The 69,521-nt window shown below is 53.2% G+C and overlaps 4 protein-coding genes across 4 annotated transcripts; 1 reads left to right on the top strand and 3 right to left on the bottom strand.

Annotated features, from left to right (window-relative positions):
• Positions 1-20,994: 20,994 nt before the first annotated feature.
• Positions 20,995-23,174, bottom strand: LOC143695388 (uncharacterized). Its single transcript, XM_077187214.1, has 2 exons — positions 22,451-23,174; positions 20,995-22,333 (listed from the first exon to the last, which is right to left on the bottom strand). The coding sequence occupies exon 2, from the start codon at positions 21,982-21,984 to the stop codon at positions 21,025-21,027; it is 960 nt and encodes a 319-aa protein (XP_077043329.1). The 5' UTR covers positions 21,985-22,333; positions 22,451-23,174; the 3' UTR covers positions 20,995-21,024.
• A 148-nt stretch (positions 23,175-23,322) lies between these two features.
• UBE2V1 (ubiquitin conjugating enzyme E2 V1) lies at positions 23,323-35,229 on the bottom strand. The gene is made up of 4 exons (XM_054644325.2): positions 35,150-35,229; positions 27,091-27,239; positions 25,410-25,535; positions 23,323-25,121 (listed from the first exon to the last, which is right to left on the bottom strand). Exons 1-4 carry the CDS (start codon positions 35,169-35,171, stop codon positions 24,975-24,977), a joined length of 444 nt encoding a protein of 147 aa, XP_054500300.1. The 5' UTR covers positions 35,172-35,229; the 3' UTR covers positions 23,323-24,974.
• Positions 35,230-37,950: 2,721 nt separating this feature from the next.
• On the bottom strand, positions 37,951-51,277 carry PEDS1 (plasmanylethanolamine desaturase 1). The gene is made up of 6 exons (XM_054644324.2): positions 51,063-51,277; positions 47,916-48,035; positions 42,493-42,584; positions 40,693-40,837; positions 39,834-40,046; positions 37,951-39,088 (listed from the first exon to the last, which is right to left on the bottom strand). The coding sequence occupies exons 1-6, from the start codon at positions 51,187-51,189 to the stop codon at positions 38,967-38,969; spliced, it is 819 nt and encodes a 272-aa protein (XP_054500299.2). The 5' UTR covers positions 51,190-51,277; the 3' UTR covers positions 37,951-38,966.
• A 6,452-nt stretch (positions 51,278-57,729) lies between these two features.
• Positions 57,730-60,049, top strand: CEBPB (CCAAT enhancer binding protein beta). Its single transcript, XM_054644418.2, has one exon. The coding sequence runs from the start codon at positions 57,972-57,974 to the stop codon at positions 58,944-58,946; it is 975 nt and encodes a 324-aa protein (XP_054500393.1). The 5' UTR covers positions 57,730-57,971; the 3' UTR covers positions 58,947-60,049.
• The last annotated feature ends 9,472 nt before the right edge of the window (positions 60,050-69,521 follow it).

The following is a 69,521-nucleotide window of genomic DNA, read 5'->3' as shown; positions in this document are numbered from 1 at the left end:
GCTCACACAAACACCTCGGGGCTCTGCGGGGCTCTGCAGCAGCGGCTCCTCCGCACAGCAGGGCAGGACTGCATGGGGACCCTGCAGGGGAAGGGCAGGGCGAGGGCAGGGGCTGCTGCATCTCTCAAAGCCCCCCCAAGTTGTCTTTGGTTTGTTTTCACCCGCGCTGGAGCATCTCTGGGGAAAAGTGAACAGGCTGGGAAACCGTGGTGTGTTCCTGGCAGGGTGTTTCTCACTGAGGCTGTCACCAGTCTGGCTGTGAATGTCTCCGTTTCCTCATCTTGAAGGAGCCCTTCTCCGAGCAGAAACGGCTCGGAGCTGGAACGGTGGCAAGGCTGCCCAGCCTGGATCCCCTTCCCACCCCGCCGTGCGCTCCGGCTCCCGCGGGAAGGGCCGGGGCGGCACCTGCAGCTGCTCACGGCCGGCCCGCGGAGGATGCGCTTCCCCGGCCGGGGCTGCGGGCACGGCGCGGGCAGCGGAGCCGCATCCCCGGCGCCGCCCTGCTCAGGAAATGCCGGGCCGGGAAGCCGGGAAGCACGGCCGGGCTATTCTTACCCTCGCCTCGCTCCCGGGGCTGCGGGAGACAGGATACGGGCTGGTGGCAGCGGCGGCCGAGGTGTCCGCCCGGTCCCGCCCTGAGTTAGCCCCTTCCGTCCCGCAGGGATGTTCCCAGCACAGCCCCGCTCCCTCGGGGGCTCTGCAGCCTTCCCCACCCTCTGTCCCCATCATCGCCGCGTCTCTCCTCCTTTCCCAGCCGCCCGTGATTCATGCGGCTCCCGGAGCCTCCCTGGAAAGCCCCGGGGAGCGCTCGGGGTCAGACACATCCGCGGTGACACCGGCACCTGCCCGGGGCAGCGGCGTCACCTTCCTGCGCCCACGCCAGCGAGCTCCCGGCCCGCAGAGCCGTGCCAGCCGGGCTCCGTGCCGGCGGAATGCTGGCAGGAAGGGTTTGACTCATGCCGGAGCTGAGGAAAACAAAACTCTGCAAATAAATAGCATTCGCACGGTTTCCTCACCGGAACGGGCCCCTGTTTCCTACGCCGGTGCTCCTCGGTGTCTCACCTACAGGGGCTGACCCCGCTGCCGTGGAGCCCCTGTGGCGCCAGGGCTGTGCCAGGAGAGCCCTTTCCAAGTTAATCCTCGGCTGGAGGGAAGGGAGTGCCTGTGCTGGGCTGCCTGGGCTGGGCTGCCTGTGCCCGGCACTGTGAGCGCCCCCAGACCCCAAGGGTTCAGTCACAAACCTGAGCCCCAGCCTGGCTCGACATCCTCCTGGCAGCCCCCAGCCACGTCCATGTCCCTGGATGCCACTGGGGACTTACCTGGGCTGAGTTTTGGGTGAGATAGGCTGTTCCTGGGGCAAACAATTTGATTTTCAGCTGTAGAGGAGCACAGAGGTTTGACAGAGTGCATCCCCACAGCTCAGGCTGAGCTTTGCTCTGCAGCATTCACACCCAGGACATCCCACTGCCCGTGCTGGGCCCTGCCTGTCCAGCCAGGCTCTGTCCTATGGCACCTGTAATCCATGCCCACAGCTCCCTGGGGAGCAGGCAGGGCTGGGGGGTGCTGAGGTGCTTGTGGTGGGGCTGGCAGCTCCACAGCCTCAGCAGGATACTGCTCTTCCCCAGGATCACATCAGTGTGCACGGAGAACAGAAATCAGGATTCAATGTCAGCTGTTCCCATCCTTAATTTCCCAGGCAATTCATTTACCTCTTGAAAAAGACTGAATGAGACTCTGAGGGCAGAAATCCCCTCGGTGTGCAGTGGGAGCAGCCTGGCCCGGGGTGGGCAGTCCTGCACCCAGGCTCCCTGCAGGTCCCTTTCTCTCAGCCACGTGGGCAATGCTGTGACAGGGTGTGTGGGTGTGACACAGCCAGCCCTGCTCCCCAGAGCCCTGCCGGGGATGCTCCTGCTCTTCCCAGCTGGTCCTGGGGAGCAGCAGCCGCCCCCAGGAGAGCCTGGAGAGCCCCAGGCGCTTCCTGCTGAGGCAGCACATTCCCCGAGGGAGGAAAGGTCGTGCCTGGGGCTGTCCCGGCTTCCGCTCTGCTCCCAGCACGGCCTCAGCTGCTGCAGCTTCCTCTGGCTGCTGCCCAGCCCCTGCAAGGTGCAGCCCAACCCCGGCCCTGGTGCTGCTCGCTGAGAGCCAGCCCAGGCCAGCAGTCTGTCTGTCTGTCTGTCTGTCCCTGCTCTCCGTGGCTGTGTGCTGGGCAGGCACAGCTGGGCAGGCCAGCAGTCTGTCTGTCTGTCTGTCTGTCTGTCCCTGCTCTCCGTGGCTGGGGCTGGGCAGGCACAGCTGGGCAGGCCAGCAGTCTGTCTGTCTGTCTGTCTGTCCCTGCTCTCCCGCTGGCCAGACACGGGTGGCCCCTCTGGTGACACAGCCCAGCAGTGACAGAGTCACCTCCCTTCTCTCCCCTGTCCCCGGTGAAGCTCCTCAAGCTGGGGCTGGCCAGGGTGGCAGTGATGAGGGGATGAGGTCTCCATGTGGCACCACAGGGATGCTCTCTCCTTCTCATTCCTACACTGCCATTTGTATCAAATTGGATTTTGTGCTATCCAAATGACCACATCCATGTCATGCATTGCATTCACAACGTATTTAGCGCATCATCTAAAGGAAAATGTGAAGCAGAAGTATCTAGCACAGTTCTTAGTATAAAAATTGAAGGAAAATTAACCAAAACAATCATGTGGAAATGAAACTTTGAAGCTTATTAAAAACAATCAGGCACAGACCTCATCATGCCAAAACCCCCATTGGCGTGAGTCATTTCAACTCTCCCCCAGGGAAAAAGCACCAAAATGCTCCTGTGCTGGTGCAGTGTTTCACTTCTGACTGCCCAGGCAGGTGGGTCCCAGCACCCAGAACTTCCCCTCAGAGCTCAGGTGATGCTCATTTAGTACCAAGGCAGAAGAAACCCAGGTCAGACCCATTTATCATCGCTGTGATTGAATCAACCACAGGTTTTTCTTGTGTTTCCAAGTATTGAACTTCCCTGGAGGGGAATTTACTCACAAAATCCACTCCTGTCAGGTTTTAATTGTCATCTATAAGAGGTTACAGTGAAGTGGGGGCTGATAGTCGCTCCTGGTCCCGCAGGTGGGTGTGTGCAGGGGCTGCCACGGGGTTTATTTTATCTCCCTGCTGTTATCACCTCCTTTCTCCCGGGCAATCAGCCGGCCCGGCCCTCTGCAAAGGGGATTTAATAATCTCTGCAAGCACAGGGGGCTGGGGCAGGAGGGCTGGTGTGTGCCCACGTCCCCTGGGGCAGGTGAGTGCTGGAGCCAGAGGGCTCTGGGCTGGAGCCACTGTGGAGGCTGCCCTGCCCTCCCAGGCAGGGAAACTGAGGCACACACAGCCACGAGGGCCTGTGCCAGGGCTGCCCCCAGCCAGGGCTCCAGCTCCATCTTCCTGGGGGGACACAAGGACTCACCTGAGCTTCTTCAGCACTCAGACCGTGTTTGCCTTGGCTCTGGGTTAATATATACGGGTTTACTCATCTGATAGAGAGATCAACGGGCAGAGCTGGCCCGGGACAAGGACGTGACAGGTCTCTTTTCTGCCTCAAAGCCTTTGTCCTGGCAGCAGCAGGAGGCTGCCCCTGGTGATCAGCAGCCAGTTGAGGAATCTGAAATTCAGGCTGAACAGTTTTGCACATTTTTCCATGGAGCCCCTGCCTGCTTTGGGAGGGTCTGTCCCAGCAGCCCTGCCCAGCACTCGGAAGCAGGAGCAGCTCTGGGCAGGCCGGAGAGGAGGGAAGGAGCTGCCCCCTCCCAGCCAGGGCAGGGCTGCCCCCGGAGGGAAGCACAAGCTTTGCCCAGAGCATCCTGCCCAGCCGTGCCAAGTTCAAGCTCCTGGCTGTCCCCAGCCCCACCGTGCAGCCCGAGCTGCCCCCCTGCTCCTGTCCCTGTCCCCATCAGCCTCCCCTGATAACACAGAACGATAGCGGGGCACGGCTTGGGGGCTGGACGGGTAAAGCAGGGAGGAACAAAGCCAAACACAGCCAAAGGGCTCCTCCAAGGCCAGGGCCCTTCTGGGGGTTAGGTCCCCTTGTGGTGGGGTGAAGCACGGGTTTACCAGAGCCTTGCTGTCAGTGCCAGCAGCCCTGAGCGCAGGCAGGAGCGGTGACACCCCAGTGTGCCATGGGGCTGGGATCCTCCCTGCCCTTGCCCTGCTCTGTGCCAGCTGGCCCCCGCCCAGCGGGACCTGGCTCCATCCTGTGGCAGCACAGAGCTCCACCTGCTCTGCTGGAGCTGGAGGGGGCCCAGGGTGGCTGCCCATGAGGGGGGACTTGCCTGTCCCTGCAGCTGCTGGCCACGGCTGCACTCACACTGTGCCCACCCTGGCACTGCCTGCCAATGGGAGTGGGGAGCTACAGCCCCGGCAGCCCCAGCCCTGGCCCATAGCCCGAGGGCTGAGCATCCCCTCCTGCACAGCCCATCACCTCCACCCAGCCCTGTCCCCACCAAGACACGGCTGGCTCTGCTCTCCCCTGCTCTCTCTTGGCACAGAGTTTGCTGACGTCCTGTAACCGCAGAGCAGGTTGATTTGGATTTTCCATGGATGGCTCAGAGTCACGGATAATTCATTATTCACACCTCTCTAATTAAGCTGCTGGCCAGCAGGGCTGGGAGCAGCCACATGTCCCCAGGCCAGGGCAGGTCAGCAAGGTCCAGTGTGGCTTCAATTTGGGCTGTGGTGTCGCTCACCCTTTGCTGCACAGGGGACACGGGGCTGCTCTGATGAGCAAGATCCCAGAGCTGGGAGGTCTGAGGCAGCACAGAGGGAAGGGCAGCAGCCTTTGGGACTGCTCCTCCAAACCTGGAGCCCAGCTCAGAGCCCTGCCAGAGCCTTTGTGCTCCCGAGGAAGGGCTGGATGTGGCCCAGTCCTGCAGCAGTGACCTGGAGCCGTGCAGGCGGTCACTGCCTGCAGAAGAGGCTGGTGGAGCTCTCAGCAGCTCTCTGGGGCTCACACGGGCTGCCCTGGGCACTGGGGCTGGAATCGTGGGCACGATGTTCCCAGGGGGGAGAGCAGAGCAGCTCTGCAGAGGAGGGAGAGGCACATGGCCTGGCACACCCCTGGGCACATCCCCCTGCACATCCCCCTGGCACATCCTTGGGTACATCCCGGGCACATCCCCCTGGGCACATCCCCCTGGGCACATCCCCTGGGCACATCCCTGGGCACATCCCCCTGGGCACATCCCTGGGCACATCCCCCTGCACATCCCTGGGCACATCCCCCTGCACATCCCCCTGGGCACATCCCTGGGCACATCCCTGGGCACATCCCCCTGGGCACATCCCTGGGCACACCCCCTGGGCACATCCCCCTGGGCACATCCCCGGGCACACCCCCTGGGCACATCCCCCTGGGCACATCCCCCTGGGCACATCCCTGGCACACGCCCTGCACACCCCGGGCACATCCCTGGGCACATCCCCCCGGGCACACCCCGGGCACATCCCTGGGCACATCCCCCTGGGCACATCCCTGGGCACATCCCTGGCACACGCCCTGCACACCCCGGGCACATCCCCCCGGGCACATCCCTGGGCACATCCCCCTGCACATCCCCCTGGGCACATCCCTGGGCACACCCCGGGCACATCCCCCTGGCACATCCCCGGGCACACATCCCTGGGCACACCCTGGGCACATCCCCCTGGCACACCCCCTGCACAGCCCGGGCAGGGGCGGGCGCTCGCAGCCCCGCTGCTGATGAGAACTCCGCCGGCGGGCGGGGGCTGCTCTGCAGGCAGCTCCGCCGCCGAGGCAGCCAGGGCCATTTTAATCATTTCCAGATTTGTGTGGGAGGTCAGGGCCCTGGGGTGCTGCTCCATGTCAGTTTTATAAACACGGCAGTTTTTCCAGATGGTCTCTGGCTCCAGCCTGGCTAGCAGGTTGATTGGGCCAGACCAAAATAACAACAGGTGGAGAACAGGCCATAACTGCCTGGCGCTATCTCCCCTTCCCATCTATTCCCCAAATGATTTTTTCTTTGCAGAAAACAATTAAGTTTTGCAGGGGCAGGGGCGGGAGCAGTGCCGGGCTGCGAGCTGAGGCCCCACACCTTCAGTGCACGTGTGGGAGCAGCATCTGCCGGGCTGGGGGGCCAGGGCAGGGCAGCTCCGCGCTGGGTCCCGCTTGCTGTGGCACAGGCACGGCCAGGCTGGCAGCTCTGCAGCCCAGCACTGCCCTGCACCCTCTGAGGGCTGCCAGCAGAGCACTGGCACAGCACCAGCCTCCTCCATGCCCCCACTCCCCCTTTTTATTCCGAGTTTTACAGAGAGATGATTTTTTTAATCTTTTCCATTAGCTCCCAAGGGAATTTAGTGCCAAATGGGCATCGTGGCAGCATGCTGCCTGCACCCCTCATTTCCAGGGCCAAGAAGGAGCCCTGCACCCCCAGGTGCCCTGTGGGTGGCCAGGGTCCATCTGAGGCTGCTGGAGCTGGTGCTTTGCCAACTCTGCCCATCCAGCAGGAGCACCCAGAGCAGGGCCAGCCCCATTCCCTCCAGCTGAGGGATGTGCCAGCGCTTCCCAATGGCTGCTCAGAGCCCTGGGGCTCAAAAGCCAAACTGCACAGGTCCCAGCCTTGACTTTGCACAGGGGCAAATGGGCTCCCTGTCCCTCTGTACCCATCACCTCTGCAGCAATGGGAGCACCAGTGGCTCACTGGGCACAGCTGCCCAGCCACAGGCAGCACCAGAGCAGAGCTCGTGGCACGGGGACCTCTGGGAGCCCAAAGGATGGAAAATCCACGGCTGTGCACTTGCAGTGAGCAGAGCTGGTCCCACACAGACAGCTCTTTCACATCTCCCACTCGCCCTCGTGCTAATGTCTCTCTGCAGGCCAAACCTTCCCATACAGGGGATGAAGCTTTGGCCAGAGGTTCGGAACTGATTGTGGGCGTAAAGAAAAGAGCTGCATGTGCAGCCCTGCAAGCCAAGGCCAGCACAGGGCCCTCCCTGCATGTGTGCCTTGCCCCACACACACAGCACAGCCCTGCACGTGCATGGACCCAGCTGAGCACACTCAGCAACACGGCAGGAGGAGGAGGAGGAGGAGCAGAAACGTTTCCGAGGGCTCTGCTCAGAGGGAGTTTTCACACAGCCAAGGGGACAGGGCCCACCCTCCCCTCTGTGCCTGTGGTGCAGCTCTGTCCACCTCCAGCACCCAAAAACCTCAGCAGCATCCCTTCCTCACTCCATAGCACCAATCTGGCATCATGCAGCTTTATTTCCTAAACTCAGGCCAAACCCTGGCTGGCCCAGCCCTGTCACTGTGTGACAGCTGGCTCTGACACCTTCCTTCAGCCCTGATTCCTTCCATAGGAAGGAATTTGCTCCTGCACATCAGCTCCAAGGATTGCATGTCCCCCTTGCTAACTGCACAATCCCAAAGAAAATCTGTGTCAAAGGCCTGCTGTGCTGCAATTCAGCATTTAATTTGTTCCATGGCAATTAATGGAGAGGATGCTCCTTCCCACGACCAGCACAAAGCACTGGCAGGCCAAGGGCCCTGGCTGAAATGCAGCCTGGAAACGTGCTGGAGCTTTGGCCAGCGTGGCCTGGTGCTCCAGGGGAGGATCCCCTGCAGGACCATGGTGCTGCTCCAAGGGAGGATCCCCTGCAGGACCATGGTGCTCCAAGGGAGGATCCCCTGCAGGACCATGGTGCTGCTCCAAGGGAGGATCCCCTGCAGGACCATGGTGCTCCAAGGGAGGATCCCCTGCAGGAGCATGGTGCTGCTCCAAGGGAGGATCCTCTGCAGGATCATGGTGGTGCTCCAGGGGAGGATCCTCTGCAGGATCCTGGTGCTCCAGGGGAGGATCCTCTGCAGGATCATGGTGCTGCTCCATGGGAGGATCCCCTGCAGGACCAGGAGTGGCTCCTGGCTGTGGCACCAGGGCACTCCTGCCCCCGCAGGCAGCAGCCTGCTCCCAGCCCATCTCCCCGCTCTGCTAGGAAAGCAGGGGATTAGAAAGGCCTCACCCTGTTTCCACCAGCTCCTAAAATGGAAGTTTGGAGCTCTGGGCAGTGGGTCTGGACAGTTTTACTCCCGCAGGCAGGTAGGCAGTGAATCTGGAATCCCTCTGTGGTGGGAGCGGTGGCAGCAGCGCGGGGACTCACCTCCCCCAGCCCTTTGTTTAGGAATCCCACTTCTGCCATGTCTAAATATGCCCTAATCCTACAAACAGTTCCCCTCCAGGAGAAGGAACAGACCTGAGGCTGATTTTTCTCTGCAGCCATTTGTGCACACCTGGAACCTTGGGATAGCAATGAATGAAGTGGCTCCAGTGTGGCACCTTTTCCCTTGGATCTTACCTTCCTTTCCACAGCCTGAAGGTGCAATCAGCCCTGTTTGCAGGTGGAAAACTGGAGCTGTGTGTCAGTGATGGAGGAAGCCTGGTCTGAGCACTGTCACTGCACGGGCCAAGGGCAGATCCAGTGCCAGGCTGTTGGGCACGATCACACAGGGAGAGTTGTGCGCTCAGAATGTTTTGACAGGTTAATTTTGTCCAGATGGGTTTTTTCACAGTGGACACCTCACCCACTGGTGCCAGCCCAGCTCTTGCCCGGCCTCCACTGCCTGCAGAGGGTGGCAAAGCCCCCCAGGCCCTCAGCCCAGAGCCCTGGAGCCCAGGACGTGTGGCTCCAGCTCCCCTTGGGCTCTGCAGGGCTCAGCGTGTTTGCCCCAGCAATTCCTTCTCCTGCTGCCGTCCTCCTGGGTGCTGACACACAGAAGGAGCTCTGGCAAATCCTGTCTTTTCAGGCACAGGGAAATTGTTTGTATAAAGTCACTGGGTTTCTTTGGAAGTTCAGTAACCAGAGAGGCTACAGCCAGCACTACAGGAGTTCCAGCTGGAAGAGACAGGCTGAAGATCTTTCTCTAGGACAGTGTTTGCTGGCAATTGCATCACTTGGGAAAAAGAAATGGGGGGGATAGGAAAGGGAAAAAATACTGTATTGGCAATGGGGACATTGGATAGAGAAGGACCCCAAGGCCACATGAAGCCAGGAACAGCTCAGGAACCTTCAGCTGCCTGGCAGAGCTGCTCCCACAGCCTGGCATGGGGACAGGGACCAAGGGCCAGCGAGCAGCATGGCCCTGCTGTGCCCTGACCCAGAACTGGCCAGGTTGATATTCCTGCCTTCAGGAGCACTCCCACCAGCCCTGTGCTCCCAGGGACATGGCAGGCTCCAAAGAGCCATGTCTTCAACTTGGCAGTTTCTGGACAGTCTCTCTCTGGCATCCACTTTTTATTATCATCTACACATGCAGTTTGTTTCTAAAATGAATGCACTAAAGCTGCACACACCCAGCAGGGACGGGGCTCAAACACAGCAGCCGTGTTTGGAAAAAGGTCTGGGATGCCAGGTGAGGGTCCTGCTGCAGGAGCAGGGAGGGCTCCTGGCCCGGGCTGTGCTGGGATGGCACAGAGCTGTCAGCTGCCCCTAGAACTGCCCCCAGAACTGCTCATCACGGGCTGCACCCTCATCCATGTGTGCTGCACCCAGGGAGCCTGCCCAGCCCTGCCCGTGTCCATGGCCGTGTCCGTGTCCGTGTCTGTGTCCCTGTCCGTGTCTGTGTCCATGTCCGTGTCTGTGTCCGTGTCCGTGTCCCTGTCTGTGTCCATGGCCGTGTCTGTGTCCGTGTCTGTGTCCATGTCTGTGTCCATGTCTGTGTCCGTGTCTGTGTCCGTGTCTGTGTCCATGTCTGTGTCCATGTCCGTGTCTGTGTCCGTGTCTGTGTCCATGTCCATGTCTGTGTCCGTGTCTGTGTCCATGTCCGTGTCTGTGTCCGTGTCTGTGTCCATGTCCGTGTCCATGCCCATTCTCCTGCACAGCTGGCAGCCAGAGCTTTGTTTGTGGGCACAGACACACACAGAGACACACACAGACAGACACACACAGACAGACACACACACTCTCACACAGACACACACACACACACACACACGGAGACACACACACACACTCACACACACTCACACACACTCACACACACTCACAGAGATACACACACTCTCACACACAAACACACACACACACTCACACACACAGACACACTCTCACACACACACAGACACACACACACTCACTCACACACAGAGACACACATTCACACACACACACACTCTCACTCACACACACTCACACAGACACACACACTCTCACACACAGATAACACAGACACACTCTCACACAGACACACACACACACACACACGGAGACACACACTCTCACACACACACACTCACACACACTCTCACACACAGACACACACACACACACAGACACACACACAGACACACACACACTCACACACACACTCTCACACACTCACTCACACACACTCACTCTCACTCACACGTGTGTGTGTGTGCATCTCCCGGGCTGGTTGAGCGCCGAGGGGAGGAAGCACAGCCGGGATGGATGCCTGTGGCTGGGCGGGAGGCAGAGGAGAGGCAGGGGCAGCCCACACACCGAGCACCCGTGGGCTGCCCCACCGCTCCCAGGCTGCCTCCAGAGCCGGCCCCACTGCCTGCACCTGGCTGCTATTAAGCATTCAATCAAAAAGGGATCACAAGCCAGATAGAACTAATTCGGAGGAACTTTTTTACACAACAAGCCCCTTTCAGTTTGCTTGTTTGGTTTTATATCTAAGGCTAACTCGGGCAGGTTTGAAAATGAGCAGAGCTCTTGGCTGCGGGGGACACGCCACGTTTCCAGCAGACAGAGGTGGGAGTTCTCCTTTGGTGTTTTAAAAATAGCACTACAAAGAGAGGCGGGCTGGATCCTGGTGCTGTGCAGAGGGGGTGACAGGACGGGGCTGTGTCCCAGGCCAGGCCTGGGGACAGGGCCCCCAGAGCTGGACAGAGTCTGTCCCCTGCAGGTGCTCCTCGGGTCCTCTGCACTTGTCTGCTGCCGTGGGGAGGGTCTGGACCTGCCCAGGGTGCTAAAGAAGAGACAGGCTGGGACACAAGGCAGAGCAAGGCTCCCTGTGACCTGCCCTTGAACCCTTCCCAAAATCCCATCCCTGCAGGGCAGAGCCTGAGCTGGGTGTGACACTGGGCCCGAGCCTCACTGACACCACTGGAGCCTGCCAAAATTCCCCTGCTGAGCTGGTGGGAGCAGGAGAAGCCTTGGGGGACACCTGGAGATGAGGCTGTGACCCCCAGAGCCCCGTGCCAAACCCAGGCCCCAGCAAACACTGGACAGGTGGCAGAACTGGCCCCAAATGTCTCCTATACAATGGCTTTGACCCTATTTCAACAAGGAGCTCACCATGCCATTAATCACTAGTGACACTTCCCCCTGCCATGGCAAAAGAGACCCATCTTCTTATTTTATTATCAACTATGAAAAATCCACATTAAAAAGTTCCTTTTCTTCCCCCTTCACAGAGCCCAGCAGCAAACACTGCCAGCTCCTCCACAGCTGCCTCCTGATCCCCATCCTAAGGGTAACAACATATCTGAAACCCAAAAAATGAAGATAATGACAATAATAACCACACACGTCCTGGAGCTGTGTGCTGCAAAGCCTCTGGCGGTGCAGGTGCCCCAGCCCTCACCCAGGGGTCCCACAGCAGCTGCTCAGTGCCAAGGATGTGTCACTGCTGCTGTGTCCTGGTCACCCTCCCCGCGAGCAGAGCGTGGCCAGGCTGCTCTGGCAGCCGCAGCTCCGGTCCCTCAGTCCTGCTCCATCTCCTGTGGGTGGATGTGCAGGGATTTAGGCACACAGCAGCCAAAGGCTCCCTGCAGTTTGGAGGCTGCCCATGCAGCCAGCCCCAGGAATTGTGCCCAACGTGTGCTTAAAGGGCCCATTCACAGGAGTTCCAAAGGGCCCCTCCTCACTGGCCACGCTGGGACGGTGCTGGGCCCCGCTGCCTTTCAGGGCAGGGCTCCAAGGGAGGGCTCCTCTCTGCACCTCCCTGCCTTTCAGGGCAGGGCTCCAAGGAGGTTTTAATTTAATGCTGGCGCTTACCCTGGGAAGAACTTCCCGGGTAGGTGGAAATTCATGATCTCCATCAGCCCAGGGAGGAAGGAGGAGCAGGGGAGGCATCATCCTTGTGCACTCCTATACTGCCCCTTTTGGGGAAGGTTCTGGATTCCCCAGACGCTGCTGCTGCTCTTTCCCAGGAACACTAACTGGGTGAAGGCTTGAGCCGGCATTTGCACGTTATTTACACCAGCCTTGGCTCCCACCCCCCTGGCTCCCGTGGTGGGGACTCGAAGGACCACAGGGGCTTTTCATGCTCAGGCTGGGCTCAGGCTGGGCTCAGGCTCAGGCTCAGGCTCAGGCTGGGCTCAGGCTGGGCTCAGCTCCGGCGGGAGGGAGGCACAGGGAGCTCGCTGCCTGCCCACGTGTTTTGTTTTCGCTCGGGATCCGGCTCCTGCTCGTCTCGGCGGCTCCCACAGCTCATCCTCCCACGGGAGGGCACAGGCGGTGCCCGGCAGCCCCCGGGACCGAGGGACCCCGGCCCCAGCCCGGCTGGGCTCGGCCCCAGGGGAGCGCGGCGTGCCGGGACGGGGCCGGCAGCATCCCTGCCTCCCTGCCTCCCTCCCTGCCTCCCTCTCGCTGGCCCCAGCCCCGATGGAGGGAATTAGGAGCGGATTTGGCTGGGAACAGCCCCCAGGTTCTCTCACAGGGAAGGGGAAGGCAGATGTGCAGCTTTGTCCTAGGAAGGACATTAAAGACCTTGCCCTGGAGAAGCACCAGGGTGTTGGGTTATGGCCAGCGTGACTAAGCCTCCTCTTCCTCTCTGCTCACCCTTCTCTCTGCCGTGTCAGACTTTTTAAAAAGCACCTCTGGTTTTGCAATGCTCTTGCTCAGAGCCTCATTACTCAGGCTGAGCTGGCCCTGTTTCCTGGGGAGCGAGGCATCCCTGCCTGATAAGATAAGCACCCAAAGAAAGGTTTTGGGACCCTGACTCACTGGAGAAACTTTCTGCAGTGCATTCATACAGCCTCTAACACACTCAACTATTTGATGGGCTTATCGGTGAAATTCAAATGTTCATCTATGGTCATTAGAGGACAGCCCTGATCCAGGAGCAAGGTCATCCCAATCAGGTGCTAAGCCTGAGAGTCATCCTATCTGCACCTCCCTACATATTCACAGCCCCTTCCCTGTCCTGTCCCCAAAACCCTCTAGCCCTGCACTCCCACAGGGACTCAGGGACCCTCTGGGGCTCTGGACAGGGGGTGGCATCCTGCTGGCAGGAGCCCTGTGCCTGCTGCCAGGCGCCAGCCCTCCTGGGCAGTGCTGGGGGGCTGTGCTCAGTGCCCACAGGCTGCAGCTGGGGCAGCTCCAGCTGTGGTTCCCTGTTACCAGCAGGGTCTGGCTCCAGGTTATCGCTCCTGCTGCTTCTGGCAGCCCATGTCTGGTTTTACAGACAGGCAATAAATCCCCAGGGAGAAGCAGCTCCAAGGTCTCCATCCATGGACCCCCCAAGAGAAAGCAGGCCCAGACCCCAAATGTTTGCCCTGGTCAGCCCCTCGTGAAGGCACCCGTGGGGTTTTTTTTCTAGGTCCAGTGAACTCTCAGGCCAAAGCATGCCACTTCTGATTGCATCAGCAGGGCTGCAGATAGAGCCGATACTGGCTGGGGGAGAAATCCTCTTCTGGGGCAATAAACCCAGCACAACTTTGGGAGCAGTTGCCTGGCCCTCAGCGCGTCCATCCCTGCACACTGCTGGGATAGAAGGGGCTCTGTGGGTGCTTCCCACCAGCATCCAAATCCGAGGCCCTGGGTTTCCCCTGGCTGGCCCCAAAGCACCCATCGCTGGGGTGGGCTGCCTTGGCACTGAGGAGCGTGTGAGGGCTCTGGCAGCAGCACCCAGCAGGTTACTGGGCAGCTCTGGAAGCCCCCAACAACTGCAAATGATCAACCCTGGGGGAATTCTTTCCTCCCCTCGGCTCTGGAGTCAATTGTCAGCCCTGCTTTTAAAGACACCCTTGTCGGCAGCGCGGCTATGCCTTTCTGCTCCGGAGGAATTCCTCTAAAACAATAATAGTGACATTGTTCCTCACTTTGCTGGCGGTTTTATAGGGCTCACGTTGGAGAAAGGTGACCATGGCTGCCTTTTGGCCACATGTGTTTACACAAGGAAATGCATGTGGGTTTTGGGGTGGCGCCTGGAGTCAGCAGCCGCTCTCTGTACTCCTGACCCTTACAGAGCTGCTTTCTTGCTCCTGGGTACGTTTACTGCACTCCAGATGTGAGCTGGCTCCAGCCAGGCTGCGGAGCGCCAGGGATCTGGCATCCCCAGACTCATCAGTCCGTGGGGTAGAATGCCATGGTGGTTGTTTTAAAAGCTGTAATGCGTCTTGGTAACACATCATGATTTATTCAGCCTTGTTTGACAGGGAGCCTTTATCAAAAGCCGATGCGCGGCCCGGGCTCGGCGGCGCTGCCGAGGGTGGCTGGGGCTGCTCCTTCCCAGGAGGGGCTTGGGCTGGGTCCCCCCGTGCCACCCACCCCGAGGGCGCCTCTGGGGACACCTGTGCTGCCCCTCCAGCCCGGGGGGATGGAGCCGCTGAGCAGAGGAGCCCCAGAGCGTTTGGAGCAGGGCAATGTCCCTGCTGCTGGCACCGGGGGTGACCAGGGGGTGACCAGGGGGTGACAGTGCCACAGCCTCTCCTGGCAGAACCCAGGCTCACTTCGGCTCTCAGGCAAACCAGCGTTGATGGAAGGAGAGAAAAGAAGTGAAAATGGAGCTTGGGGAAAACCAGGCAAAAGCAGAGCAGAGTGTGGGCAGTGAGGGAGCTCTGGGAGGGCTGAGCAGTGGCAGAGCTGGGGAGTCCCTGCCCACAGCTCCCAGCCCAGGGCCCTTCTGCTCTGAGGGACTCCTGCTCTGTTCCACTTTTCTGCCCTCGCACCAGATAAACCACAAAACACAGGTACAGGGAGAAGGGCAGGGCCAGATGGTTCCCAGCCTGAGGAGAGGCTGCTGCTGGCCAGGGCTGGAGGCAGAGCAGCCCCAGGAGAGCGAGCCCTGGCAGGGGCTGGGAGCAGCCCGGCATGGGGGTGGCCCCAGCCCTGCATCCCTGCTCCAGCCCCTCCCTTGGTGCCTCTGAGGTGCCATTCCCATGGGCACAGATGGATGCAGGACACTATAGCCCTGGATTAGGAATGAGCCTCTGGTTTAGAGATATTTATTTGCTTTTTATCATAATGGGAAAAAAATGCAACAGCAGATAGAAGAGGAAGGAAAAAACCCCAATCTGGGTCAGGATCTCACACTGGCTAGTTCACTTCACAGTTTAAGTAAATAGTTCTCATCCCAAAACCCTTCAGGGTCATATAAATGTGCCTCTTCACATGGAAGAGACTATTTTGATAGTAGCTGGGTGCCTGATGAATTTGCAACTTTCCCAAACTGTCGGTGTCTAGAATGTGACTCAGTTTTTCACAGTGAGATATAAAATCCTATCAATTAATCTAACTTTTATTGCACCTCTGGGGCATGAACGTGATGTTATTTAAACAAATGGTTCCCATTACCTTCAATTATTTTATAAATGTTTTTCAGTGATTTATAGGCTTCTATTAAATGGACAATATACTTCTGTGCTCCTCGAGGGGGTAAACAGTAATCTAAGGGCTTGGGTTTGCTGATCCTTTTTTCTTTCTCTCCTTCCTTTTCCACATGCATCAGGGGCTGCTGTTTAATTACGGGGAGGTGGGGAAGAGCCTGGCCAGCCTGCAGGACCTTCTCCTGGGCTGGAGATGTCCCTGCAGTGCCTCGTGCTCTGGGCACACATGGCCCTGCCACCAGCAGCCGATCCTCCCCGTGCAGGGAGAGCAGCAGCCCCCAGCCCCAAAAAGGCTGGCACAAGAAGTCATTTCTGCCACCCAGGCCCTTCTCGCACCGTTTCTGTTCCGGGCTGGGTTTGGGGGAGGCCAGGGGAGGGTCAGGGCAGCAGGATGCAGCCATGGGGACGGTGCAGGGCCCGCTTATCTGTGCGGGGTCAGGCCGGGACGCGGTTCCTGGAACAGTGACCCCGGCCAGGCCCCATCCATCTCCTGCAGCCCCCAGCCAGGCTCCCTGCTAACCCTCAGCCCTGCACGCTGACAGACAGCGCAGCAATTAAGGCCTCGCTCAACTAATTCACTTGAGCCTGTCTACATTTCAAACAGCTCTGCAGATAGGCTCTGTTTACAGAGCCTGCCGCCGTTTATTATTTTTTGGGGGGTGTTGCATGGAGTGGGGAGGGGAGATGACATTTGGGGAAGATAAATAGGGCAGAAGACCCTGTACAGACAAAGGGCTGAGCAGGGCTGGCTCGGGCAGGGCTGCAGAGGGGCCGGGAGAGCCTTTCCCAGCTCCCAGCTCTGGCAGAGGATGGGCACAGCTCCGTGCACACTGCGGGGCTGCTCCCAGCCTGGGCAGGACCTGCTCCAGCACAGGGGGTCCTGGATGTCCTCTGCTAACAGGCAAGGGTCATTTACAGGCAATCCCCAGCACAGCAGGGCCTGGTTCCTTGGGCACCCCTTTCCATCCACCCCATGGCACACCAGGCACACATGGAGGGAGCCACAGATGCCCACGCTGCCCTCCCTGGCACCTCTTTGAGACCTGGCACCTCTCTGCCAGGGAAATGGGCAGCCCTGAGTGGGCAGGAGAGCCCTGGCTCTCCCCTGCACGGGCAGGGCAGCTCAGCTCCCCTGTGGACATGGCAGAGGGCATGAGCTGCTGGGCTGGGGGCACACAGGGACCTGTCCCAGCTCCCCAGGGCTCTCAGGGACCCTCAAACCTGGACCCTGCCCCTCAGAGCCCTGCCAGGGCTCCCCAGGGCAGGGTTACCATCCTGTGCTCCCCACAATCAAAGCCCTGTTTTCCCAAAAGGCTGATCCTCACCTCCCAGCCTGGGCAGTGTTTGCCAGCAGCCATCCCCTGACTTCTGTGGGGCACTGGGGGCACACGGAGCCCATTTGGCTGCTGGCAAACCCACCCGGGGATTTTCCTTGGAAACAACAACTCCCTCAAAGCTGTTACACCACTGAAAAGAGCCAATAAGGTTTTACTCAATTAAGCAGCACGAGGCCTCACAATGCTGACTGTCACTTTTTCCCTTTGCCTTGTGCTGCTGCCACATCCCAGACAGGACTCGCCCAGCCCTGCTCCGGACGGGCCGTGTGCCCAGGGGGCTGCAGAGGCGCTGAGAAATAATAACAACAAAAAATGCCTATACCTGCCCCTTGCCTTGCCTTTGCTTCAATCAGGTCACGTCTGGAAGACAAAAACGCTGCCTGGGAGTGAGGGCTGGGCGATACAAAGGGCAGTGTTGTGTGGGGCTGGCCGGGAGGCAGCGCGGCGCTGTCCGGGCTGTTTGCACAGCAGCCGCTCCGAAATCGGATTTCACTGCAGCAGCACCGAGTCTTCCTCGGGTTTCTGCAGATCTGGGCTTGGGTCTATTTCTTGCTGCAAGGTTATTAAAAACACTTGAACCTGAAACAGACTCATTGTGTCCACACGTTTGCTGTTTATTATTATAAACAAGGGTGTCGGGGCCATTAAAAATAAATCAAAATGGGTAAAAAATGAGCAAGAAATACAAGGAAATGGAATGATTTAAAACACCCATCTCATCATCCAGGGCTGACAATTCCCACTCACAGGAATGCCTCTGTGCTAGAGAGAGGGGAAAATAACTTCTCATTTTTCTTTTCAGAAAACTGCATCCCTTTCTCAGCTGGGGACGCCGAGCTGTGGGGAATGGAGAGGAGCAGATCCAACACCCAGCCCAGGGTTGATGGCTCCTGGGCCCTGGCTGGGATCTGTGCTGGCAAATGTTCACTCCCAAAGGGAGGTGAGCTCTTGGCAGGGCTGAACTGGGGGAGCTGCAAACACGGGCAGGGCCCAGCCAGGGCTGAGGGGCTGGAAAAGCCACCTCATCACACCCTCCCTTCAGAGCATCTCAGCCACCTGACATTCCCAAAAACCCTTGAAAAGCCATCAGGGAAGCTGCATCCTGCTCGTTCCAGCACACATCCAGCACAGGGTGTCACTGTTCACAACACTGAAATTCCCTGTGCAATTACAATTGTTCCCCAGGCCAACCTTGGGGCTCTGCCGTGGGTGGACACCAGCCAGGTGCCAGCCCAAGGCTGAGGGTGGGACAGCTGGGCCAAGGCACATGTCAGCAGCTGATCCCATAATCTCATTAAAAACATCGCTGGGAGATTCCCCACTCCACACCCTGGGCAGTTCCACAGCCAGGTCTGGGGGAACCAAGGCACTAAAATCTGATTAAAATGGTGGAAAGTGTCAGAAGAGTCCTGTTTTGTGACAGTGGGAGACCACAGGAGGCAGTTTTGTCACTCTTGTTTGAACACCAAAGCTCACGGGTGGCATTAGGAATATTTTAGAGGAAACACACATCAAAAACCAACTCTTTTTTTTGATGCATGTAATAATTTAAAACATGACTCTGCATGGTGGAGTTAATGAAATCCCCTCCTTGTGTAGGCCTGCACAGACAAAAACCAAGGTTAAAAAGAGTGGGCAATGCCCCTGCACAAGAAGAGACATTGAAAGGGTTTTTGTTGCACTTTTGGGGCACGGGGTGGGGAAGGGACACAGGACCTGGGACTGTGTTTTGCTGAGAAGCATGACGACATGCAGGGAAGGAAGGGAACACTCTCAGCCTTCTGGCCTAAATTATCTGCTAACACAAATAATCAAATTCCAGGGACCACACTGCTCTGGCGCCACTGAGAGCAGGGGGAGGCCCAGCCCAGCTCGGAGCAGGTGGCAGCAGAGCCTGACCCACTCGAGTGCGAGGGACAGACTCTGCTCTCTCCAAGGAGCAGCATCGCTGCAGGATCGTGGGAAGTTTTTAATGGCTCACTCAAGGCAAGGCCTCTGAAATGTTTATATTAATACGCACATGCTGGACAGCCACTCATTTGGTCTCAGCTGGAAACCAGTCCAAACAGCTGAGAAACATCTGGCTGCTAACCTTGGACAGCTTCTAATCTGGTAGCCCAGGGATTTAAGAGGTCTCTTCAGAGGGACAGGAGTTTGGCAGACCCTTGCTGAGAACTCTGTCCTGCTGTGGCTGCTCCTCTCTGTGGCTGCCACACAGACCCCACCTCCAGCAGGCCCAGTGAGTGCCCAGAGCTGCAGCTGGGCACCAGAGTGGCAGGAGCACTGCCCGCTCCCCTGTCTCAAGGGGACTCACAGCAATCCTTCCAGCTCACCAAAGCCGGCATTTCTCCACCTCTCTGCCCCAGCCCACGAGCACAGCACTGGGGCAGCTCTCCAGCCTCCCCTGGCTTGTCCTCCCTCTGCCTCACTTACAGCAAATCAGTCCCAGGAAGTTCCCAGCACCAGGCAAACAAAAATCCTTTTCTCTAAAGATCTGCAGACCATGATCAAGACAATTAGGAACACGTGGTCTTAGAGCAGAGCGAGTAGGAGGGGAAATGGCCCCATTGTTTCTGATGAAGATGGCTCAAAAGTCTGCATCACTTTTCTTCTCAAAACTCCTGCGTGGTTTGCTTTTTCCTCCCAAAGAATCTTCAGCTTTGGCTATCCTGAAACATCCTTTGGCAAGTGGATAGATAAAAAGTAAGACAACATAAAAGAACAGATGCTGAGCAATAGAGAGGGGGAAGAGACTTTTAGACCATTTGACATTTACTCTCTCCTCCTATCACCCATCAAGGCTCTGCAGGGCTTTCTAGGCATGTCAGGGCAAAGCCACCAACAACCTGGCTCAAGAGGCAGAAAAATAGGACAGGACCCACATTTCTGAAAACCCTTTGTAGGCTTTATTTAAAAGGAGATAAGGATGAAAAAAGGTGACAAGATGCTTGACAGATATAAAATGATGAGCATTCAGCTTATCACCCTATCCTCAACATCTTCTGCTCTTTACATTTTTGTGACAACAAATGTGGGAGAAATCAGGGGAAAGGTAAAGGCACAAGCACCAGGGATGTAGCACCAAGAAGGGAGGACAAGGAAGAAGATGCTCAACAAGGGCTAAAAAAGCCTCTTTCCTAGCAGAGGCTGAGCACGCTGGCTCTGGTCCAACAAAGCACTTAAGCATGGGCCTGAATTAAATTTGCCTTTACTGGGGCTCCTCGCAGGCTTCAGCACATTCTCCAGCAATGTGTACAGCATGACCAGGGAAAATGAGGAGCTATTAAGGGACCTGAACCTCAGTCAGCAGCCAGGTTAGAGAGTGTTGGGAGAGCACATTAGCCAAGATTAATGCAGCACGGCAATTCCACTGACAGGAAAACCCTTAGCCATCAGAAAAACCTCCTTAAACAGAAAATAATAAGTAAAAAAGTTTAGATATTAAGATGATGAGTATCAATTTCTCTTCAGCTTCTTTCAGCTCAAGGTAGGCAGAGCCTGATGCAGACACATTTACAGGTACCTGCAGAACTGGAACTCCCCTGTGGCAGGGCATGTCAGGGCCAGCTTGAACAAACACATTGAACTCACTGCGCTGTTCCTTGTGTAGCAAACACTGCCCTGCAGGAAAAGCACCCACCTCAGAGGCTGAATGGCCAATTCCCACCAGCACCAAGGTGAGCCACCAACAGCTCCCACAGCCCTGCAGTGCTCTGGCAAGGGAGCAGGAGCACACGCCCTGCCCAGCCTGGGGGTTCGGTGCCACAGCTCGGGGCTCTGCCCTGCTCACACCCACCCTGCAGCCCCACGGGACTCAGGGCTCTGCGATGGAGCCCCAGAGCTGCCCTTGGGCAGGGTCTGCCAGGGCCAAGGGGCATGGCTGCTCCTCCTGCTCCGTGTCCTTGTCCCACACTGGCATGAGCCACTGACAACACCAGTGTCTCACAGAGAGGCTGAAGACACAGCCTGGCTTCAGAATTGTTACTATAATGACAGTGGAGAAACTGAAATTTCAAATATAAAGCACTGCACAGGGTTGTAAGAGAGCAGAAAGGGCACATTTAAGCACATACTCCCTACACAGAGAGCTTAATTCCAGCACACCAAGAAGCAAGCAACCATTAGTCTTTATTAACAATTCAGGTCTCACTGGGCGCTGGTGCTCCCCCAGCAGATGAATACCTGTCAGTGGGACAGTCACGGCACACAGGCTCTCGAACCGAAGCGCTTCTGGATAAACAGCAGCGGTTCCCACAGGAGGCCGTACCGGTAACCCGAGCAGCAGCAGCAGCAGCGCGGAAAGCCTTGGGCAGCCTTGGGGCTCCCTCTGCCGTCCTGCTCTGCCCCGGCCCGAGAGGGCTGCGCTGGCACAGGGCAGAGCGGGGACCCTCTGCGGGCACAGGGACCCTCTGTGAGCACAGGACAGAGCGGGGACCCTCTGTGAGCACAGGGCAGAGCGGGGACCCTCTGCGGGCACAGGGACCCTCTGCGGGCACAGGGCAGAGCGGGGACCCTCTGCGGGCACAGGGCAGAGCAGGGACCCTCTGTGAGCACAGGGCACGATCAGGGACCCTCTGTGAGCACAGGGCAGAGCGAGGACCCTCTGTGAGCACAGGGACCCTCTGCGGGCTCAGGGCAGAGCAGGGACCCTCTGTGAGCACAGGGCAGAGCGGGGACCCTCTGTGAGCACAGGAACCCTCTGTGAGCACAGGGCAGAGCAGGGACCCTCTGTGAGCACAGGGACCCTCTGCGGGCTCAGGGCAGAGCGGGGACCCTCTGTGGGCACAGGGACCCTCTGTCAGCACAGGGCAGAGCAGGGACCCTCTGCAGGCACAGGGCACAATCAGGGACCCTCTGCGGGAACAGGGACCCTCTGCACAGTGGGCACAGAGCAGACCAGGGACTCTCTGTGGGCACAGGGCAGGCTCAGGGACTCTCTGTGGGCACAGGGACTCTCTGTGGGCACAGGGCAGGCTCAGGGACTCTCTGTGAGCACAGGGACTCTCCGCACAGCAGGCACAGGGCAGGTAGGTCTGGCTCAGAGCAGCCTCCTCCAAGCACTGCTCAGCCACCTCCACCTCCAAGCACGTTTGTTTCATGGCCAATCCCCTTGTTTTATTAATTATCCCTTCACAGCTCTCTCTGAAGAGGCAGTGGTTGGGGACACAGCCTGAGGGCTGGCAGGGATCACCTGAGCACTTTGCTGGGCGCTGCCAGAGCCTGGGTAAGCACAGGTGTGACAGGCTTTGTTTCCACACCTCATTTCCGAAGCACCAACAAGCAGCAGCCTGGGGTGAATGGTCCCTTCCCCTCACAGGTGACACACAGTGACAGAGCCACCATGCAGCTCCAATGGCAGCTGACTCCCAAGCAGTTTTTATTCCACACTGCCCTTACTTGGTTGTGGGAACAGCAGCGGAGCTCTGAGGTGTCCAGAGAGTGCAACTCCTGGGGGAGAACAGTCACAGTGAACCCTTTTCTTTAAAGCAGCATCCAACTTTGTCTGAGGCTGTGAGCAGGTGGCTCCTGCCCGCACAGCTCCCAGCCAGGGTGGGACACTCTCACCTGTACAGCTTGCAAAGCAAACCCGACGATTTCACGGCTTTAAAACCATTACTTGAAGTAAGAAGGTTCAGGGAGGTCCCAAACACGCACCAACCACAACCTCCCAAGGAGGGCATGGGCACTCTGAAAAAGAGACAATCAAGCAGCCCACTGTAATTATCACGTTGTTCCAATGCCCATTTACCACCTCTGACACCAAGGTATTTGACACAGTATTAGTCCCATTGTCTTTAGACACCCTCGGGCCGCCCCAGGAGCCAGCAGAATTCATTCCAGCCCAGAAACCAGCAGCAAGTGTCACAAAGCATCACAAGGCCATTCCCCGTTTCATTCCCAGCCCAGGAAGAACCTTGTTTCAGCCCATCTCTGCCGTGAACGCATCAGGACCTTCCAGCAATCTCCAGCCACTTCACACGGGGAAAAGGCCAACATTCCACAGCCTTGTTTTCACCCAGACTGGGAGGAAAGCTCAGCTTGTTGCAGGGCATGTTGCAGGCAGATACTCTTCACTATCCGAGGAAAACACTGAGAATTTCAGGTTGTGAAATACTCCTCGACCTTGACAGACAGTGTAACACGCAGCTGCAGAGGGATTCCAGTTCCTCGGGACTCCAGCACAGCACCGGGAACCCCTGGCAGCCCCTGGGCCTCACCTGATGCTACCAACGGCCTGAGGGGCAGCCTGAGGCTTAAACCAAAATTACAGATGCTCCTTGGCACAGCAGCAGCAGCAGCTGGATAGAGACAATTGCCTTTCACCACCAGTTTACAGTCTGTCAGCTACACGTGATCTGTAGGAAGATACTTCCAACAAATCAAGAATTCCATAAGGGATCAAAATTCTAAACATAAATACAATTAAAGCCTTCTAATATTAATGCACACTTTTTATTATATTAAAATCAGGCAATGGTCTGATACAATAAAAAGGCTGCTTATGGAATACTGTTATGTTAAACTTTCAGTACAGAGGATGTTAAATCCTTACAACTAATATTTTCCTCAGAAGTTAATGGAAACATCAATTGTTCATTGACTTGACAGCTGCTGCTTTAAAATGTGTTTATTTTTAATCTTTTCTTTTTTCCTTATTTTTTTTCTTTTTTTTTTTACACAAACACTGAATTTTTCATAAAACTTAGGACACACTAGGTTGGTTTCCTGTAAGCTTGCATCCACATTGCAGCAGTTAGTGGTCCGGAAGAGTAAACCAGAAAAGGCAGTGATTTGCCAGGATGCAAAGCCAATCAAGGTCCTTAATCTGCTGTGCCACCGCTTCCCCAAAATCTTCACTGAAGAGATTTCTAAGACTTACAGAACCCTAATAAAATCTACCACCCGGATTTGATTTGTCTGTGGTTGTTACATCTTTAGAAGGGGCAACCGCAAGTGCAACGTTTTGTTAATGAACATTCTTGGGTCAATCCAAAGCACCAAAGCACAGTGATTCGAGGGTACCTGGAGCGTGTTCAGAATCTCCAGGTGCAGAGTCTCTCCCACTGAGGTTTGGCAGCAGAAGGTTTGGGCAATCCTGGTAAATTACTGCTCTTTTCCCCACGTCAAAGCCTATCTAAGAGCGTGGCCGTGGCCAGCTTGGCGGTGTGGCAGCAGTGCTGGAGGGAAGGGAAAACCCACGCTTGCCAGCAGAACAGATACTCTTGTTTCCCAGGCTGGTGAAGACTAAATTTGTTGCAAAACCAAAATGGTAAGCAGGAGGGAACAGGTCAAGTTATTGCCCCAACGCTCACCCCTGGGCCAGGGGTGAGAAGAGTCACCAAGAGGGGCAAAAAGAAAGCAGCACCCCCACTAAAAAGAGGGGAAGAGGGAAGAGATAAAAAGAACCCTGAATCCCTCACCCAAAGCTCACATCACTGGTGAGGGAGACCAGGAAGAGAAATACAATCTATGCCTTGGCCAAAGGAAAGAAGGAAAGCTTGCCCCAGATTATCAGGGCATTAAAAAAAAACAATAAAAACCCAAAAACGACCACAGTCACATTCAGCCTTTACTAGAGCGAGCACAAAGGGAGGGATGACTGAGGTTAGCACACATCCCCAGTAGTAGTCCATACAGCCCAGTGTAGTACTGGAAGCAAAAACCTTTGTGTCTACTCTAATAAATAGCCCTGAGCTTCGACTCTATTGCAAAAGACAGAGAAAGAAAAAAATAACCCAGGCCAGACACACAGCAAGGTGATTGTGGGATGGATCCTTTCACAGTTAAGTTGGATGTGCCACACTGGTCTTGACAGTAATAAATTTAAATAGACTTTTCCTGATACCAGAAGTTCAGCTATGTGGACAGTGGTTACACGACAGGATTATTTGTTATAGCACAACTTATATTTCAAATGAAAAAAAAAAATTAGTATCATTTACAGTATCTCAAGAAAAACTTCCTTTGAATGGGAACTTCCTTTCCAGTATTTTGAGGTCTACAAGATGCATCTAGAAAATTTACTACTGTGGAAAATGAAGACAGCTTAAATTGAATAAGGGGGGGCATGTTGGTTTTTTTTTTTTAATTAATTGCTGTAACATTGTCCTTCAGGTGGCTGAGGAAGTTTCATATTTTCTTTAGACATCATTAGACGCCGAAGCTCTTGCAGAACAACTTTGATACTATAAGAATTCTGCCATTTTGCTAGGACTGATATGGCTCTGGGGTCCACCTAAAACAGACAAAAAGACCATTCCTGTCAGAATTGGTGCATTGGTTACACGTAACTCCCCCCACCCCCAGCTAAAGACCCACATGAAATCTGAGTGGGAGAAATCAAAAGCAAGCGTTTTCCTAAAAGCAGAATAAATCTCCTCTTGTCCACTTCCCTTCTACCCCCTTTCCTTCTCCAACAAAGGGCATCACAAGCAATGAGGAGCTAAGCAAGCCACAAGTATAAACAAAGCATTGGAGCTGCACAAAAAAAAATTATTAAAATGAATAAAAGCAAAAAACTTACCACTCCATTAGAACTATTTACTCCATTCATATTAATTTTTGTTACAAATCTTACAAATGGAGGTGCTTCTGGATACTTAGGCCCACATTCTATTTTAAGGCTGTATATTCTGTTTTCATAAATTGTCTGAGGGGAAAAGAAAGGGGGAAACAATTACATCAGGCAGTTCAATAAGCATTTGTTTAAAGCAGTGGCTACTTTAGGAACATGGGAACTACCCAAAGTGTGGGTACTATGGTACACGTGGGTACTATGCTGGCTCCTTGTTTGGAGCTCATTTCACAATGTTCACAGTATCTCTCCCAATACAATTGATGCCTTCAAGCAAGAAGCTCAAAAGAAGTCCCAACATATCTGGCAAGAAGATCTGTATTCCTAAGTGTGTCAGAGAAACAGGAGAGGCAGAGCTGACTCTTCTGCTGTGATGGTCCTTGGTCTGCAGCATGACAAGATCTGCAAACTCCCATCACTGCTGGCAAGGCTGCACGCTCCTGTCTGCACATTTCAATTCCTATTTAATTTTCTAAATTAGATTTCAAGGTTGTTTAAATTTTCCATAAACCCTAGGCACACAGTGAGCTTTCTTCACAGCCTTAATGCAGGCTCATTAGCACTTTCCTAATGTTCTAAAATCAAATGCTGTTCTAGAAAACAATTTGGGTACATCATAAACAAATGAAATGCTTGTGACTGGGGAGAGATTAGCAAAGGCAGACAACAAGTAAACACTTCTGGGTGAGACAGAAAACACTGCATGTATAATGCCTTCATAATACATGTTCTTGTACAACCTCACTGTGTGTCAAAAGAGGCAACTGACAGAATGGGAACAGAGAGCAGGAACATGATTAAAGGTCTGTAAAGATCTTCATATAATGACCCCTGGAATCACTGAGAAATGATACTGAGGACAGTTGTAGAAGACATCTGCTGCTGCAGGAAGGAGAATTGGCTACCTGCACCCCATCAAAGGATATTAAGGAAACAGAACAGTGAAACTGGAGACAACTGACAAGTTCTGGTTTTAGAACACCAGCACACATTCAACACACAATGAAGTCCCCAAGTTCACTACTAGACTGTAAACCCACAGTTTAGTGGGGCTGGGAACACAACAATACTCAAACACCAGCTGCATTATTAGATGCTGCTTTGGGAGAGGACATCCAGAGAAGAGACTGAAAACACTAAAATTTGAGTTTCCTCAGTCAGCTGAAATTCTACAAGAGCTCGTTGGTACTTGCTGCAATAAACAGCATCCCATAAACTGACAGGAGCAGCAGAAAAACCAGCACAGAGCATCCCTGGCACCTGCAGCAGCTCCCTTTGGAACCTCACTAGCTGAGGGATTCTGAACCTTGCTGCATTCAAGGGGACAAGCATGTTAGAATTCTGGGATCTCGAAAGTTATGTCTTACTGAATCTGCAAATATAAAGCAGACAAGTAACAGAACTGACCAGAGAAAGGCACCAAAATGTTTCAAATTATAAGCAAAAAGCCATACAGACACATGAAACCCATTAGTATAAAGAACTTCAACATAAATCACTTCCTAAAGTGCTTTTTCGCTCATTTGCCTTTCGTTTATTTTCAACTTCAGTGGGGAGGTTAGGAGAAGGGGAAAAAAATGCAGGTCAGTACTATTTTAACAGTACTATTTTAGTATTCAAGGATACTTACTCTTGGAGGTCCAATAATCATTCCTGTCCATCTCGTAAGTGTCATATCTTCATCATCTTCAAGGCCCCAGCTAACTGTTCCATCCCCAACTCCCTTCTGACCCTCTTCAAGTTCTTCCAAAAGACGAAAATTACGAGGAACTTTTACTCCTGAAACAATCAGATAAATATTTTCAGTTGAGAAATCTTGTAAAGATAAGAAGCTAGAGTAATTTCCCTGATACTTTTGGTCATTCTACAGTTCACATTTTGGGCAAAACCATGAAAATACCACTTTTTGAATGACAATATTTCAATGTTACAAAAAAGCTATTCCCATATTTAGCTTGGATTTTACAAGCAGAATCAAGGTATCCCCGAATAAACATTCCAGAAGGCTGACAGCCACATGTTACAGCAGGCAGTAAAATGAAAGGAAATCTCTGTTCCCTCAAAGGTAGACCCAGTATTGTGGAGCTCTAATTAGCACTTGTCTATATGATTTATAGTATAAAAATTTAGAAGTTTCTACAAAATGACACCATGAGAGGCTTGACAGCAGTTGACTCAGAGCTTTAAAAATACCTTTCAAAGCAAATAAAACTCTTTCATAACATTAGTAGGTTAATCTGAAGTTAATTGAAGTGGGCTTTGTCAGCAGCAATAGCATCCTTTGTACTCGTGACCTCCACCACCAAGGAATTTCAGCACTTTGTAATTGCTGGCACATTTCTCCTCAAAACAGACAGCAAACCAGGGAGATTTCCTTCTCCCCATTACATTAGTGGAAAACAATGGCACAAAGAGCTTTGGTGATAGAGCCAAGGTCTCCCACCAAGCCTGTGGTGAAGGAGGACCCTGAACTCAGGCCACAGTGGGTCTCACTGCTCTTTGGGGCACCCCAGAGAACTGCACCCGAGCCCACTGCTGCTCCTCAGCCTGGGCTCTGGGCCCCAGCTTTTGGTGGTGGGGCTACAGGGCTGGCTCCTGTCAGAAGCTGCTGGAAGCTCCCCCCTTGTGTGTTGGAGCCAGTCCTGGGCAGCTCCAGGATGGATCCACTGCTGGCCAAGGCCCAGGACATCAGCACTGCTGGGATAAAGTGTTTGGGAAGGGACAAAGTCACTGCACAGGAGCAGCTGGAGAGAGGAGTGAGACTGTGCCAGTGGAACAGCTGTGCAGACACCAAGGCCAGGGAAGGATGGGCAGAGATGCCCCTGGGGAAGCCCTGAGGAAGCACAGATGCACCTGCAGCCCATGGAGCACTCCTTGGACTAAATACAGAGGATCTGGTAGTTTTAAATTCTGCTTTAAATATATTAGTGACCTAAGGAAACTTAATGGCAGAGATGATTTTGCTGCATAATCAGAGGTGTCCAAATTTCATTCACTACAAAGCATGCATCAAAGAAACCAAACCAGCAAATGACTAAAGGAAGTGGATGCACCTCTAAGGTGATCACATCCAGGAACATCCAGGGCAGCAGGGCTGTCCCAGCTGCAGCAGCAGCACAGGAACTCATCCAGCAGAGCGGTGCCAGCACACACCAGACCTGTGCTGGCAGAACCAGACCTCCCACCCGGGGGCTGCTGAGCACAGCTCCCTGCCAAATCCCTCCCAGCCAGACCCTGCTGCTTCCCTGGCTGCTGAGCAACACAGCTCTTGGGCTGGGAAAGGAAATGAGTCAGCTGGGGCCAGTAAAGCCTTTGCCATGAGACTGCCCCAGCCCCAGCCCCTGGGTGGCAATAGGACCTCCTGGGCACCACGTCCCTGCACAACAAACTCCAGCACAAACTCTCCCACAAAATCTTTAGGTTGTGAAGTGTGTATCCTGTGTGCCCCAGACACGAGGACTCAAGTCTGCCAGTCACACCTGAGCCATGACAGAGACACACCCATTTGTAATTCCCTCCCAATGTCTGTGTGCTGTGGTTTGGGGAGGCAGAGCAGCCCAGCTCCACCACCTGGGATAAGAGAGCTGGGGGACACAAGCCACAGAGCACGAGTTGAAGGACAAGGTGCAACCTCTGCTTGCACACACCTCGCCTATTTCCCTGTTTTTGCTGCAGTGGGTGCACGGGAGAGCTGCTGATGGGGAATGACTCACAGCTAAGCTGCTGTCTGGGCTCCAGCCCTGCCTGCTGTGCCCTGGGCAAAAAGGGCCAGGGGAGAAGGGCAAACAGAAGGTCCTTCTGGAGGGAGCCCAGCAGCTCTTCCTCAGGCAGGGGATGCCACAGAGACAATCCTGTGGCTGTTATCAGAACACCAGCCAGAGCAGCCATCAGCTGGAGCCAGGGGAAGACCCACCTGGAGTCACATTAATGCCAGAAAATGCTCTCACTTCCACACCACAACATCACAATACTTAGCAAGCATCATCTCAGTCTGTGCCTCGCTCCTTAATAGCATCATTTCATAGTTATCAGTGGTGCAAAGACAATTTACAGGTACTTACTGAGACCAAGCTAAATAATCCAGGAGGAGTCAGCTTTAGGGCAGACACAGGCCACACAACAAAGAAAACAAAAAGTATTGTCTGTCCACCTTTCCTCTGAGCATCAACTGTGAGTGATCCCTCTGAGCATCACACCCTGTTCACTGAGCCAAGCAGGAATCTTTAAGTGAGCGTGTAATTAAAAATGACATCACCACGTACGTATTTGAGCAGCCACAACCAAGGCAGAAAGGCAGCCTTAGTTCTGACATTTGCTACCAGAGCTGGGCTTGGCTTTACAACCTTACGGGAAGAGAAGGCAACTTAATTGCTGAGCTCTCCCCAGATACAGCTGCTCTGATTCAGCATGAATCCAGCATGAATCAGAGCCATAAAAGAGTCACACAGGATTTCAGAGCTCCTGGGAAGTGTGAAGTCTCCTGAGAGCTGGCGAGTCACTCTGAGCAGGGCTCCTGCCTCACGGAAATGGCTCACAGCAGTGAGTGCTCACTCCACAGGAACTGCTCCCCACGAGCAGGGGCATCATGGCAACGGGGTGCCCACAGGGGAGGACACAGATTTGAGTTTTGTGCACTGCATGGAAAATAAAATTATCATGGCAATAACTGGTAATTTTACAAGAGATGACCCTGTCACACAGCATTGCTGCTTTCTTAACATGTTTTACCCCTATTCTAAAGCTCAGGGTGTGAACTGAAGGACCATCACCTCAGCTACCCAGAAAGTGCCAATTCAGCTCCCTCCCTGACACATTCTCAGGAAATTCATTCAACAGAAAGAGAATCACACATATTAATATAAAATATTATGCCTATATGACCATAAATGCTCCATATAAATAAACTTCCCTTAGGCAAGGCAGAATAAAGACCAGATTCACCCTTCTGGTCAGTCTGGAAAGATGCACCAGGCCATTAAGGCAACCCTATCCCCTCCTCATTGCAGGGGCCTGGAGCACTCATGGTCTGCTACCACATCCTGCTGGGACCCAAACCTCACACAGCTTTATCACTTGTGATAACACAAACACATCATCCCCGGGCTTGCTGCCCACCAAGATTCCTAGAAAGTGGCCAGATCTGTCCTAGGCACACACAGTATTTGCCAAATGAAGGCTGAGGCATGGCAGCTGCAGTCAGATGTCCTGTGCCCCTGACAGCACCAGGAGTGCCGGGGTTTCCTCCTCCCACCCCCAATAAATACCTTGCATAACCCTCTCAGTGTAGCAATGGAGCTTCCTTGGCAGTAACCAAACCAACCTGTTTTTCTAAGAGCTCTTCATTTAACACAAGAAAGTGAGAGGCAATTAAAAAATAATCAGCACTACTAAAGGTACACAACTGAGTGTGTCTTGCAACCAGTTTAAGAGTGATCTTATCAGGCTGAGATTTTTCTCATCTTCCACACTTTTCCATCTCCATTTTCCTCAGTTGCATAGCCAAAGCAATTTCACATCCAGACCCCTTGTGAAGCTGAGAACAGCACTGTGAAACCAGGCAGGCCAAGTGCCTTTGGGGGAGATCCTCTCCTCCAATCCTTCTGATCAGTGGCAGCAGAACAAAAAATACACCTCTCAAGAACTTCAACAACCTGTTTCCCTCTCCTTTCTACAGTGAGATCGAATTACAAGCATTTCTCTTCAGGACTAAAGCACAGGCAGGGGGCACAGCACACCTCAGCAAAGCACCCAGAAAATGGGGCTCTGAGGAGAGGAGCTGTCTTTTATTGAAGGTTTTCCCACATCTTCACTGTAACAAGCAACTTATCAAACTGGCCTTTCTGGACAATTTAAACTCTGCTTTCTATACTAGTTCCTGATTTACTGTAACTCAAGGGAGCTGAAATCCAACAGCTTTAAACACCTCTATTGCTCAATACATTAAAATGCTTTCTGTTGCTTGTTTCTGTGTATTTGATACTCAGCCTTAATTACATCCTTTCCAGCCTGTGTTTCATGTCTTTGCATTGACTGCAGCTAATGAATTGGACAGCTTATCCTTGCAGCACTGGGACAGTAAAAAAAATACACAAGCCATTCCTTGTCACAATGGGTATATAAAGTTGCTGAAGTGATGGAATACTTAAAACCAAATGTCACAAAAGCTTTCAGGAGAAAGGAACTTGGCATTTCTTGCATTGTCTTTACAGTCACAATTTCCACTCTGATGATGCAGACAGGTTTCAAGATATTTTCTCTTCAGTTACTTTTTCCCTACCCTTGAGTCTTTCACTTACAGTCCCAGAGAGCCCTTGGCCCTGGCAATGCTTCCTGTGAGATGAGGATGACTGCTGTCACTCCAAGGAGCCACCGAGGGGCACCTGTATTGTACAACACTGCCACTGCCCCTCTCCTGTGCTTCTCACGAGCATCCCTTGGAGTGCAGGGACGTTTCAGGGTTACAAACAGACCTTTTAATACACTGCACTAACCCAATGTTTCAGGGTTACAAACAGACCTTTAATACACTGCACTAACCCCAATGTTTCAGGGGTACAAACAGACCTTTTAATACACTGCACTAACCAAATGTTTCAGGGTTACAAACAGACCTTTTAATACACTGCACTAACCCCAGCGTTTCAGGGTTACAAACAGACCTTTAATACACTGCACTAACCCCAGTGTTTCAGGGTTACAAACAGACCTTTTAATACACTGCACTAACCAAATGTTTCAGGGTTACAAACAGACCTTTTAATACACTGCACTAACCCAATGTTTCAGGGTTACAAACAGACATCTTTAATACACTGCACTAACCCCAGCGTTTCAGGGCTAGAAACAGACCTTTTAATACACTGCACTAACCCCAGCGTTTCAGGGTTAGAAGCAGACACTTTTAACACACTGCACTAACCCCAGCGTTTCAGGGTTACAAACAGACCTTTTAATACACTGCACTAACCCAATGTTTCAGGGTTACAAACAGACCTTTTAATACACTGCACTAACCCCAGCGTTTCAGGGTTACAAACAGACACTTTTAACACACTGCACTAACCCCAGCATTTCAGGGTTACAAACAGACCTTTAATACACTGCACTAACCCCAACATTTCAGGGTTACAAACAGACACCTTTAATACACTGCACTAACCCCAGCGTTTCAGGGTTAGAGACACTTTTAATACACTGCACTAACCCCAGTGTCTGCTCTCCCCTGTCAGGAGCATTAAGGCACATGTACCAGCACTGCCACAGCCATACACCCAAGGAGTGGTTCTTGTGCAGTTCTCCACCTTCCTCAGACTTGGAAAAACTTAGATCTGGGCAAACCATTTTACCACTCAGCACTCCCAGGCTGTTGGTAAACACAGCCCTGCAAGAGACCCACTACACTGAACTGTGAGAGAAAGTGGTTAAGTGAGGTCATTACAGCTTTCCCAGGTGAGTTACAGAAACACCATCCCCCAGCCAGCACAGCTGGGTTTGACTCCCTGTAAAACCCAAAACTGCAGCACTGTGTGCAGGGTCTGTCGTGTGCAGAGCCCCTGAGCAACCCCTGGATTCCTACTGGATCACCTCTGGCAGCTGAGCATTCCTGCAGGGCACCTCAGTCTGTGGGATGGACAAACACAGAGTGCAGTATGACTTATGTAGGTTACAGGGACATTTGTTACCTCTTCTTCCTGGGGGTCAGTAGCTGCTTTTGAAGACAGATGAGCATTTTCCATCTTCAATATGTGTTTAGGCTCCGCTGCTAAACCACCATGAACTCAAGATATCACAAATATTCCAGTTGCTTTACAGACAAATACAAACACATTAAGACTCCACAAATCAAGTGTGCTTCCCAGATGAGAGAAGGCAGCACCCAGGCAGGTTCCCAAGCCCCCAGGGAGGGCTCACCTGCAGCGCCGTGCCTGTGGCAGGCCCTGCAGGGACAGCAGGGACCCACACAGCTGCACTGCAGTGCCACTGCCAGCTCCCGGGCACAGGCTGCCCTTGCCACCAGCACGGGAGGCTGTGTGTCCTTCCCAGCACTGCAGAGTGCTCTGAGGGCAGCCCCTGAGCTCCAGCTCCACTCCCACCCACGGAGCCACCAGACTGAGGGCTGGGTCTGCTGCGGACACGCGGTGCTCCTGCAGCACGGCTCTGTAAGCCACCCCAGAGAGCTGTGTGCCACACTGTGGGCACTGTGCTGGCCCTGCTGCCAGCACTGGGGACACGAGACAGCTGGCAACAAAATCCTGTCCCCTGCCACAAACCCAGGGGACAAGGGAACGATGCAGGAGGCACAAGGTGGCCAGCAGGTGCCGGCTAACAGCAGCCTGTGCCAAAGGCCTGTCCCTGCAGCCCAGCTCCTTCCCACACATGCCCCTCCATGAGCACCTAACAGCTCACTCACAGAGCTGCCCTGCCTTGAAAAGGAAAGCATTTGCCTCGTTCTTCCAGCCAAACACAAAGTGCAATGTCAGCAGCTTGAAAGGATCACAGAGAATGCAGGGCAGGCAGGAGAACGTGACCTAACAGGGGAAAAGGGGTCCCTTCCTCCAAGCTACAGCTCCTGTGTCTTTACTCAACACCTCACACGTTCAAACACAGACCTGCAACACAACTCTCAGGACAGCAACCACTGCACTTAATCGAGTTTTTATTAATTGATTAATATGAATTATGTGCATTGTGATGGTTTTCCTTAAAATCCAATGAGTGGTCATTGACAGAGAACTATCTGTACAAAAAGAACTCCAAAATATTTCTATTATATCCCCACCAGTCACATTCTGGTGAGCACAGCCCAACTTTGGAGGGTGTAATTTGGAAACAAGCACTACAGGGGCACATGTGAAACCCTCCATGGACTGGGAAAACAGGAAAATGAAACTGCCTCAACAGAAGTGACTCTGCTTTACTGGATCTGCTGAAATTCATTAGAGGACGTCAACAGAAAAAAACCTCACTCCAAATCTAGTTGCAGTATTTTTGTTTAATATGTAATGATAAATGCAAAGGGAGAGTGTGTGTAACTACTCAAAGCTGGCGTGGAGCAGGTTTGAAGGGAATAGACAATTCAGCGCTCCTCGGAGCACACACGTCCTGCCACGGGAGCTGCACACTTCCCGCGGAACACAGAGGCCAGTGGCCAAAAAGGCTCCTAAAGCGCCCATTTCAGCCACGGAACGCCGGCCACAGCCCGGGGACTGCCGGCAGGAGAGCGCCGGGGCCAGCCCTGGCCACACAGACCGGGCCAGGAGCGGAGCAGGGCAGGAGAAGAGCCCGAACGGCGGCTCGGGCTCCGGGGCCCGGCTCCGCCACGGGCTGCGGCCCGCCCGGCCCGGTTCCGGCGCGCCGGGACACGAGTCCGGCAGGGCCCGAGCGGCCCCGCTACGTCCGGAGCCGCACCAGGGCCGCTCCCACCGCGAGCCCTCGGCAGCCCCCAGGAGGCGCGGACGGGCCCGCCGGGACCCGCGGACGGGAGCGGGGACGGCTCCGGCTCCACCCCCGCCCCACCGGGCCCCGCTCGGGCCGCGCCGCCGCCCCCTCCCCCCGGCCGCGGCCGCCCCTCCGCCGGGCGCCTCCCGCCCCGCCGTCCCCGGCCGTGGCCCCGCGGGTGTCCCGGGGCGAGGTGGCCCCGGCGCGGCCCCGCCGCCCGGCCCGGCCCGGCCCGGCCCGGCCCCGCTCACCCGCGCCCGTGGTCGCCGCCATCTTGCGCCGCCGCCGCCGGCCCCGCCCCCGCCTGACGTCACCGCAACGCGGGAACTGCGGCCACGGGCGCGGGCGGGCGCGCTAAGGGGAGCTCGCGGCGGGGCGGGGCGGGCGCGCGCGCGGAGCTCTGTGGTGCACGGGCGGCGCTCCCGCGGCTCCGTGGCGCGGGCGGGCGTTATCGCCGCTCGGTACAGCCCCGGCCACCGGTCCCGGGGCTCCGGGACACCGACATCATGGCGGGCGTGTCACACCCCTTACACTCCGGCCCAGCTTCCCCCAGCCCGCTCCCTTCCGGCATAATACGAAAAAAAAATTAAAAGAAACGGGAAGGAAATGAGTTCTGCTTCACTTCGCTTTGCACCACACGCTCAGAAAACTGAGCCCCAAAAGAGCCTGTGAGAACAGCCAGAATAATCACGAAGCAAAACGTTCTGGAGACCCACGGCAGCTCCAGCCCCGTTCTGCAGTGAGCCCTCCCAGCCTCAGCCTCGAGCAGGGACGGGAGCCATTGATTGTTCCTGGAAGCTGCTGTAAAACAGCAACGCTGCTCTCGCTGCTTTAATTTACCCAGGCACACTTCACTGCAGCCGCGGCCCGGCCGAGGGCAGCAGGAAGGAAAGGAAAGGCAGCAGGAAGAGGCAGGACAAAGCAGCAGGGACAGGCAGCGGGAAGGAAAGAGGAAAAGGCAGCAGGAGAAGCAGCCAGATGTGCCGAGAGCCCAGCATGGGCAGCACCGCAGAGCCCAGTGCCCCAGCAGTGCATGGTGGGGACGCATTGCACAGCCTGCCGAACAGCACTCCCCTCAGTTCCACACTGCTCAGGCAGGAGGACCGCAGAGACTGGCAGCACACCTGGGCCAACACCTCCACACTCTGCAGGAATATTCCTCAGGTTACTACAGCACAGTGTCCCCAGACTGCTCTGTCTGGGAGGCTTCTGCAGTGCAGATCAGCCCTGCTCCTGGGATGTGTGCAGGGAACCTCTCCTGCTCCTGGGATGTGTGCAGGGAACCTCTCCTGCTCCTGGGATGTGGGCAGGGAACCTCTCCTGCTCCTGGGATGTGGGCAGGGAACCTCTCCTGCTCCTGGGATGTACAGAGGGAACCTCTCCTGCTCCTGGGATGTGTGCAGGGAACCTCTCCTGCTCCTGGGATGTGTGCAGGGAACCTCTCCTGCTCCTGGGATGTGTGCAGGGAACCTCTCCTGCTCCTGGGATGCACAGAGGGAACCTCTCCTGCTCCTGGGATTCATGTGAGAGATCACAGCTGTTCCTCCAAGGTCCTCCTGACCACAAGATCCACTCAAGGAGGGCAACTGCAGCCCTGGCAAAAGCTGGAGGCCTGAGAGTCCTTCTGAGAGCAGGAGCCTGACAAGAGTTCTCCGTGGAGGTGAGACTGAAATCAGAGCTTTTAAAAGCATTTAAAAGCATTATAAAATGCAGGCAATCCATCCCTGAGGAGTTCAACAGGAGTGCCTTATTCTGCCTCAGCTCTAATCTGTTCCTAATCAACTTAAGACAAATTTTCTTAAGCCAGATTTACAGCTGTTAAGAAGGATCCACGCAGCCTTTTGCTCCAGAATTGCCATACTGATTTTGTGGGAGCATCCACGTCTCTGAAGGGGTGGAACAGGGACCTCAGGAGCCACAGCCACGTCGGGTGTGGGGTCACAGAGCCAGGGCTGCCCCAGGAGCCCAGCACAGCATCCCCGTGGAAAATGCAGCTGGAGATTAACTCTGTCCCAGTTTCTCATAATTAAGTAAGATTAACAGATAAATAGTCCCAGCAGCCACCAGTATGAGTAGCTCAGATTTGTTTCCAGTAAGGCAGCAGCAATGTTTAAACGGCACTTTGGAAGTAAAAATTCTGGCTATTTCTGTGTCCCAAATCCATCTGTTCCATCCACTGCACCACTGCAGTTCACTTGGCATTTAAACCTGTGGTGAAAAGAGCTCTCAGAGGAGCCAGTGCTTCAGGCTGAGCCCTGAACCTCCACCCAGTTCTGTCCAGAGCTCTCCAGAATCAGCTGAAGGCAGTCTGGGACTCCTGCTGAAGTGGAAGAATCCTTTAATGTCAAAGCTGCACGGAGACCTGGTAGTGACTGTGGCAATGGGAACAAAGAGTTCCATGCAATGGCATTCAGTTCTCCAAGGGTCTGAACACTTAGATGAAGTATTTTGTGACCAAGGTACCAACTGTGATTTTAATGTGCAGAAGCCAGCTCAGAAGCTCCTGCATTCAGCACTGCACTGAAGGAGAGTTGCCAGGTCCCAACTCATTCAGAATGCATCCACCACATCTGAAGGAGTGGAGATCAAGGTCAGTCTAAACCTATGACTCAAACCCATCTTACCCTGCACTTCAGGAAGAGGCAGTTTGAATTTAACACCATTTACAGCTAGAGGAGGGAACATACCTTGACCATCACTAAGCTTTCAGTCAGGCAAGAACTGAACAAGATCCAAATCACATTAACTTGATAAAGTGCCTGTTGGATGTTTTTAGAGAAACTTCTTCACCCCAATCCAAATGGGGTTACTCCTTTGCATCCAGAGCAGAATGAATTACTTACACTTCTTGAAAGGTGCAGAAGTCTGGTCTAACATGGTGCCAGGCTCCTAAAACGCTGGCAGGTGATCACTCCAACCCAGACAAGCTGTGACAGGCTGCCAGGTGTCTCAGGTGTGGGACTGCACGAGGTGGTGTGCAACCACTGATCCAGCTCTGGCACTACGTGCTGCCAGCGCAGCAATGAAAAACAGCAACAAGACTTGAACATGATTAGTATTATCCAACTGCTTTGTTATAAATATATTATATACATTCAAACATCACATTAAAATATTATTCCATTACACCAGAAGAGATTAAGGCTTTATATTATTTACAGAAACAAGCAAGCACCTTAAAAAAATAAAAAGAACAAAACACCAGTCATTGACATTTCCCTTCTACCATTACGAGTTTGATACCTTGAGCTCTTGAATACAGCTATTTGCAGTGTGCCCAATGCTAGAACTATTTCAAACATTTATTGTCAGGGTAGGGAACACTTAATAGAAGACTCAGCAGTGAGCACTCCACACGAACAGACACATGTGTTGTAGGGTGCCCTCCCTCTCCTCAGAGGCTCCTGAAGTTGAAGGCTTATGCAGAAACTGCTCAATTCCATGTGGAGAGTAGAACAATTTTGTTTTAAGGGAAACTGAAGACACTTGAGGATTGGTGGCCCCTGGAGGAGCGGGATTCTCCGGTCTGTTGCACATGACATCAATCAGGCTGAACATGATAGTGAAGACAGAGCTGAACGTGGATCAATCACCGAGTGCATTGAGCAGGCATGATTTATAGGCTTCCATTGCTCCCCACTGCTCCAGCAGTGCCCTCGCACTCCAACACCCAGTGACAAAGCTGTCACTCTCCCTGCAGGTCTTAGGCAACGAGCTGCTTGGGAAGTGTTCAGAAATGTTGATACAACACACGCTTCCTGCTCCCCCAGTGCCCCTGCAGTGCCTGTGGCGTGCCCGTACCTCACGGATACAGCGACGAAGCAAGTTCTAAGGTGTAAGCAGACATGGCTACACAAAAAGGTGCTCAGTGAGAGTAATCATCTTCATTTCAAGTATTGTTTTAAGAATTAGTTCTTTTCATTGTAGTCTGTGTTAGCACTTTTTAGTTTGTGCTTTAGAGTCTGTTATTTCTTTGCAGGTCTTGAATTTGGCTGATGGCTTTATTTTCTTTTTTCTTTTAAAAACAACATTGGCAACAAGTTAAGGATTGCAGAAGGCTGGCAGAAGTTACTTGATTTTCTGAGCCCATTTCATATCATCTGCTCTTGGCTTCTCCCCAGTAAGTCCTTGGATGATGTTCTCCAAACATCTCCAAAATCTTATCTTCTCTAATGGATAATTCAGCCAACCTAAGGGATTGCAAAGGAAAAAGAGGATTAGTTTGTCGTAGCATCCAAAGTTCAGTGTTTTTTTTTTAATGAGAAAAAAAAGCAACCCGCTCAATACTGCTAATAATGGTCAGGCTTAAACTCTCGGGACATAGTAGGAATTAAAAATAGCTCTTTGGGTGGCAAGATTTTTGCTACCATCTGTCAAGTCAGGCTTCTTAATTGTACCATGTTTCTACATGACATTCTGCTAATGAGAATTAGATTTTTTTCTTGGCAGAGGTTTCAAAACCCACATGAACCGTTTGTCGACGCCAATGACAGAATGAAGAACCAGAGTGGTTAATTTCCAGCTGTCTGATTAACTTGATAACTTATTTAGGATTGTGCAACACTAGTGACTGAGCATTCCCACCTGTACAGATATAAAAGGAAGCTAAAGCTTTCTGCAAACCTGGATGCTGAAAATCCAGAAGCCTGGCTTGTAGAAATGAGCATTCCAGAGCAGCTGCAGACATTCTGCTCTTTAGAAGGAACAGCAGCTTTGGTGAACAAACCCCATTAGTGGCCTGAGCTCACCAAGACCCCAGGCAATCAGATCTCAGCACCACTGACTGCCCCCTCAGGCTCTGAGCTCCTGCAGCTGATCACAAACCTTCCCCCACAAAGGAAGGTCCATGCAGACCCCAGCTGCAGCTCTCCCAGGAGCTCTGGGAGCAGTAATGCACAGGCTGCAGGTGTGCCAGCTGCGCTGGGCAGGCCGTACCCGTGGTGATGCAGAAGTAGGTCTCGTGGGGGGACACGTGGTGGATCCGGTGGTGCTTGCGGGGCAGGATGATGTGCCAGTCCTGCAGGAACACGACCCAGCGGGGAAGGCCAAAGTACGTGTGGGACCACTTGTGGATCTGGTTGGTCATGGTGATGAAGATGATGAGGGCAAAGACGTAGCACTCCCAGGGACAGGTCTCACACAGGGCCTCTGCAAAACACCACCAGCAGCTGTGGCAGGGCACGCTTCTGCCAGGACAGCCTCCTGCCCAGCCAGGGCTGCCTGCTGCTGCAGGAGCTGGCAGAGGCCTCGCCAAAGCTGCTCTGGCACAAGTGTCACAAGAGCCAGCGAGCCATAAGCAATTCCCAAATGCCACAAGACAGGCTGGGAAGGGCCAGAATCTGTCAGCACACCGTAAACAGGAAGTCAAACTGAGTTTACCATCTATAAAATTAATTTGACCCTTTAGTTCTTAACTTCTGCTTTGCACATAAGGCACTTGTGCACAGAGATGAAACATTCTTTTGTGTTACACACTTTGACACAATGAGTTTCCCCAGATGTTCACAGCTTGGTCCCTCTTATAAAAAAAGCATTTAGCATAACTTCTAATCTTCCTTGCACAACTCTCCAGCCCCAGATTCTCTGCTGAGCTAGAGAACCTCACTGTGCCACCTTTTGTCACCACACCTCAAAGGAAAGGAAGTTTCCCTCCCTCCTGCCAGGAGCACCAGGCTTCCAGCAGCTCTTTCTTGTCATATCACATCCATGGATTCCTCCAAACTTCTCATGGACAAATGTTCATTCAATAGCAACAAGAACACTAAATCCACAGCAGTCAGAAGTAGCAGCTTACCTGGGGAAAAAGACACAAATTTGTATGCCATGTTGGCCAAGGGGACCAGTGTCATGAAGCAGTTGTCTCCATTGGTCTCTATGAAATCATGCCTGGTGATTGCTGTGGGGTCAATATGGTGTTCCCTAAAGGGTCTGATGAAAGCCTGGGAAAACAATTGGATAAACACAATACCACACTCAATAATGGTCTTGGAAAAGAAAAATATTACAGAAAAATAACCCAAACAAACTCTCTTACACTCAAATCTGATGATTGAGTTGAAGAGAATTCCACAGTACAAAACATGTAAATAGGATTCAAACATTTGTCATGAGGACACTTGAGATCATGTGATTTACATTTGCAAAGCAATTCAGTTCCCCCACACAAATCCAAGTTTTCTTTGTTTTTCAGTTTTCTTCTTCTAAATTTTCACTTAGGACTTTTAGTATGTAGTCTTAAAAACAAGCATCAGCACCCTAATTTCACAGGCAAAATGAGCCTGTGAAATTCACTTGCTAAGCAGACTCAACCAAGGAAAAAAAAACCACTAAAAAATTAGGATTCAGCCTACCATATTTATGGGCTACAGATACCAGCACTAACAGACTAAATGCCAATTAAGTGACTGGACAAAGCAGTGGAAGACAAACAGACTATACAGAAGTCACCTCCAGGAGCAGAAATCACATCTGAACACACAGAGCAATTGTTTTACTGTGTGGGACACAGTTACTGATTTGCCTTTAACACTTGCAGCATGTCCAGCCTGTGCAAAGGTGTCCTGAGCAGCCTCAGCTCATGGTTTAGTGCAGAGTCTCTAGCAGTAGGGATCTTAAAAGTTATTTTAACTGTGGTCCAGGATACAGGGGTTCAAGACTACTAAGTCTATTGAAGCTGAACAAAAAAGCCAAACTCAACAGTTTTAATTCTGCTGTTGTAGTTCGTGTAACTCTGGATACTAACAAGGAATAGCCCACTTTTTATATAAATAATCATCCTTCTGATATTGCACTGTGAGGAGTAATTAATGGTAGCTGTTAAGAAATTTAATTAAGAAAACAGATTGTTGCCTACTACAGAAGCCAGTGCACCTTCCACTAAGCAGCTGACATTTGTAGCTGCAGGTGTATAATACACATCAAATTAAATCTTCAGTCACCACCATTCTAATATTACTGTGTTACAACAGGGGCCCATAGAAAAGGGAACAGGGAAGATTCTTCCTGGAGCAGCCTCACGTTTCACAAATTTTTAGGAGTTCAGCTGCAGGGACAACTCTCCAAATCTGTGTTCCTGACCTTCTGAGCATGCACAGAGCCCAGCCAGGGTCCAACACTTGTGCTGCCACAGGCTGTTCCCACAGAGCCTGCAGGGTCTGCAAACGCTGCCAGCCTCAGGCAGGTGACAGAATGGAGCAGTGCCACCCCACAGTGTCCCCCAGGCCAGGGGCAGGCACAGCCCTGCCCAGCAGAGCCCAGGCAGGTGACAGAATGGAGCAGTGCCACCCCACAGTGTCCCCCAGGGCAGGGGCAAGCACAGCCCTGCCCAGCAGAGCCCAGGCAGGTGACAGAATGGAGCAGTGCCACCCCACAGTGTCCCCCAGGGCAGGGGCAAGCACAGCCCTGCCCAGCAGAGCCCAGGCAGGTGACAGAATGGAGCAGTGCCACCCCACAGTGTCCCCCAGGCCAGGGGCAAGCACAGCCCTGCCCAGCAGAGCCCAGGCTGTGCCCTGGGCTGGGTGTGGCACAGAGCCCAGCCCAGCTGGGAGCACGGGCACTGCTGCAAAAGGCACTTCAGAGAATAACAATGTCAAACCTTTCCAACGATGGGCAGCTCCACAGATCCCCAGGTGTCTGCTCCCCAGTGGAACAGTCCTGAGAGGAAGTCGGCCGTAATAACTCCTGCAACTGGAATGAGAGTCAGACAAACACAGCATTTTTACTGATTCAGTCACATCTTATTCTTATTTCAGAAGTTAACTTGTTTATCTGCCTCTAACTTAGATATTTACAACCACGTGAGATCTACACATTCTGAATAAACAGAGGGTCAGGCAATTAGGAAAAGGAGCAAGACACCATTTGGACAGCAGCAATCTTCATTAAATCTGTATTTGTGTTTAGCCCATCTCCTACAGAACAGAAATACCTTCCTAGTGGGTACCTTTTGCTCGGCTGACCCCTAACCTCTGCAGTCCTTCCCCTCACCTTTCATTTTCAGAGAGGGAGAAGAAATAAAAAAGCTCTTCTCCTATTATAATTCAGCCCCTGCTGTTGAATCCATTATCCAGTTGGCCCAAACTCTTAAATGCAGCAGGAGACTCTTCATTCTTTATCTACCCTTATTACACTGAAGACAGCTTATTTTCTAAGCAGCAGATTCTGTGCATTTGTTCTTGTTTCAGACCACACACACAGGCTACAGCAAGGCTGGGTGGGACACAATAGCGTTTAGATCTGCTCCCAGCAGCTGAAAGGGCAAGCAGCCTGGGCTCAGGGGAAGATATCCAAACAACACTTCTCTTTGCAAGACTCAAATGCCATTCTCGCTGAGGTAATGCCCCCATTAGCCTGCCTTGCCTCCAGCTGCTGCATCATCCCAGTGAAATAACTGCAGGAACAGCAACGCAAATCGAGGCAAAATACCAACAGCTCAATAGATGCTCCTCGTGTTGCTTTGATGTCAGCTGGTAAAGGGAAGAATGGAGGGTGCCTGAAGCAGTGCATTATACTAAAGCAATTGGGATAAAACCTAACTACCAGCAGTCTTGTTCCAGCTGTACTGCAGCAGGGTGTGCTCTGTCCTCTATGCTCCTCTGTGGAGGGTGAGTCACAATGAAAGAGCAGGAGCTGTGCAGAGGTTCCACAGAACCAGCACGGTGACACTTGGTGTGTGTCCTGGGCTCAGAGGGCACATCCCACTGATGAGCTGGGCCCAGCAGCCTCACACACCCAGCACTGCCTTCCCTGAGCATGGCAAGGCCAAGGCACAGGAGCTGCAGGACTTGCTCAGAACACTGGCAATTCTTGGTATGCAAGTAGACTGCAGAATAAGGAGGAGGGAAGGCAGCCCAGCACACAGGGAACCCAAAGGTGCACCAATGGACTCCAGCCAGTATCCAAGCAAACACTCCACTGCCACACATATTTGCTGGAAATGCTGCTCTGTCCCATTCCCCCACACCTGTGATCCTCTGTGTGGGCACCTCCCAGGCACACCAGCCCAACACACAGGGACACAGGGCACCTCTGTCCTGCTTGTGTCCAGCTCAGAAACCAGGGACTGTGCAGGGTTTGTGACCCAGGAAAGGCCCCTCTCCACCTCCTCAGTGCTTCAGTCAAACTGAGAGACAGCCTGCAAGCTCTGCTCTTGTGGGTGACTCTCAACCACTTCCCGTGGCCAGGCTGCTCCCTGCAGAAGGAGGAGGCCCCACAAGAGCTTCCAGACACAAAACTGCTGGGCACATTCACCATTAAAAGCTGCACTTCACCGAAATTGTATGAGCTGAGTAAGCTTGGCTTTGCATAGATCAAATAATCAAATTGTAACCTGGAGTCTTATATCAAAGTATACAAAGTTTCATATCCACTGTAAAAATTCAGTTAGAGTCTCTGGAGAGAAAGCAAGCAGGATACGATGTTATTAAATAACCTGATGCTATTGTGTAACATCACTGGGAAGTAGAGCTGTGTTTAATTGGTGGCTGTATGAACTGGTTGAACAGCATTAAATGGTCTGCATGGATAACTTCACACAGAAAAAATCTTGTTGGCTAAATATCAATATGCCAAAGTACCAGTTGTTTGTCACTTATATGCTTATGAAAATAAAGTGCCTTAGTCACCTGGAGTCCCCATTTAGTGACTTTCAGTACAGAGAAGGCAGGGGTTTGATATTATGGCAAGTTACGAGGCTAAGATTATAATCCCTGGACATTTCAATAAATATAAACTGCAGCAGCTTGAAAGAGAAAAAAGAAGAGTTCATAAATTTGGCTAATAAAGCTGAGGAACTTTCAGTCAGACCTGGACCTGAGAGTGCCCACGAGTGGCATCCCTGGAGCTGTGAGGCAGCAGGACATGGACACCTGAGCAACGTGCCCAGCACTCACTTCAGCCAGCACTGATGTCTCTGGAGTGTTCTTTGTCCAGCATGTGCCACAGCTTTCGTGTGTTACACACTCATGTCTGGCTCTGCAATGCAGCTGACCAAGGGCAGCCCTGCAGAGCTGCTGGAGCTTGAAACAAAGAGCTTCTGGGCCTTGATGAGATCCAGTTTTTATTCTGAAACTGCACTAAGTGATTTCCTCCTGTGTGCTCTCTCTGGCTGACCCACAACCTCTGCAGTACTGAAACATGTACCTCAAATGGGTTAAAAAAATCAGCTTCCCATCTTTCAAGAGAGCAGTAATTAATTGTAACTTGTATCATGTCACAAGATGTTCCTAAAGATATCTGCTCTATGTGGGGCAGTTCCTAGGAATATAAACAGGTTACAACACAAAGTTAACTCTTCTTTTTTTTGTAAGACTGCAATGAACAGTGCCTGTCATGAACCAGTGTGGCTGCAGATAACAGTCACATGCCTGAAACAGGTCAACCAACTTGGAAAAAAGGGGCTTAAAACCCTATACAAAAATAGGAGGAAGGAGAGGAAAATGAAAACCAAGATTCATGCTGTAACTTGCCAAACTTTTTATCTAGATGTTATTAATAAATGAACTATATACTCAGCTCGTGTATATTGAATAGGCTGGGCACCACAAGCTCACCTGAAGGTATGAGGACTTTCAAGCCTGACATTACATGCCTTGGTGAGGCTTTTCTGCTTGCCACACAATAATCCCTTTGCCAGCCTTGTCCCCGGCACTACCAACCTTCAATGACAGTGGCAGAGGCTGCTCTGGCTCTGTGGCACTGCTGGGATGTTGTCCTGCTGCAGTGGGAAACACGGGGGTGTTCAAGCTCCCCCAGAGCCCCATTCCCAGCCAGGGCTGCCTGACTCAACTGGGTGCCTGTGTGCATGCAAATAAAACACCAAACTCAGACTTGCAGAAAGGGGAACAGCTCCATGGCTGCCCAGCAGCTGAGGATATCCAGAACAGGGCATGACTGGAGTGAGCACAAGCCACAGCAGAAATCCATCCTCTGCCCACTCTTTTTTTCTTTCGGTGAGGAGGGAAGGAAATTGTCTCATCTCTGCTAAACCAGCCTGGAAGGCAAGAGAGTCCCGTGGCTCTTCCTGTGCAGCACGCTCATCTTTAGTCAGCAGGACATGACACAGCCTGAGCTGCTCCGAGGCAAGGCCACCGAGTGTCCTCAGAGCTGCGCTCCCCTGCAGGCCCCGAGTGACTCAGCAGGGCCAGGGCACCTGCGTGCCCCTGCCACAGCACGGAGGGAGGGGACACTGTGGGGAGGGAGGGCTGCCCCACTGCAGCCACAGCAGGGGCACGTCTCTGCTGTCCCAGGAATGTCCAGGTTAAGGCATTTACAGTATTGCCTGTGTTACAATTCCGTGTGCCTCTAAAGGCACAAAGAAAGAAGCTGGGACATGGCCTTTAATTACACACACAGGGTTTAGGCTCAGTGGAATGGTGCAGAGTATTCAAAGTGCTTCATTTCCTGAAGGAAAGTATGTATTTATATAGGAGCACACAGAGGGTCCCTGTGCAGTGAAGAGGTCTGTGCAGCAGGACAGATCCAGCCCCTGGAACAGACTGACAAAGACCTGGCAGGAACTGGGCCTAGAGCTCTGTCTTTATTAGCAGAATGTTTGTTTTATGACTTCAGCTCAAGGTCAATATTCCAAAGAAGCCTGAGGGAAGCTGTCAATGGAGCACACCTCACCCTGTGGGTGACTCAGGATTCCCAACTGTGCCCGTGGAGCTCCTCACGTATTTAGGAATCAGGACTTTTATGGATATGACTTGCACAATATGCAATAAAACCTAATACTCAGTGTCAATTACAGACATCATTCACACTTCAGCTGGAGAAATAATGTATTGAAGGCAGCAAAACAAGATAGCCTGAAGCACTTACTATTTTATGGCACTCATTTTTGTACACACTATCAATTATTTCCACACCACTTTATTTACACAGAATCCAGATTCTGCTACTTTAATCATTCACTACTACTTAAATAATACTATCAGTGAATTGGCTGCTTTATCAGTTAAACTGGTAACCAGGATATCAGAGAACTCCAGCTTTTATCAATATTAACTTTGAGATGAAAGCCAGCTGCAAACAGATTGCACCACAGGTTAACCATCATTGCTGATTCTCTTGTCTGGCTCTGCCCCCATCCCTAAGCAGCAGTTCCCATTCCCATGCCATGTTCCCTCCATTCCTCCCAACACCTCCAGCTCACCAGCTGAGAGCAGCCAAGACTGAATTAAGCCAGGAGAGCTGCTGTGATTGACAGTGAGGACACTGCTGCCCCCAGCCCCAACAGCCTCTCCTCAGACACCAGGAACCCCAGTCCCAGCCTTGGCAGGAATTCAGAGCTTCTGCTGTGTACCACTGCTTGAACCCAGTGCAGTGTTTGGGGTGGGGTTTGTTTGTTTTGTTTGAACTCATTAGCAATGCCCAGCACTGATGATGAACAAGTACTGTTCTCTTCTAAAACACACACCCCACACAGCTTATAGGAAAGGTAATTTTTTCTGAACATTCTATCAGAATCCTTCACTGGTTCTTCCTCTCCTCCACAGAAGAGGTGGAATCAACTTCTCTTATACTCCTGGAAAAAGTCATCATTCAGGATGATAAAGGGCAAACATCACATCCTGACATGAAAGCACAATTCCTCAGAATTCTTGTGTTCAGTCTGCAGTCCCCAGAAATGAAGCCAGTTTGATGCCTCAAGCACCAATTATGACATTTCCCTTGAGCTTTTGCGTTCTGGAAAGTTCTTGTGAACACTTTTGTCGAGCAATGTATTTTGTTCCCAACCCTGACCATTTTGACAGCTCTTTTCCTTCTCAATAGTCCTTACTCTTGCAGTGACTACACAGGAACACCAAACTTACTCAGCTACATCAGAACTTCCCCTCTGAGAGGCTGAGAAGCCACTGACACGTAAAGACAAAGCAGCACCACATTTTGCAGAGGGCCTCAGTTTCAGAGGCTCACACACAGATGTCCCTCTCCCTTTCCAATAGCAAGTCAAGGCTGAAGGACCCCACATGAAGGGAGTGTTGCCTGCAGCAGCAGCAAACAGCTCCTACTTACATATCCCAACGAGGACCGAGGGCGTGTGCTCCAGCCGCAGGTACAGGAGCAGATTGTAAAAGTTGAAGCAGATCAGAGAGAAGCATAAGATGACAGAGATCCATTCTTGTAGTCTCTTTCCTGTTGGAAATAACAAGGGAGAAAGCACGTTTTACTTTTATCAGAGAGGAAAATGTGAAGCCTGAAATAACAGAAAGACCATTCTATGCCTGGATGATTTGCTCCACTTGCCTGACACGGAACTGAAACAGAAACTCATTCATCCATGGGAGGTGCACACATTTTCTTAAATGACAGTCCTCTTCCCTGAGCCACTACTACCCTCTTCCCTCTGCTCTTGTCCAATTAACAGGGCCAAATCAGACACCATCTCACACTGTCCTAGTTTCCCTCTCCCTGAGATTGCTGGCATAAAGTTCCTCCACGTCACATCTTTTCTCAATTTGCATTTCATCCAATATTCAGTGTTGCTGGAAGGGTTGAATCTGGGAACAAATTTCTGGCCTCAAACATATTTAAATCACCTTGTGATCTGTAATATTTACAAGCTCTGAGATTTTGAATAAAGCTGTTGTACTAACAGGAGAAAGCACTGTTCTCACCATTCTGTATTTTGGTGGCCCTGGAATGGCTTGTCTAACGTCACAAGTACTCCCCTGAAGCTTCTCCCTGAACTGCTGTCTTGTCTGTGCCTTCCTGCTCCCAGGCAAAGGCTGGCAACTCTCAGCAACTCTGAGATGACAAGGGACAGAACAAGAAAAGAGAAAGAACTGGCACAAATTCTCTCCTGCACCTTGCTGTACCACTTTGTACCTCTATGAAAAAATCATTTACTGCCTATAAAAAGGGAGCAGGCACATCAGAGTATGGTAACACTTGCACTATCAGGTTAGCACAGAAGGCAGCTCCCTGCTCTTCACTGCTGCATCCCCACGAGGCGCCAAGGCAGAGCACAGGGAACACTCAGGGTGAAACCTGCAGGATTAGGGCACAGAAACAGACCTTTAATACCCAAGGCCAAGAAGATCTGAGCTGTCACCAGAAGGGCCTGGGCTGCAGGCAGCTCTTAATGCCCTCAGGAGCTGCCAGGCCAGTCCCAGCCTGTTCTGGGGGTCAGCCAGCACAGCCTCCCCTTGCCAGGGCTCCCTGGGGCAGTTACCCCACAGCCCCAGTCCCTCTGGCAAAGCAGAGCACAAGGAAGGCTCAGGGAGGGCTCCAGACAGGGGCACATGCTCTCCCAGGAGCAGAGGCACACTCAGGCCTGGCATGCGTTCAGCTTCTGTCCTACTCCTCCTCTCTGCTGACCTAATGCCTGATCAAATTTCTCCTCCTAAATGCTAAATCAAGTCCTCCTTCTCACTGTACCACGCAATGAGCAGGGAAAGGAGGAACATAAATGCAGGATCAGTCTTATCTCCAACGTGCCTGCAAGGCAACATTTGAAAGTGTGAACAAAAGACTTTGACAGGTCAGTTTTAGACGTTCTAGAAGGGCCATGGGTATATAAATTAACACTCTCTGCAGTAGCAGAGGAGAGAATAGTAGAATTAAATTAAGACACGAGAACAGCCATATTTGACAGCAGCATCAGGTCACAACGTGGGTGATTCTATAAAGAGGTCCCTGGAGTAACAAAAGTAAGAGTTAATTAACACTCACTTCCTTCATAAGAAAACCACACCCTGATTAGAGGAGCTAAGTGGGTAGATCCACATGGAACAATTAGCTGAGTGCTGGAAAGGAGGCTGGCAAGTCCCCTGAGCTCAGTGTGTGCAAACACCTCTGTAGTCTGAACCCAGGGATCCAGCATGGCTGTCGAGATATCCAGGTTCAAAAACACAGCCTCAGCTCTGCACTGGGAAGGCAAATCAAGGAACTGAGTCAGCGCTGATAACTTGTATTTAAAGGGCACTCAAACCCCAAAGTCTGTGAAGGAATGAATTGCCAAAGCCACAAAGTATGTGCTTAAAGAAATCAGAGAAACATTCCAGTCACGTTCACGCTGCACAATTCAACGCAAGCCCATTCTTATGGATTCAGAATCTGAACATGATACGCTTCAGCCATAATACATATTCTGGCATTGCTTATGTAAATTATTTATGTAATTCCAGAAGAAACCTGCATATCTAATACACCCTCAGCTCCCTGATATATCACTGTACGTGTGCTACAGCCAGCGAGAAGGGCAGCAAGCTCTTCGGGGAGGAAAACCTTTTCCTTATGAGCCAGAGCAGTGGTTAAGTCAGTGAGTGCTTTTGTGTAAAGCACAGGAATCAGACCCAGTGGCTGAAAGGTGTCACAAAGGACCTGCTCAGGGCAAGCTCGTGGAGAGCAAAAGAAACTGAAACAGGCAGACTTGCCCCAGTCACACAAGCGAACAAAGGCCTTGGATTTCTTATCATCACTTGGCTCTGTGTGAGTAAGAGCACCTACTTGTGCAGGAATTGCCTTGGATGTGCAAGCTGGGCTCAGCTGATCTGCTGGAAACCACAAGACACTCAAAATACATCTTCCCTTCCCTAATTCTTCACCAGAGAATAGATTCTCTAGGAATGGGAGGAATACCCAGCACTGCTGACACTGAGCAGTGACCTAAAAACAAATTATGCTTTTTTTACAAGGAGTTTGCAATTATTTCCCCAGCATAGTCAAACAGCCATTTACCGAGCACCCAAATAACAAACTAAAGCTTGATGAAGAGTTCCAAGCTGCAGGAAGAGCGGAGCAGGGACTGAAGCATCCCCGTGCCGGTTGTGCGGTGCCAGGCCCGCAGAGGCTCCGAGGGCAGAGCCGCGGCTCCAACCTCGTGCTGCGGCCACACCTGCCCACCTGCGCTCGAGGGGAAGGCTCGCTTCTGTCCGCCGGCTTCAGAGGGCGGAACGTCCCTCCCGGGCAGTTTGTGGCTGCGAGCGCTGCCGCCCGCACCCGGCCCGTGCCGCAGCCCCGCTCCGAGCCCAGGGCCGCCAGCCCCGGCCCTTCCCGCTCTTCCGGGGCGCCCGGAGCCGGGCCGGGAACAGCCGGGCCCGAGGGGAGCCGGCCACGGGAGAACCGGGCCCGGCAAGAACGGGGCTCGAGGGGAACGGCTCCTGGGGGAGCCACCGCGAGCACCCGGCCCGCGGGCCCCGCCCGTCCGCGCCGCCTCACCTGGCGAGTAGAGCTCGGCCAGCTCGCGGGCCCCGGCGTGCTGGGCGCCCCAGCGCCGCCCGCCGCCCTCGGGCTCCTCGGCGGCCTCGTCCCGCGGCGCGGCCGCCCCCGGGCCGCTCTCGGCCATGTCCGGCCGGGATGGGCGCGCAGGGCCCGCGGACCCGCCCGGCAGCGACGGGAACGGGCCGCGCTGCGGCGGGGGGCGGGCGCGCCGGGCCCCGCCCCCTGCGCCTCCCGCCAATCGCCGCCGCCGCCGCGAGCCCGCCCGGCCAATGGGCAGCGCCGCCCGGCGCGCAGCGGCCAATGGCGCGGCGGCACGGCCGGCGGCGCAGTGCGGGGCGGGGGCGGCCGGGCCGGGCCGGGCGCGGGACCGGGGCGGGGCCGGGGAGGAGCCGGGGCGGGACCGGGCGGGGCCGGGCGGGGCAGGGCAGGGTGGGGCGGCGGGCGCGGCCCGGTCCAGTCCGGGATGGGGGCGGAAACGGGCCCCGGGCGGGGTCGGGCGGTCCCGGGTGTTCCCGTTCGCACCGCCCCCTCCGCCCGGTGGCTCGCGCGCCCTCTGCCGGCGCGGGGCGCTGTTCCCGCGGCAGCGCCCGCCCGTGCCCGCGCCCCGCCACAACGGCGGCAATGCGGCCACGGTCGGTGCTTTGGTGGCCTTGCCCGGAACCCGCCACAACGGCGGCAATGCGGCCACGGTCCGTGCTTTGGTGGCCCTGCCCGGAACCCGCCACAACGGCGGCAATGCGGCCACACGTGCCCGTACGAATGTGTGAGTGAGAGGAGGATGTAAGCGGCTGCGGCTGAGACACGTTCCCGGCATCCCAAGTCACCTCCAAGGTGTGTTGGTGATTTTGGTTTGTCGAGGCCGAAGGGCTGCCGGGAGGAACAAGCACCGGCACGTTGTTACCGAAGTTTGGCTGTGCATGGGCTATCAAACGTCCCTGGAAAATGGCTCAGGATCGGCGGGACCAGAGCCGCACCTGTCCGTACCGACGGCACGGCCCGACCGCCGGCAAGGGCACGGCACGGCACAGCCCGGCCTGGCACGGCACGGCCCGGCCCGCAAGGTGGCGCTCCAAGCCTGCTGCCGGGCGGGGATGGTGATGGGGATGGGGATGGGGATCGGGATCGGGATCGGGATCGGGATCGGGATCGGGGTCGGGGTCGGGATCGGGATCGGGATCGGGATCGGCATCAGGATCAGGATCGGGATCGGGATCGGGATCGGGGTCGGGATCGGGATCGGGATGTGGCCCGGGGCGGGGCTCGGGGGTCTCCTTGCCGGTCCCCGCGCCCCGGACACGGCCCTGCTGCGCCTCAGCCCCGGAGAGCGGCGATTATCGCGTTACACACTGAACTCCTTCCCTGACCCCGCGCCGGGCAGGCGGGAGCAGCACTGGTGCCACGGGTGCCACCCGGCCCCGTCCCGGCTCCTGCCCGCTCCGCCGGGCCGCGCGGTCCGCCCGAGCCCCGGGGCACCGGGGAGCAGGAACTGGCTGCGGTTCCTCGCCGGACTCTCTCTGGCATGGGAAAGTGTCAGTGGGTGGCAGAGCTGGAGCAGCCACTCCCACGGCTCCCGTCCAAAGCCGAAATGCAAAGGTGGGGAGATGACAGGGGCCGAGGAGCGGCGTGTGGAGGACAGAACACCGTGGTTACCCCAGCTGCCAGGTGACACGGACCGGCCCCGGGGCTGTTCCAGTGCCAGCACTCACAAACAACAAGCCCGAACCGATTCCCTGGCAGCCCCACTTTCCCTGTGGTGCTCGACACGGGGTGAGAGCAGATGGAAAACAAGTATTTGTACAGTCTAGAGCACAGACTTGTAACGCTTTTAGTAAAGAAAAAAAATCTTCTATTTCTTCACCTAAGCACTTTCTCCTGTCACCCCATCTCAGACTTCCCTTGTTTTATGTTGCCCCTTGCCATACACCCCATGGAGTTCAAGCTGTCTGTCTCACAGCCTCAGGACCTTGGAAGAGTTCTCCTCTTTTAGAATTCCTAAGCGAATTACCAAGTTCTGTTACTAGGAACCTCTGACACTTCACAGGGTTCCCTGGAAGGACAGAATTCATCTTCCCTTGATAGATCTTTTGAAAGCTTGGATACACTAGAGGTCACAAATGCATGATCTGTAACAAATTCATCAAAGCAGGAGGCTGCAATTACCCAGGAAATGTCAGGCAGCTACAGAGAACTTTTGGACAGTTAGTGGACAGCAACTTCTCTGCCATTTTTATGGAGCACAAGGAAATGGGCTACTCGTAAAACACAGTCACCTCTCACTGTCCCTGCTCAGATTGACAGCCCACATCCCTCGAGGCAGCCCACTCCAGCAGGGACTTTCTCTGCCATGCAGGACGGAGATTGTGGCTTTGCTTTGTCACTGTTCCCTTCCATGGGCCTTTGTGTGCTCTGACTCTTCCTCCTCTCTTTGTTTCTCAGAGCCACAGAGTGGGCGCTCTGACCTCGGATTTGCTCTGGAAAATTTTCCGTCGGGTCAGGGAGGGAATTTGGCCGATGTTGTCCCACCGGTGTCAGTCTCCAGGTGTCGTCTCCGCGCGGCCAGTAGGGCAAAGAGCAGCGAGGAGATAAAGGGCATTGAGCAACGCGCGCTGAAAGGCCAGGCCCGCTGGGTCAGAGGTGAGCAGAAAATCAGCAGAAGACCAACAAAAGCCATGTCCCAGCCCATCACGGTGTCACACGGGAGCGGGGTGAGGGAGTGCTCGGGGGGAGGACTCTGCTCTGTAACAAAGGCAGCGAAGGAGGCCAGGAGACACAGCCTGCAGCCAGCCCTGGGACTGCCAGCACAGCCTCCGGCTGCGGGGCACCGTGTGGCAATCCCTTCTTGTGCTAAAGTGGAGCCAAGTCTGAGCCTGGCCTGAGCCGGGGCAGACAGAAGCAGAGCCAGCCTCTCTCGAGCTGAGACATTGTCCCTGTCTGACATTTGGCAAGGGCTGTTGTTTCACAGCAGAGAACAGCAAGTGGAGAGCAATGGTTCCAAACCTGCGCTCTGCCAGGTACAGCTGGGGAGTTGCTGTTGGCATATGGTGTGCAGCTCAATAAAGAGAGACCTGGGGCTGGGGAGAAGGGAAAAAAAGGGCTCAGCATGCTCAGAAATAAATTTCAATGTTACTTCTCTATTTCACAGCCTTTATTGCAACATTGCTCTTCTTAGGCCAGTGTTTCAGGCAAGGTCCCCTCCTACCCCCAGAGCTCTTCCGTGCTTGCTGGCAGGGACTCTGCTCTGGGATCCCTCCTGTTCTCCTCCAGCTCACCTCCAACAGCACCCACAGCAGCTCAGGCACTGCTGGCACTGCCTCCCTGCCCTGCTGCCCCTGCTCTGCCCCTCTGCTGCTCCACACTGCAGCTCCGGTGCCATGCAGCTCTGACCTTACTGACCTGCCAAGAGCTACTGCCAGGGAAATCATAAATGGGACAAAGCTGAGCAAGAAACATCAGAAATGTCAGCCAGGCTCTTTCTAGGCTACGACCCTGGGTCCAGAGACCTTCTGATAAACACTCTGGTGTGTGAGCCATCACCACTAAACTCACAGCATCTCCCCAAAGCTGGTGTCATTCCAGAGGCAGCTGATGCAGACCTGGAGTGTGAACTGGAAAGCTTGCAAGAAATCCTGGAAAAAAAGACAATTTCCAGGAAGAAAATTCCTCTGCAATGCTTTACTGTAGGTCTGAGCCCAGAGCTGCAAAGTTGAGGCTTCTACAGTGCCAAGAGAGAGCACAGTTTAATACATGACAGAGATGAGCAGTGAGGATGAGACTCTTCCCTCCACCTTTTCACCACGCTGGCCTCCTCCTGTTCCCCTCCCTGTGTCTGGATTGTTTCACACATGAATGTAGAGGAACCTGGATGCTATTGCATCAGATTATTTTTCTCAAAAATGTTATATTCTTACTAAGTATTTTGGGACTTTTGCTGTCTCCTCCCTCAGCTGAATAGTTCTGAAAAAAAAAAGAAATTATGAAATCGCTAGAAGGAAGGTGCTTTTCACAGAAGGGCTGCTTTCCTAATGGAAATTGCTCTGTTGGGAGACAGGCTGAAGGGCTGCTGCCAGTGCCTGGGTCCCTTTACCAGGAATGTCTGCATCTCCCAGGACAATCATTAGCAGCCTCTGCACATCTGGCAAGGCCAGGCCAGGCACTCGCAGGGACAGAGCCCTGTGTGCCCAGACCTGGGCTCAGGCCTGTGGTGTGAGCCTTGCTCTGCACCTGTTCCCATTTCAAAACCCCCACTTCTGGCCACGCATTTGTTGTGACAAGTGCAGAAATAATTTAAAAGAGACCAGAGTTAGCCCAAAACCTGCTCGCCAAACGCCGGGCTGTTGGATAAGTGGTTACTCCCGCCAACAAGGTTCCCATGAGAAGCTGAGAGCGGACGTCGCCTCCATGAGAGTGGATGTTGGGATTTGAGGTGAGCTGGAGGAAGTTGAAAGAGATCCAGGTAGAGCAGGGAGGTGAGGGGGAGAAGGGAAGGAGGGGACAAGCCGGGCATCCAACCTGAATTACCACCCCAGCTGACGTGATCGGGGTGACTGCGGGATTACTCAGCGCTGGCCGGGAGAGCAGGTGTGGGCCACGCCAGCCCTGATAGAATCTGGTTCACATGACAGTTGCACAGACTTTATTTTGTTAGGGAAGATTAACCCCAGGCAGGAATACAACTTTCTGCTGTAGAGCAGCAGAGAATAGGGCAGAAATTTGAAGAGGGCAAACTCAGATCTCCAAAAACATCTTGAAAATCTGTTCAGGAATTTTAGCAAGCAGCTTTAACGTTTGACTTCAGCTTGAGGACCACGGCAAGCTGGAGACCTGTGGGGCAGTGCCAGGGCAGAGCAGCTGTGCCTGCAGCAGGTCACCACCCAGGAGGGCTCCCGGGGTGGTGGCAGGAGCTGGTCTGCCCTGGCTCCTGCCCCTGGGGCCCTGGGACCGTTCGGGGTAGGAAATACCAGGCTGATTTTCAAGAGTTCGGTTGGAAGGGCCAGTTAGGGCAGCCACTGGATGTAACTGCCAGATCAGAATGCAGGATAAAGGCACAGGATGAGGGAGTAAACAGCCCGAAGAACAAGCCCTGGCTCACTGCAACTTGCCAGTATTTGCACCCAATACAGATGTTTGTATTTATGAAGGTATGGGCTCCAAATACAATCTCCAGACCCAGCTCTCTGGCCAGGCCCAGCTCCAATTTAATCTCTAGCGCATTCACCAAAGATTAACTTGGTAGATAAAGATGGAACTAGAAATATTTGAAGCCTGAAAACCTGTTAGGGAGCTTTTGTTATGGAAACAAACAAATAAACCCTATTAAAACGTGAAAAGAAAAATAAAAAAGAAAGAAAGAAAAAGTCTGATGATCCACTGACTGATTCTTGAATTCTTCCTCTTTTCAGAGTTCTGAGGTTTGGACATTAAGAACAGTTGACTGTTTGAATCATATAATGCAATACCTGTTCCTCTGGCTTAACGTTACAATATTTCCCACACCGCAGGATTGCTTCACATTATTCTAAGAGGCAGTGTCATTTTCCCTGCAGTGCTAGGTCTTCTTTACTGAGGGAGGACACTCCTACTTCCTTTAATTATATGTTTTGTTTTAAATTAATGTCCTTTATTCTGGGCATGAATCATCAGCTTGTAGACAGGTAAATGTGGGAGTAAGAGAGTGAAAATATAAGTTTGATTCCCAAGGTGGGTGTCTTTAATTAAAACGGACATCGGGATTCAGTCTTCCTTCCCAAACTTACCCCGCAAATCTCAAAACTTTTGGATTCCACGTTCTGACACAGGAATCTAACTCTCCTCTGACCCCCATTCCGTCCCCTTTGGCTCCAGCGCCCGTTCCCTATTCCCGGTTCCCGCGTGTGCCCTGACAGTTGCACCATATCGTGCAAAGCAAATATGCCAAGACAAACGCTGAGGCCCCCACGGGTGCTGGCAGCGCTGGGGAGGCAGCGCGGGCTCGGCTGGGCTGCGGCCGCCGGCGGAAGCTGGGGCAGTGCCGTGCTCCAGCCCCGCACTGTGCGGAGCGGCTCTGGGCGCGTCCCTCGGGACACTCCTGCTTGCCAGGGGGATTCACCAAAGCAAGCCCGGCACGCAGAGTAACGGGATCCTTCGGTTTGCAGCTTTCCCCCCGCTTTGCCAAAAGGAACTTGGAAAAATCTTTCCTGCCTTGATTTCCCCTAGGGTGAAACGAGACCCAGAGCGATCCGTGCCCAGCCGCGGCGGCGCTGCCAGCCCCGGGCACTGCCTCTCTATCTCCGCGGTGCCCGAGCGGAGCCCGGGCGGGCACGGGGCAGCACGGGCAGTGCCGGGCACACGCTGTCCCTGCGGCCCCGGGGCTGAGCGCTGCCCGCTGCAGCCCGGGCCAGCCCCGACCTCCCGCACCTGCGGGCCCGCAGCCGGCCCCTCCCTCCCTCCGTCCGTCTGTCCGTCCGTCCGTCCGTCCGTCCCTGCCCGGGTTTGTTGTGGGCGGCCCGGCGGGCACGGCACGGCACCGGCGCACCCGCCCCGGGAGCCTCCTCCGGGGCCGGGACCGGCAGCGCGGAGCGTGCGGAGTGGCAGGCGGCCAGGCGGTGACGCGCCTGTTGCTATGGGATCCACCGCCCCTATAAATAACTGAGGAAAGGAACTTTCCTAAGTCAGAGACTTTAGGACACGGGACCCAGAACCAGATGGTCCGGAGGAGACGCGCCAGCCCCCGCCGCAGCTGCCGGAGCGGTGAAGCCCCGGCGCGCCGCAGGGACTGATCCAGCCCGGCCGGGCAGCGCCGCGGGGCCGTGCCCAGGCCAGAGACTGCGGCAGGGTCTGGAGCCCCCCACCCCGACGGCGGCAGCTTGACCCTCTGCCGGGGGGGGCCCCCTGCGTCGTTTCCTCCTCCCCGCATCCCCCTTTGCTTTCATGCAACGCCTGGTGGCCTGGGACGCAGCATGCCTCCCCATCCAGCCGCCCGCCTTTAAATCCATGGAAGTGGCTAATTTCTATTACGAGGCGGACTGTCTGGCTGCTCTCAACAAGCTGCACCCGCGGGCGGCCGGGGGCCGCTCCATGACCGAGCTCACCGTCGGGGACCACGAGCGAGCCATCGACTTCAGCCCGTACCTGGAGCCTTTGGCGTCGCAGCCGCCGCCTCCCGCGGCAGCAGCAGGGGGCAACTTTGAGCCTCCGTGCAGCAGCGGCGCCGGCCAAGATTTCCTTTCCGATCTCTTCGCCGAGGACTATAAAGGCAGCGGCGGCAGCAAGAAGCCCGACTACACCTACATCAGCCTCGCCCGGCACAGCCACCCCTGCGCCAGCCAGAGCCACAAGCCGGGGGGGCTGCCGGGCTGCTTCCCGCCCCAGATCGTGGAAACCAAAGTGGAGCCGGTCTTCGAGACCCTGGACTCTTGCAAAGGGCCCCGTAAGGAAGAAGGGGGCGCGGGGCCGGGACCGGGGGGCATGTCCTCGCCCTACGGCAGCACCGTGCGCTCCTACCTGGGTTACCAGTCGGTGCCGAGCGGCAGCAGCGGGAACCTGTCCACCTCGTCCTCCTCCAGCCCCCCCGGCACCCCCAACCCCTCCGAGTCCTCCAAGTCCGCCGCCGCCGGCGGGGGCTACTCCGCCGCCCCGGCGGGCAAGAACAAGCCCAAGAAGTGCGTGGACAAGCACAGCGACGAGTACAAGCTCCGCCGGGAGAGGAACAACATCGCGGTGCGCAAGAGCCGCGACAAAGCCAAAATGCGCAACCTGGAGACGCAGCATAAAGTCTTGGAACTGACGGCCGAGAACGAGCGGCTGCAGAAGAAGGTGGAGCAGCTCTCCCGGGAGCTGAGCACCCTCAGGAACTTGTTCAAACAGCTGCCCGAGCCCCTGCTCGCCTCCTCGCCGCGCTGCTGACCCCCGGCCGGGGCGAGCGGAGCCGCTCCTGGGGCCGGGCCGAGGGGGGCGAGAGCCCGCGGCGGGCGGGCGGGTTTGGTTTTCATTTGTGCTGTTGTTGTTGTTGGATATTTTTTGGGGTTTTTTTTTTGTCTTTACCGACATGTTGGCGGAAGGCTCCGCCGCCGCGCGGGGTCTGAGCGGGGCCGGGGCTGCAGCGGGGCGGGCGCGGAGGGGGCGCGGAGGGACCCCGGCCCCGGCCCGGGCGGGCTCTGCTGGGCGCTGGGTTATTTAAAAGAGCGAGAGGAGAGCAAGGGCAAAGTGATGCAATCCTTTAAGCATGGCTGGGAATGCTGTGTACATGATGCAATCTCGTGTAACTGTCAGTCATGGATTGAGTAATCTGTTAAAGATGTTCCTACAGTTTTTTTATTATAAAGAATAATCTATTTCTATAAGAAAATACATATGTATATTTTGGGATCTATGCATTCTTGCTACATTTGAAGCATTAATGAACAATTTTAATAAACTTTATGACTAGGTTAAAAAAAAGTAGCTTGTTTTATTTTGGAGGCATGTTTAAAGTTAGATTAAACACGGGGTTGAAATTCCAGCTGATTCTGGCTCAATGCTGTGATCAGGGATAGGGATTTTTGTTGGTCTTTTAGCTTTCTCTGAGAGAAAGGAAAAAAAAAAAACCACGACACAATAATCAAAACCAAACCCCAAAACCCCCAAGAGAAACTCGGCAAAGAGCAGAGCTGGAAGCCTTAGCCGGTTCTTGTTGCCTCATTTTGTTTCCTTTAATCACCTGCTTTAGCTGCTGCTTGGGTGTTGTTTGGGGAGGAGGTGTTTGTGTTGGGTTTTTTTCTGCACTTCATGCTGTTTTGAACGTGTAGAGCAAGATGTGCTATCCAAACCATGACCAATCTTTGGCAAATAACGCCGAGTCTGAAGTGCGAGGGAGGAAGAAAAAGTAAGGGAGGAAGCATGAAATGAGGTTTTGTTTGTGTTTGGTTTTGTTTTTGTTTTTTTTTCTTCTTCTTTACAGAGTTCCTATTCTTTACGATTCAGCATTTCTTATGTTTGTAGTTTACAGGAATAAACATGAGAAAGTAGCATTTCTGTTGGATTTCGGTAATTTCGGGCATTGCTCAGGAAGCTCCCATGAGACCCAACCAGGTGAGAGGCTCATGACCCACCCCCTTCCCTTTGCTTGGAGATGTTCTCCTAAAAACTCCTAAGAACTGCAGGTGGATCCTCTGATGAGAGGGGCAAGAGGGCAAGAGGCAGATGAGTGGGGGGTGCAGAGGAGGAGGAGGAGGAGGAGGAGGAGGAGGAGGTTTGGGGCAGGCCAGGACTTTGTTCTGGGGGATCCAAGGCTGTGCCTGCTGCTGGGACAGGCCAGCCTGGCTGGAGCTGCTGGCTGTTACCCCGTGCTGTAAGGTCTGTAAGGAGTGAACAGACCCAGGCTGGTTACGTGGAGGGAGTTGGGCAGAAGATCAGCTCTTAGTCAGCATTTTCCATTTTCCTGTTAGGCCAAATTTAAGCGTGAAGTTTTTCGATCCAGATTCCCAGTGCCTGGGGAAAGAAGCTCCTCTGCTGCCTGTGCTCTGACAGCTGAGCACAAAAGGGGATTTCAGTGCAAAGACAGCGGCCTTCAGTTTGTTCCTATACATTCCACACAAACAGCCGGGGGCTGCAGGACAAATCCAAAACTTGTTGCTTATTTCCAGTGTCTCTTTAAGCAAAACATGTTTTCTACTGAAAGGGCTGCTCTGCTGTTTTTGACTCTTAGGATCAGAGCCTCCTGCAGGTCCATTGGCTGGAGCCCTCCCTGACAGTGGCTGCTCATTCTCTGCTTGCCCCAGGGCTGTGCAGCCGTGAGCAGGGCAGGGTTAGCCCTACACAGATTTCCCCCATTTGCTTTTACTTTGTACAGTGCAGTTCAGTTGTTTGGTTGTTTTTACGAGCCCCTAAAATAGATTTCTTGGGTGAGCTTGCTCCTGCACCAGCATGACTCAAGTTCTTGCAGGCAGGACAGACGTTAGATCTTGTCTTGGCTGTCCCTCGTGACGATGATTACTCCAGCCTCCCCTGGCTGTTTATTCTACTATTTGTATCATTACGAAACCTATCCACATCCTTAGATCCTATTTTCTTGTTCTGCTGGAGGCCACACAATGTCACCCAAACTCACACACAGCTCCCAGGCAGAGCCCAGGGCTGCCCAAGGTGGGATTGCTGGAGGACTGGAGGTGTCCTCAGATACATTTCTTTCTTTCTTTCTTTCTTTCTTTCTAAATAAAAAAGTTTCCAACAAGAGTTCGAAGGCAGGGTAGATTGAAAGATAAGATGTACTGGAGGTATTTATATCTGTTTAAATACTAGTCCAGTTTTGGAGATTGAGCTCCACCAGGCATGAAGGAGCTAATCCCCATCCCTAAACCCTGCCTGCCCCGGTGCAGGAGAGCCAGGGCCGTGTGGCTGCAATTTAAGGAATGATGTTTAAATTACTGCTGTACTCCAAGGTATCTCTGAATTAGGATGATAGATTCCTACCTTGGGAGGACCCTTGTCCAGCAATGATTTTTTGTACAGACAAGAAAATTAAGCAATAACCACACCAATTTTACAGTCATCTCAGAAGGAATCCGTGAATGACTTGGAAAGAGAATTCCCCAGTCCTTCATTCTTAATCTTGTATTACCATCATAACTTACATTGTAGGAGCTTTGTAGTGCCATTAAATGCATAGAGGCCGTGAAATACTCTGCCCTCTAAAACAGCATATGAAAAAACCCAGGTAATTAAAACATTTCCTAGAAAATAATTGTCTGGAAAAAATAGCTTGTAAATGAATTTGAGAAAATTCCAAGCACTAAAGTAGACAAAAGATTCCAAATACCTTTTCTAATTGCAGTGGGGGGATTGGAAAATCCCTGTCCAAACAGTGTCTCAGCTCCAAATATTGATTTAGTTTCCCATGACAAATAAGATTCTGCTGGCTGAGAGCAGGACTTGGAATGTCTCAGCTGGCCTGGGACAGGGCTTGCTGAGCTTCTCTTCCTGCAGCCACCCAGGACAGCTCGTGGTAGGCAAACCATGCTGAGAGCTCCAGGCACGGGCAGCTGCTCTCGCTTTTATCACCACATTTATAACCAGCGTTTCATTTGGGCTTTTTATTTGTATTTTTATATTTCTTTTCAAATGATGTATTAACATTGGTCCATTTCTACAGGTCTTTCTTATTGCTACTAAAGCAACTGAGCTTTTTCTCTGTGGAAGTCAGTCTGTAAATCCTTGGCACTGATTTGCCCTTTCCAAAGCACTGGTTTATAAGGTGTTTGAATTCAGTAGTGCTTAGTTCTGCAAAACGAATCATATGTAGCAGTTAAAAAAATATATTTAAAAATACAATTACAGTTTTGAAAGTAGTTCTTCAATTATCACTCTGTTATCTGCCCAAAGCATGAGCAACCCACTGCAATTCTGCCACTGTGATGCTGCTTTCCCACTTTTCCCATTGCTTTCCATTGGTGACTCTTAGAAGATGCAGGAAATTTCATGCATCTCTCTGTACTAACTGCTGCTCCTCTGTCAAATGAAAGCCAGGCTGCTCGGGCTGGCAGGGCCTCGTTCCCTACACGTGCTGCATTTGATCTACTGGGAACTGGAAATTTTGTGATCATTTCCCCACCTGCTCAATGGTTCAAATGTTTTATTTTGAGTAAAAGCTTTTCTCCCCTCCTAGACGTGCTGGTGGATGGATGTGGGAATCTATGGGGCTGGAATGCAAAATGAGGAGAAGTGGGTTAACACTTGTTAAGATCATTGATTTGCATTTACAACAGGGACATATTTATTCCAAACCTTCCAACTGGGTGTCACGATTTCATAAAGTAGTGGCAAATTTAATTCTCATTTATTATGAATTTTCCCCCTCAAAATATATTTACTATGGAAATTATTTATATAATAACAATAAATAATAATAAATTCCAATAAAAATTTGGAGCTAATTAAAAATTGAGAAAGACTGAGATCTACCTCTGGTTTTCACCTTGCCCTGTCCTGTTGGCCCTTGTTTTTGGGATTCCTGCATCACACATTCCATAGCGATCACAGCACCTTCCCAGAGCTCCGGGTGTTTAATCAGAGGTTTAGTCAGGTCTCCCAGTTTGATACAATTTGCAGAACAAATCCCCTCGGAGCTGAGGAAGGGGAGGCTCCGTGCAGCCCCTCTGGAGGAGCAGGGCTCTGGCCAGGAGGGGCGGGAGTGCCCGGCCCCGCCCGCACCCGGACTTGTTTGTTTGCTATAAATACCGGGCCTTTGCCAGCGGATTGCAACAGCGTTATTAGGCTGTGGTGAGCGGCTCGCCGGTGGTGCCTAGAAATGACAGGGACAGCAATCAGGACTCCAAACCACCAAAACCCCCGAGCCTCCCCGGCCGCCTCCCCTCCCCACCTGGGCACGATGCTTTGGGATAGATCCTCTCTAAGTGAGCAGAGGAGAAATGAACATTGGAGAGATGAATGTGATGGTGACACGATGGGAAAATATTTCAGAGCAACATGATGAAACAATTACTTGGCTGCAGCAATTCAGGAAGGGAATCACAAGAAGTAGAGAAAGTGCCTGGAGCCGCTTTGCAGAGCACAAGGGTGGCTCCAGCACAAACAGTTTTGCTCCTTTGCCCAGCCTCTGCCATGCACACACAGCTCGGGGTGCACGGTTCTGACAGGCATTCTGAGCCCAGGTGTCCTGCTACAGTAAAACACAGCTCCTGTCTCTATTGCTTTTTGCAAAACAGAGGGCCAGAGAACAAACAAAGAATGTAACTTACTGAGATATTTCAGCGTGTCTGACACTTCAGTGTACGAGGAGCAGAATATCTGGGGGATAACTTGGCACAACGAGATGAGGAGAATTATGAAAAAAAGGAGTCATTATCAGGGAGTTTGGTTGCTTAGAGGAATGCAGGCTGGCCTCTCGCCAAGAACACTTCAGTCGAGCACACAAGCCAGCCTCGGTGCCAGCTCTGTGAAGAAACCCAAACTCTGCACAGGGCTGCTCTCCTGCTGCTGAGTTATTGATGACCACTCAGGGTGGCACAACACATTTCTGTGCTTGAAGTTAAGAATAGTGCTGATTGCTGGGCTGAGTCCCCAAATCTGAAGGAGTAGGAGAGATGGCAGAAGGCCTTGATGTCTGAGTGCAGCTACAGTGTCCTCAACCCCTTTTAAAGCAAATTACAGAGCTGCAGAAGTAATGAGTGCAGAATACTGACAGAAATTAAGATGCAAGGGATAAATACGGAGCTTTGGAACAGAAGAGACAGTTTCTGGTCCTGCCTTTTCCACCAGTGTTTCATATATCTTTATATTATCAGCCAGCCCCTGACATAACAGAGGCTCATGCAGGTATGTGCATCTGCAGTTCCAGGTGCAGTTGCCATAGCTGCAGGTGAATTTGCCTGTTCCATATTTAGATCCTGATCTTACACATGTGCCTCATTTTATACACGTAGCTGTAGTGATTTCAGTGGAACTATTATTACTGGCATGAGTAATGATAAATGCATAAATCTGCATTTACATGGGATTATTTACATGGATCTGTATATACATGGCTCTGCGATCACGGTGTCTCTGGGAAAATTTTTGTGCCTTGCTCAGTTTCGTAGCACATGCCCCGGCATATTCTGAGCACTTTATTTCATGTGTTTTGCAGTTTGAGAGCTGATTTGGCTGTGACTGGCTGTGCAAAAGGAGATGACACTCCTGGTGCACTGCAGTGAGTGCACAGCAGAGCAGGGCTGCACAGGAGCTGCAGGCTGAGCCCAGAGCAGTGCAGACACAGCCCCAGAGCCTGCCCAGCCCCGGGGCACACTGCTGGGGCAGCTGTGGGAGCTCAGGGCAAGGCTGCCTGTCCAGGACGTGCTGATGAGATGCTGTCCAAGAGCAGTCCTGGTCCTGCTGCACGGAGGGAGCCCATCCAGCCTCTGTGCTGGCCAGCCCTGGCAGCCAGGGCTTCAGAGCTCGGTGTGATGGAGCCTGGCTGCTGATCAAAGGCTCTTGAGCAATAACCCCTGCACATCAGCAGGAGCTGCTGCCAAGAGCCACGGACTTCCCTGGGCTGGAAGACAACTGATAAAGCAGATGCTGAGAAAAGCAGTGATGCCTGCATTGGGCAATCTGAGTGAGACTAATGGCTACTGGAAAATGTTATTTGGATTTTAGCTCTGCACTTGCAGAAGCCTGATTTGCTAATGGCTCCCAGTTTGTACCGTGCTTGGGTTTAGTTGTTATTTTTGCAGAGCATTTTATTTAGAGGAATAGACATTCCTGCTTCATGGGGAAATCTAACGCTCCTTGGTAGTTCTTCCTCTGTCAATAACGAATATGGGTTGATTGTGCCTTCCCCCAGGGTGAGGGGAGCCTGCCTTGTGAGGGATGGGGCGCTCACAACAGGTGAATTCCAGCAGGGAATGAGGCTCTCAGCCTCCTGTCATACAGGCCTGTGCCTGCTTGCAAGGGGACACGGTCCTTGAGCAAGGCTGGCACAGGGGAAAGGGATTGGCAAAAAGGGCAAGGAGGCAAATCTGCCCATGGTGAAGGGGCCTGGGGAGAAGGAAGCCATCCCCAGCAGCCCAGGGCTCTGGGAAGGCTCTTGCAAGCCTGGCAATGATGGGAGCCATTTCCAATGGCCAAGGGACGATTTTCCCACCGACCTCAGGAAAAGGAGAAGGGAAAATTTCACTGTGGTGTTCCCTGCCAAGACTGAAAGGCAGTGTTAGGAAAGGACTGGGGACTCCAGCAGCAGGTGCTCCTCTGCAGGAGCCCTGCAGGAGCTCTGTGACCAGAGGGACCCTGGCTGTTAAGGAGCCATAAGCCCAGCCTGCTCTTTGCTATTTACTGCGGGCCGGGGCCTTTATTGCACGATGGGAACTCCCTGCTCAGCCCTCCAGGTGGTCCCTCCAGGGCAGGGTTGAGGCGCACTGGTGAGAAGGGGTGGGGTTGGGTGGGAGAGGCTTTCATTGCTGCCCTACCTGTTCTGGGCATAAATTGAAATGATCAGTCTCTAAATCCTGCCAATTAGGAATGCTTTACTGGCATGAGAGCCAGTTTACTGGGACAGGCAAAGCAAAAATGTTTCTCTCTCTCTTTTTTAAAGAGGCAAAGCCTTGCTTCGCACGGAGCAGGGGTGGCAGGGGAGAGCAGGGGCTCTGGGGGGGCCTGACCCTGCCCGGACAGGCAGGGCTGGGCAGCTCAGGGGCAAACCCCTCCTGCAGGGCCTGTTTGCCAGGGAGCCCCCAGGGCTGGGCAGGGGCTGCGGCCCCCAGAGCCCCCTGCCCTCTGCAGTGCACCAGGCACCAGCTGTGGGGAAAGAAACCCGGGGCTCACCCTTCCCTACAGCTGCCACCCAAGAGCACCTGCCTGCGAGAGCAAACCGAGATGGTGCCACAGCTCTGACACTGCCCAGCAGGGCAGGAGCTGTGCTCTCAGCCAGAGCCTTCCCAATCTGCTGATCACAGGGTCCTGTAGTGAAGAGGCCAATGGACCTCTTGGGTTTGTTACGTGCTGGTTTCTGCAGCCAGTGCTCTGCTTTTCCGCTCTGCTCTCTCCCAGGGTAACACTGGTCACTGCAAAGGCCAGAAGCACAACTGTCCCTCACTCCAAACTCTTCCCTGACAGTCATTTGACCACACAGAGTCTGGCTCATTATACATGTAAAATAGGCAGATGCTATTAGAAAGTAATTTTTTCCCTGACTGAGCAGCCTGTGCCTCATTAGGAAATCCTCTGCAGGGGCCTTATTTTTATCCTGCCCCATAATCTCTAATCACCCTCAGAACTGGATAGCACCTTCCCTTTTCTGCCTTGGAAGGGAGCTCTGCCTGCCCTGAGCAGCCCTGAGCCCTGCCAGGGCCTCTCCTGTGCCAGTCTGTGACTCCAGGCTCACTCTGGCTGCAGGGGCACGGGGACAATGACAATAAACCCTGCCATGCCCACACCTGGCCTGCCAGGCAGGATGGGGAAGCACTGAAAGGGGTTCTAAAAGCACCTTCCAGAGGCTGATGGAAATGTTCCCAGAAATGAGCAGTGTTCTGTAGTGCTCAGGAGCCTGCAGAGCAGAAAGTGAAGCAGCCCTGGACAGGGCTCTGCTGGTGGCTGAGTGTGGCCCAGCACATCCCCAGTGATGGGGCACCTTGGTGGGATGGGCTCGGTGCCTCACCTGCCCCAGTGACACCAGGGAGGGAGGGGATGTCCCTTCAGCAGTGCCCACGGGACTGGTGGCAAAAGCCAGGTAAACATCTGTTCAAGGCAAAAGTTAAAATCATTCCTAATGCTGTAGGAATTCCATTATTTTAGATGAAATGCTAAAGCCGTGTCTGCAGCAGCTCCATCAGAAGCCTGTGTGTGCCCAGACTGATGATCTGACACCTCTGGCACTGACACTGGGGCCCTTCCCGCACGACAGAGATTGCCCTGGGAGGAGACTGCCCATTTCCAAGTGAAACAGAAATGGCAGAACAGTTCCTGGTGCACAAGCCAATTCCCAAGGCCAAATCCAGCTCTCTGCAAGTCCAGGGGAAAGGTCATCCCCCATCAGGAAGACAAGGACTGGATTGCCAGCACTGCAGCACAGTCACCTCTGCCAGAGGGACTGAGGGGACAGGGCTGTCACCCCAGGTCCCCTCCTGGTCACCCTCGGCAAGGTGGTCACCCCTGAGCCAAGCAAGGGCACACTCCAGCCAGTGACATAGAAGACAGCAATTAGATTTATATAGCATTGCAAAACCTGGATGGTGAAGCTGCCTGCAGAGAGCAGCAGGAAGGTTCCCTGCCCTGCCCTGCCCTGCCCTGCCCGGGCAGCAGCCCCAGCCTGGCCATTTTGGGAATTGTGCCTTGCCTGGTGCCAGCCCTTGCTGTGTGCATTGGGGGCACTGCTGGCCCCCTGTGCCCCAGCCTGGCAGCAGGGCTGAGGCTGGCACTGCATGAATCACCAGCTACTGACATTGAGAAGCGTGCATATGCAAATGGCTAATTAAGGCCATTAGCATAGTCAGTTAGCCAAGCTGCCATCCCACACCCAGGCTCCAGTTTGCATTTGGGAGCTCTGGCTTCCCGGCAGCTGTGGCCAGAAACTGCTCTAAGAACCAATTTTATCTTGTGTGGTTCCAGGAAGGAAAAGGAAGAGGGAGAGTTTGCCAAGCAGCTTCCTGGAATCCTGGGGAATGGGACAAACCCAGGGGCTGCTGGGGACAGCTGAGGAGGATGGGGAGTCAGGCACCCTCTTCTTTAATCTGCCCATCTTTGGGATTCTCTCAACCCAAACAACGTGGATTTCCCTCTACTAGCAAATACTCTGACACAGGAAAATAATATGTGCCAGATTTTGGCTTTATTTACATCGAATTAGCTGAGATTAGAATCTGAAACTAGAAACTTTCTTTATACAGCTACAAATAGCTATATTATGCAGTTTTAAGGGGTTAAGAAAAGGAGGAAATCATAACCACAGAAGTCATAAAGGCAACTTATCCCAAGCCAAATAGTTTTGTTTCTAATGCAGGGCTTTAATTATAACATGTCATATAATGATGACATAGTGCTATAATAGGCAAATATAATGCATTAATCTGATATTATATTCTGGCTTTAACAATAGGTGCAGCGAACCAGCCTTAGTGGATAACTCATTCAGAACCTATCTGCACACTCCACCTAGATACTTATCTGCCTCTTTAATTAAGTGGAGGGAAACTTCTTGAGGCCATACCCATAAAGCCAGTCTCTGATGATAGCAGAGTTACTGGAAGCCTTTGGTAATCGTTTACACCCACGTTTTGTGGTTGGCTTCCAACTTTGGCTCTTTCCTTCTCACTTTGGAACCACCTATTTATCCCCCAGCGTAAATCCCCTGCTGCCTCTGCAGCAAGAGGGGCAAAAGGGCTCCGGGGCTTGTTTGAGCAGCACGTCAGCAACGCTGCCATTGGCCCCTCAGGACTGAGCCAGGCTTCTGAAAAACAGCTTTGGTACATTTTCACTTACCAGCAGCTGCTGGGAGCAGGGCAGCAGGGCAGCAGGGCATGGGCAGTGCCACCTCCCCAGGTCACGAGGGCCAGGCTGTCCCCAGAGACAGTGGCAGCAGCACTGGGAGTCCTGGGACAAAGTCCTCTCTCCTGATTCCGTACATTGAAACCCATTCTGGCTTCTTCAAACACAGGGAGCTGGGAGGATTTGTCCACTGGGAGGAAAATAAAATTTAACTAGTGTATCCTCTCAGAGAAGGTGCTTCCTGAGTTCAGTGCCTGCTCTCTGCCTGGAATCTTTGAGGGCAATATCCTGGTCTGAGGCTGGAGCATCCAGAAACCATCAAGCCCCAGTATGGGGATGGCATCTGAAAGGAGCTCAGGGGCAGCAGTGCCATGTGAGCCAACGTCCAAGGTGACAGGAGCACACAGCAAGTGTGACAGTCCCTGCAGCAGCACAAAGGCCACTGCCACGGGGCCCCTGCACTGCAGCACCACCTGAGCAGGTCCACATGAGCACAGCCAGAAAGGCTCCAGCAGTTACTGCCTCCTT

This window comes from Agelaius phoeniceus, chromosome 17, assembly GCF_051311805.1.
Source record: "Agelaius phoeniceus isolate bAgePho1 chromosome 17, bAgePho1.hap1, whole genome shotgun sequence".
In the NCBI taxonomy this organism is placed as follows: Eukaryota; Metazoa; Chordata; class Aves; order Passeriformes; family Icteridae; genus Agelaius; species Agelaius phoeniceus.
This window is presented reverse-complemented; position numbering and strand designations above follow the sequence as displayed.

Bases quoted from the DNA above. Each gene is read 5' to 3' on its own strand.
- LOC143695388 (XM_077187214.1), bottom strand. From the start codon at position 21,984: ATGAAACAAACGTGCTTGGAGGTGGAGGTGGCTGAGCAGTGCTTGGAG.
- UBE2V1 (XM_054644325.2), bottom strand. From the start codon at position 35,171: ATGGCGGCGACCACGGGCGCGG. The intron at 25,536-27,090 runs GTAAGTATCCTT...TTTTCCCCTCAG, and splicing joins TGATTATTGGACCTCCAAGA to ACAATTTATGAAAACAGAAT. The intron at 25,122-25,409 runs GTAAGTTTTTTG...TGTCTGTTTTAG, and splicing joins TAAATAGTTCTAATGGAGTG to GTGGACCCCAGAGCCATATC.
- PEDS1 (XM_054644324.2), bottom strand. From the start codon at position 51,189: ATGGCCGAGAGCGGCCCGGGGGCGGCCGCGCCGCGGGACGAGGCCGCC. The intron at 48,036-51,062 runs GTGAGGCGGCGC...TATTTCCAACAG, and splicing joins GGCCGAGCTCTACTCGCCAG to GAAAGAGACTACAAGAATGG. The intron at 40,047-40,692 runs GTAAGCTGCTAC...GGTGTTTTGCAG, and splicing joins ATTTGTGTCTTTTTCCCCAG to AGGCCCTGTGTGAGACCTGT.
- CEBPB (XM_054644418.2), top strand. From the start codon at position 57,972: ATGCAACGCCTGGTGGCCTGGGACGCAGCATGCCTCCCCATCCAGCCG.